This window comes from Taudactylus pleione, unplaced genomic scaffold (assembly GCF_031769625.1).
Source record: "Taudactylus pleione unplaced genomic scaffold, aTauple2 ptg000012l, whole genome shotgun sequence".
Taxonomy (NCBI): domain Eukaryota; kingdom Metazoa; phylum Chordata; class Amphibia; order Anura; family Myobatrachidae; genus Taudactylus; species Taudactylus pleione.
Window position 1 is genome coordinate 22,506,429 of NW_028284415.1, and position 60,948 is coordinate 22,567,376.

At 53.7% G+C, this 60,948-nt stretch overlaps 8 protein-coding genes and 2 pseudogenes across 8 annotated transcripts; all 10 read right to left on the bottom strand.

Moving 5' to 3' along the window:
- Positions 1-3,492: 3,492 nt before the first annotated feature.
- Positions 3,493-5,673, bottom strand: LOC148542565 (uncharacterized). The gene is made up of 2 exons (XM_088468488.1): positions 5,592-5,673; positions 3,493-4,883 (listed from the first exon to the last, which is right to left on the bottom strand). Exons 1-2 carry the CDS (start codon positions 5,671-5,673, stop codon positions 3,493-3,495), a joined length of 1,473 nt encoding a protein of 490 aa, XP_088324614.1.
- Positions 5,674-7,131: 1,458 nt separating this feature from the next.
- Positions 7,132-8,168, bottom strand: LOC148542566 (uncharacterized; annotated as a pseudogene).
- A 1,176-nt stretch (positions 8,169-9,344) lies between these two features.
- LOC148542567 (uncharacterized) lies at positions 9,345-12,308 on the bottom strand. The gene is made up of 2 exons (XM_088468489.1): positions 11,444-12,308; positions 9,345-10,735 (listed from the first exon to the last, which is right to left on the bottom strand). The coding sequence occupies exons 1-2, from the start codon at positions 12,306-12,308 to the stop codon at positions 9,345-9,347; spliced, it is 2,256 nt and encodes a 751-aa protein (XP_088324615.1).
- A 455-nt stretch (positions 12,309-12,763) lies between these two features.
- LOC148542568 (uncharacterized) lies at positions 12,764-17,272 on the bottom strand. The gene is made up of 2 exons (XM_088468504.1): positions 16,515-17,272; positions 12,764-14,159 (listed from the first exon to the last, which is right to left on the bottom strand). Exons 1-2 carry the CDS (start codon positions 17,270-17,272, stop codon positions 12,764-12,766), a joined length of 2,154 nt encoding a protein of 717 aa, XP_088324630.1.
- Positions 17,273-18,630: 1,358 nt separating this feature from the next.
- On the bottom strand, positions 18,631-23,132 carry LOC148542569 (uncharacterized). Its single transcript, XM_088468505.1, has 2 exons — positions 22,375-23,132; positions 18,631-20,026 (listed from the first exon to the last, which is right to left on the bottom strand). The coding sequence occupies exons 1-2, from the start codon at positions 23,130-23,132 to the stop codon at positions 18,631-18,633; spliced, it is 2,154 nt and encodes a 717-aa protein (XP_088324631.1).
- Positions 23,133-24,490: 1,358 nt separating this feature from the next.
- LOC148542570 (uncharacterized) lies at positions 24,491-25,816 on the bottom strand. Its single transcript, XM_088468491.1, has one exon. The coding sequence runs from the start codon at positions 25,742-25,744 to the stop codon at positions 24,491-24,493; it is 1,254 nt and encodes a 417-aa protein (XP_088324617.1). The 5' UTR covers positions 25,745-25,816.
- A 4,544-nt stretch (positions 25,817-30,360) lies between these two features.
- On the bottom strand, positions 30,361-31,686 carry LOC148542571 (uncharacterized). The gene has a single exon (XM_088468492.1). It carries the CDS (start codon positions 31,612-31,614, stop codon positions 30,361-30,363), a length of 1,254 nt encoding a protein of 417 aa, XP_088324618.1. The 5' UTR covers positions 31,615-31,686.
- A 4,534-nt stretch (positions 31,687-36,220) lies between these two features.
- LOC148542572 (uncharacterized) lies at positions 36,221-40,723 on the bottom strand. Its single transcript, XM_088468506.1, has 2 exons — positions 39,966-40,723; positions 36,221-37,616 (listed from the first exon to the last, which is right to left on the bottom strand). The coding sequence occupies exons 1-2, from the start codon at positions 40,721-40,723 to the stop codon at positions 36,221-36,223; spliced, it is 2,154 nt and encodes a 717-aa protein (XP_088324632.1).
- A 7,222-nt stretch (positions 40,724-47,945) lies between these two features.
- LOC148542573 (uncharacterized) lies at positions 47,946-49,271 on the bottom strand. The gene has a single exon (XM_088468493.1). It carries the CDS (start codon positions 49,197-49,199, stop codon positions 47,946-47,948), a length of 1,254 nt encoding a protein of 417 aa, XP_088324619.1. The 5' UTR covers positions 49,200-49,271.
- Positions 49,272-54,030: 4,759 nt separating this feature from the next.
- On the bottom strand, positions 54,031-60,715 carry LOC148542574 (uncharacterized; annotated as a pseudogene).
- Between the last annotated feature and the right edge of the window lie 233 nt (positions 60,716-60,948).

Consider the following 60,948-nt stretch of genomic DNA (forward strand, 5'->3'; position numbering starts at 1 on the left):
AAGTGCCCTTTCAGGCTCTTTTTGGTCTCCTCCAGATCATCTCTCACGTCCCAGCCGCACCGTTGGAGGTCCTGCAGGGACTGCAGTTGTCTCTGCAGTCCCTTGAAGTTCCTCTTTCGGTCGCACGCCTGTTGTCTTCCTTTGACCTGAAAGAAACTGCGAATGTTAGCCTTAACATATTACCACCAATCACTCATGCATTCAAAATAACATTTATCATTCTTCCATGTGATGTAGGCATCCTTCAGCTCGGCCAGCACCTCCTCCCTTTCCAGCAGAGCACAGTTCAACTTCCAGGAGCCTGGGCCAGGAGGAAAACCATTGCCCAGGTCTCCTTGGAAGAGAATGGCTCTGTGGTCAGAGAAGAAGCAGGGAACCATAGCATGCCTATTCTGCTTCACTGCTCTAGAGGTAAACACAAAGTCAATGCGGGAATGCACCGAGCCATCGGGGCGGCTCCACGTGTAATTCACGGAGCCAGCCCCCATGGAGCCCACAGCATCCCGCAGAGAAGCTTCGGTTACCATTTCTATGAGCAGTTTAGATGTCAAATCAAGCTTAGCAGTGTTGCAGGTGCTGCGTCCATCCTCCTCCATGGGGCAATTGAAATCTCCGGCCATCACTACTGCCCTAGTGGTTGCGAGCTGCAGCCGCAGGGTCTGGAAAAGCTCCAAACGCTCATTCTTACCAGGGGGTGCATACACACAGATTAGCCCAATAGGCTCACCTGCCCAGGAGCCGTCTACGATAAGCAGTCTGCCGCAGACGAGCTCCTGAACAGAATCTAGTGTGAAGAGGCTCCCCCTAATAAGAATGGCGACCCCTGCAGACTTACACTCACCCCCACCAGACCAATAGGACGGACCGTGAGACCACTGCCGGCCCAGATGTCTATAAGACCTGGAAAAAGGAATAGAGCATTCCTGCAACATGTAAACATCACATTTCTGAGTATCCAAAAATGCAAACACAGACTGTCTTCTAAACTTATCCTTAATACTCCTCACATTAATGGTAAAAAGGGAAAAAGACACCATTAGTTGGGAGAAAAAAGGTTAGAACACGGAAAATACATTTAGCTACCACTCTTGTCGGGCGGCGCTTCCTCTTGAACGGTTGCTGGGTCGCCCTGTTGGGGCGGCTGCATACAGCTCTGGATCAGCTGTTCGATTAAGTTGTCAGCATTCAGGTCAGGTACTACCTCCTCCACGAGGCTTTCCACCATCGCCTCCATCTCGTCCTCTAGTGGAAGAGGGTTCTCGACCTGTTCTACCGCCAACTTCTTGGAAGGGTCGGGGTCAGCAGCTGGGCTGTCAAACTCCTTTCGCTTCCTGCTCGACTGTTGAGTGCCTGCAGAGGATACAAGAGGGGGAAACTCTTCCTCGGAGAGGAGAGAGACAGGGGGGGTGGAAGAGACAGTGGGATGGAGAAGGGAGCGAGAGGGGGGAGGGGTTGTGCCAGCAGTGGGGGTGGGAGTTGCTGTCACAGTGGGAGGAGGGCGTGGGGTAGGATGGGTGGGAGGGGGTGGGGTAGGAAGGGTAGGACCGGTGGGGTGGGGGTGGAAGGTTTCTTACCCTCCTGGCGCCTCTGCTGGCCTTGTCCAGTCACTGCTGCCATGTAGGATTTTGCCCTATTGGGGCAGTCTCTGTAGACATGGTTCACCTCCCCACAGAGGTTGCATGTCTTCTGGGTGGGGCAATCCTTGGTGTCGTGTCCCGCCACCTTGCACTTCTTGCAGGCTGCCACCTTGCAGTCTCTCCCAATGTGATCCTTCCCACCGCAGGTCTTGCAGATCCGCGGCTGGTCCGGATAAGTGAGAAATCCAGCAGATGCGCCCAGGGAGAAGAACTGTGGCAGGTGCACAACTCCATCGGGGCTCCAGTTGTCTTTTAGAAGCTTGACGATGACAGCCCACTTGCCTGTCCAGAAGCCATTCCTGTCCAGGATCTTGGAGGGCTCCTTGATCACCGTGCAGAAACGGCCCAGGAAGGTGGCGATGTCCTTGCCAGGCGTGTGTGGGTTCCGCATTGAAACCGTCACCCTCCTCTCCTCTCTTTGAATAGGGCAATTGCCCACAAAGCGAGAGAAAGGGGATTCAGGCCTCGCCGCTTTCACTGCTTCCCAATACCTCTTGCAAATGGCGATGGAGGCAAAGGTCACGTAAAATATCCCCTTGAGATAGTTCTGTATGCTGAGGGTTTCAGCAGTCGAGAACCCCTGCTCAAGGACCATCTTCTTGCCGAAGGTCTCCGTCGTCATGTCCGGCATCTTTCCTTCCACCTCCTTCAGCTTCATCACGACGGTCTGCCTCATCCAGGGCTCCAAGGCTGGGGTACCCTTGGGCTGGGTCTGGCTGGGCTTCCCGGGGGCTGTTGCTGGAGGGGCGGTGGAGGTGGATGGGACCTGGTCGGGCAGAGCTTCGGCCGGCTTCGGTCCCTTCTTTCCCGTCTTCTTCCTGGTGGAGGTGGCTGGAGCGGAGGCTGGGGCTGGCACCGGGGTTGGGGCAGCTGAGGCCATCTCTCCTGCTTCTTGCCCGGGGTCGAAGTTGGGCTGGAGAAGGGTCTGCGGAGGTCGGAAGTCGCTTTCGCAGAGGGCAGAGCAAACAAGTCTAACCCAATGCCAGTCGAAGTCCTTCCTTGTCGCGGTCGCAGGGTCTGGTCGCCGCTGGTCGGAGGTCGGGAGACGGCTTCGCAGAGGGCAGAGCAAACAAGTCTAGCCCAATGCTGGTCGAAGTCCTTCCTCGTCGCAGGGTCTGGTCGTCGCTGGTCGGAGGTCGGTTTCACAGAGGGCAGAGCAAACAAGTCTGACCCTCTGCTACTTGTAGTCCTTCCTCGTCGCAGTCGGCAGTCTGGGGGACGCTGGTCGGAGCTTGGCAGTCGCTTCTTCAGAGGGCAGAGCAGCAAGTCTAACCCTCGGCAAGTCGAATCCTTCTTCCTCTCAGCAGTCCTCTTTCAGCTTCCTCGGCCGGTGCAGGTCCAGAAAAAATGCGGCAGCAGGTCCTCTGGAGCCCGAGTGCAGTCACAGTCCAGTCAGTCGAAACTGATAAGAACAGATTTTTTGATTGAAAAAAGCATTCTTTATTAACATAAAGATGGCAAAAAACATACATAAATCACACATACAAGTGTACTGTGTCGCAGCACAGCCTAAACCAAATACACTATCAAACATAATCAAACATACAATATAATGCATTGCAAAACATATAGCACAAGACATCCTATACTATACATGATACTTTGCATTATTCATTCAGTACTTAAACAAAAACAACAATCAACAAGGTCTATGGGTGTGGAGGGTAGAAGGGAAGGGAGGGGGGAATCACAGAACTGAAGTTTTTATTGAAAGACAGACACATATATGGGAAGGGTGAATAAATAGAAAGACATCAACAAAACATCAGTCTCTGTGAAAAATGGGGGAAGGGGCCACTGTCCCAGTCCTTGTTGGACAATCAAGCATGGGGGGAGGGGGCAGAAGAAGGGGGGTTTAGTCCTCTTCTTCCTCAGGGCTGTCCATGATGGAATAGTCTCTTAGCAGGCTGTGAATCAGCCTGCGACAGTCCTGGATAGACATCCTCTCCCTCCGCAGAATGAGGCGATTCCTGGCAAGCCACAAAGCGTCCTTAACATAGTTCATAAGGCGCCAGGCCTCCTGGATTGCCCCATAGGTGTGGGTGCCAGGAAACAGTCCGTAAAGTACCGAGTGGTACAAAAGGTTGCTCCTTGGCACACAGTCTTTGAGTTCATTTTCCAGGGCTTCTAACAACAACTGTGCATAAGTACAGTCCCAAAACAAGTGCATAGATGTTTCCTCGTGAGAGATGCACCAGGGGCAATGTCTGTACCTGCACAGGTTACGGGAGTGCATGAATGTCCTTAGGGGCAGACCCCCTTGGATTGCCATCCATGACATGTCCTTGTGTCTATTTGTGAGCCTTTTGGAGGCCACATTGTCCCATACCTGCTTGGCAGTTGCTGAAGGGAGCCCTGGAATAGGCTCCATAACGTCTTTTGCTCTGATGAGCTTGTGGATAGTCTTTGGTTTCCACAAGTCAGGTTTAACTCCCTCCAGTTGGTGCTCCCTCACAAACTTGGACACATCCAGGTAGAACCAGGGAGTGTTCCAGTTGTAAGGGATGGAGCTGTCCCACTTAGCCCAGCCTAGGGCCCTCCAAAGGGGTAGGAGGAAAAAGCGAGACATGGAGTTTCCTGCAGAGTCATTATCAGTCTCACACAAAGCCCTGCGGATACAGTTGCAAACAAAGAAGGCTCGCAGCATGGTGGGGATATCTGGCATTCCCTTCCCACCTTTGAGGGGCTCCTTGTACATAACTGTCCGCTTTACTCTGTCCATCTTGGAGCCCCAGATGAAGTGAAACACTGCCCTTGTGATGGCCCTGCAGACCGTGACCAGAGGTGGCCAGGCCTGCGCTGTGTACTGCAGAACGGGAAGGATCTCGTTGCGCAGTACAAGTGCTTTTCCTTCGATGGTAAGGTCTCTGAGGCTCCACAGTCCAATTTTTTGCCTTACAGTGGCAAGTCTTTCGTCCCAGCACTTCAGGGCCGCACCTTCACCACCAAGCCAGACTCCCAGAATTTTGATGAAGTCCGCCTTGACAGCAAAGGGGAATGGAGCGGAGGATGACAGGTGCCACTGCCCGAACAGCATAGCCTCTGACTTCCCGCAGTTGACTTTTGCCCCTGAAGCTCGGCCGAAGCTCTCGCAGGTCTGGACGAGTGCTGTCACCGAACTCTGGTCAGCGCAGAAGACAGTGACGTCGTCCATGTACAGGGAACACTTGGCCTCTCTACGGTCTGGACCCGGTGCGATGACCCCTCTGATCTCTGGTTTCCGTCTGATGCATACAGCCAGGAGCTCTATAACACAAACAAAAAGAAGAGGTGAAAGAGGGCAGCCTTGTCTGACCCCGGATAGAATAGGAAAGGGGTCAGTCTTCCAGCCGTTCACCAACACCGAGCTGTGAATATCAAGGTACATCAGGTTAACATACGTGCAAAACATTTCACCAAGCCCAAACCTCTGCAGGACCCTACCCATCAACTCATGTGAGACACGGTCAAAGGCCTTCTCCTGGTCAAGGCTGACCAGAGCCGCATGCACGTTCCGGTCCTTGATGTAATGGACCGTGTCTCTGAGGAGGGCAAGGCTATCTGCAATCCTGCGGCCAGGAATGCCGCAGGTCTGGTCCGGGTGAATGATCTGTCCGATGACAGCCTTCAGCCTGTTGGCAAGTACCTTGGCCAGGATCTTGTAGTCCACGTTCAGGAGAGAGATGGGCCTCCAATTTTTCAGCTCACATCTCTCCCCCTTACGCTTATACAAGATCGTGATCAGTCCCTCCCTCAGTGAAGGAGGCATTTTGCCCTCCACCACCATCTCCTTGTACAGCTCGAGCAGGTCCGGGCCAATGAGGTCCCACAGCGCTACATAGAGCTCTGCTGGGAGACCATCACTGCCCGGGGTCCTGCCCTGCCTAAAGGATTTAGCGGCGGAGTGCAACTCCTCCAACACCAAGGGAGCATCCATGGCTGCTTTACCTGCAGGATCAATAGTGTTAGTGATACCTGACAGGAACTCATCAGCCACAGCACTGTCCGTCGTCTTTGGGGAGTAGAGGTCGCCATAGTAGTCCGTGATGACCTTCATGACGCCCTCCTTCCCCTGCCTGGGAATACCGGTCTCATCTCGCAGCTCAGTCAGGGGCGTGTGGCCAGAGTGGAGTTTCCTGAAAAAGAAAGAGTTACATTTCTCACCCTTCTCCAGGTTCTCCACCTTGGAACGGAAGACGATGCGTCTGGATTCCTCCTCGAAGTGCCCTTTCAGGCTCTTTTTGGTCTCCAGATCATCTCTCACGTCCCAGCCGCACCGTTGGAGGTCCTGCAGGGACTGCAGTTGTCTCTGCAGTCCCTTGAAGTTCCTCTTTCGGTCGCACGCCTGTTGTCTTCCTTTGACCTGAAAGAAACTGCGAATGTTAGCCTTAACATATTCCCACCAATCACTCATGCATTCAAAATAACATTTATCATTCTTCCATGTGATGTAGGCATCCTTCAGCTCGGCCAGCACCTCCTCCCTTTCCAGCAGAGCACAGTTCAACTTCCAGGAGCCTGGGCCAGGAGGAAAACCATTGCCCAGGTCTCCTTGGAAGAGAATGGCTCTGTGGTCAGAGAAGAAGCAGGGAACCATAGCATGCCTATTCTGCTTCACTGCTCTAGAGGTAAACACAAAGTCAATGCGGGAATGCACCGAGCCATCGGGGCGGCTCCACGTGTAATTCATGGAGCCAGTCCCCATGGAGCCCACAGCATCCCGCAGAGAAGCTTCGGTTACCATTTCTATGAGCAGTTTAGATGTCAAATCAAGCTTAGCAGTGTTGCAGGTGCTGCGTCCATCCTCCTCCATGGGGCAGTTGAAATCTCTGGCCATCACTACTGCCCTAGTGGTTGCGAGCTGCAGCCGCAGGGTCTGGAAAAGCTCCAAACGCTCATTCTTACCAGGGGGTGCATACACACAGATTAGCCTAATAGGCTCACCTGCCCAGGAGCCGTCTACGATAAGCAATCTGCCGCAGACGAGCTCCTGAACAGAATCTAGTGTGAAGAGGCTCCCCCTAATAAGAATGGCGACCCCTGCAGACTTACACTCACCCCCACCAGACCAATAGGACGGACCGTGAGACCACTGCCGGCCCAGATGTCTATAAGACCTGGAAAAAGGAATAGAGCATTCCTGCAACATGTAAACATCACATTTCTGAGTATCCAAAAATGCAAACACAGACTGTCTTCTAAACTTATCCTTAATACTCCTCACATTAATGGTAAAAAGGGAAAAAGACACCATTAGTTGGGAGAAAAAAGGTTAGAACACGGAAAATACATTTAGCTACCACTCTTGTCGGGCGGCGCTTCCTCTTGAACGGTTGCTGGGTCGCCCTGTTGGGGCGGCTGCATACAGCTCTGGATCAGCTGTTCGATTAAGTTGTCAGCATTCAGGTCAGGTACTACCTCCTCCACGAGGCTTTCCACCATCGCCTCCATCTCGTCCTCTAGTGGAAGAGGGTTCTCGACCTGTTCTACCGCCAACTTCTTGGAAGGGTCGGGGTCAGCAGCTGGGCTGTCAAACTCCTTTCGCTTCCTGCTCGACTGTTGAGTGCCTGCAGAGGATACAAGAGGGGGAAACTCTTCCTCGGAGAGGAGAGAGACAGGGGGGGTGGAAGAGACAGTGGGATGGAGAAGGGAGGGAGAGGGGGGAGGGGTTGTGCCAGCAGTGGGGGTGGGAGTTGCTGTCACAGTGGGAGGAGGGCGTGGGGTAGGATGGGTGGGAAGGGGTGGGGTAGGAAGGGTAGGACGGGTGCGGGGGGGTGGGGTGGGGATGGAAGGTTTCTTACCCTCCTGGCGCCTCTGCTGGCCTTGTCCAGTCACTGCTGCCACATAGGATTTTGCCCTGTTGGGGCAGTCTCTGTAGACATGGTTCACCTCCCCACAGAGGTTGCATGTCTTCTGGGTGGGGCAATCCTTGGTGTCGTGTCCCGCCACCTTGCACTTCTTGCAGGCTGCCACCTTGCAGTCTCTCCCAATGTGGTCCTTCCCACCGCAGGTCTTGCAGATCCGCGGCTGGTCCGGATAACTGAGAAATCCTGCAGATGCGCCCAGGGAGAAGAACTGTGGCAGGTGCACAACTCCATCGGGGCTCCAGTTGTCTTTTAGGAGCTTGACGATGACAGCCCACTTGCCTGTCCAGAAGCCATTCCTGTCCAGGATCTTGGAGGGCTCCTTGATCACCGTGCAGAAACGGCCCAGGAAAGTGGCGATGTCCTTGCCAGGCGTGTGTGGGTTCCGCATTGAAACCGTCACCCGCCTCTCCTCTCTTTGAATAGGGCAATTGCCCACAAAGCGAGAGAAAGGGGATTCAGGCCTCGCCGCTTTCACCGCTTCCCAGTACCTCTTGCAGATTGCAATGGAGGCAAAGGTCACGTAAAAGATGCCCTTGATGTAGTTCTGTATGCTGAGGGTTTCAGCAGTCGAGAACCCCTGTTCAAGGATCATCTTCTTGCCGAAGGTCTCCGTCGTCATGTCCGGCATCTTTCCTTCCACCTCCTTCAGCTTCATCACGACGGTCTGCCTCATCCAGGGCTCCAAGGCTGGGGTACCCTTGGGCTGGGTCTGGCTGGGCTTCTCGGGGGCTGTTGCTGGAGGGGCGGTGGAGGTGGATGGGACCTGGTCGGGCAGAGCTTCGGCCGGCTTTGGTCCCTTCTTTGCCGCCTTCTTCCTGGCAGAGGTGGCTGGAGCGGAGGCTGGGGCTGGCACCGGGGTTGGAGCAGCTGAGGCCATCTCTCCTGCTTCTTGCCTGGGGTCGAAGTTGGGCTGGAGAAGGGTCTGCGGCGGTCGGAGGTCGGAAGTCGCTTTCGCAGAGGGCAGAGCAAACAAGTCTAACCCAATGCCAGTCGAAGTCCTTCCTCGTCGCGGTCGCAGGGTCTGGTCGCCGCTGGTCGGAGGTCGGGAGACGGCTTCGCAGAGGGCAGAGCAAACAAGTCTAGCCCAGTGCTGGTCGAAGTCCTTCCTCGTCGCAGGGTCTGGTCGTCGCTGGTCGGAGGTCGGTTTCACAGAGGGCAGAGCAAACAAGTCTGACCCTCTGCTACTTGTAGTCCTTCCTCGTCGCAGTCGGCAGTCTGGGGGACACTGGTCGGAGCTTGGCAGTCGCTTCTTCAGAGGGCAGAGCAGCAAGTCTAACCCTCGGCAAGTCGAATCCTTCTTCCTCTCAGCAGTCCTCTTTCAGCTTCCTCGGCCGGTGCAGGTCCAGAAAAAATGCGGCAGCAGGTCCTCTGGAGCCCGAGTGTAGTCACAGTCCAGTCAGTCAGCACTGATAAGAACAGATTTTTTGATTGAAAAAAGCATTCTTTATTAACATAAAGATGGCAAAAAACATACATAAATCACACATACAAGTGTACTGTGTCGCAGCACAGCCTAAACCCAATACACTATCAAACATAATCAAACATACAATATAATGCATTGCAAAACATATAGCACAAGGCATCCTATACTATACATAATACTTTGCATTATTCATTCACTACTTAAACAAAAACAACAATCAACAAGGTCTATGGGTGTGGAGGGTAGAGGGGAAGGGAGGGGGGAATCACAGAACTGAAGTTTTTATTGAAAGACAGACACATATATGGGAAGGGTAAATAAATAGAAAGACATATCAACAAAACATCAGTCTCTGTGAAAAATGGGGGAAGGGGCCACTGTCCCAGTCCTTGTTGGACAATCAAGCATGGGGGGAGGGGGCAGAAGAAGGGGGGTTTAGTCCTCTTCTTCCTCAGGGCTGTCCATGATGGAATAGTCTCTTAGCAGGCTGTGAATCAGCCTGCGACAGTCCTGGATAGACATCCTCTCCCTCCGCAGAATGAGGCGATTCCTGGCAAGCCACAAAGCGTCCTTAACACAGTTCATAAGGCGCCAGGCCTCCTGGATTGCCCCATAGGTGTGGGTGCCAGGAAACAGTCCGTAAAGTACCGAGTGGTACGAAAGGTTGCTCCTTGGCACACAGTCTTTGAGTTCATTTTCCAGGGCATCTAACAACAACTGTGCATAAGTACAGTCCCAAAACAAGTGCATAGCTGTTTCCTCGTGGGAGATGCACCAGGGGCAATGTCTGTACCTGCACAGGTTACGGGAGTGCATGAATGTCCTTAGGGGCAGACCCCCTTGGATTGCCATCCATGACATGTCCTTGTGTCTATTTGTGAGCCTTTTGGAGGCCACATTGTCCCATACCTGCTTGGCAGTTGCTGAAGGGAGCCCTGGAATAGGCTCCATGACGTCTTTTGCTCTGATGAGCTTGAGGATAGTCTTTGGTTTCCACAAGTCAGGTTTAACTCCCTCCAGTTGGTGCTCCCTCACAAACTTGGACACGTCCAGGTAGAACCAGGGAGTGTTCCAGTTGTAAGGGATGGAGCTGTCCCACTTAGCCCAGCCTAGGGCCCTCCAAAGGGGTAGGAGGAAAAAGCGAGACATGGAGTTTCCTGCAGAGTCATTATCAGTCTCACACAAAGTCCTGCGGATACAGTTGCAAACAAAGAAGGCTCGCAGCATGGTGGGGATATCTGGTATTCCCTTTCCACCTTTGAGGGGCTCCTTGTACATAACTGTCCGCTTTACTCTGTCCATCTTGGAGCCCCAGATGAAGTGAAACACTGCCCTTGTGATGGCCCTGCAGACCGTGACCAGAGGTGGCCAGGCCTGCGCTGTGTACTGCAGAACGGGAAGGATCTCGTTGCGCAGTACAAGTGCTTTTCCTTCGATGGTAAGGTCTCTGAGGCTCCACAGTCCAATTTTTTGCCTTACAGTGGCAAGTCTTTCGTCCCAGCACTTCAGGGCCGCACCTTCACCACCAAGCCAGACTCCCAGAATTTTGATGAAGTCCGGCTTGACAGCAAAGGGGAATGGAGCGGAGGATGACAGGTGCCACTGCCCGAACAGCATAGCCTCTGACTTCCCGCAGTTGACTTTTGCCCCTGAAGCTCGGCCGAAGCTCTCGCAGGTCTGGACGAGTGCTGTCACCGAACTCTGGTCAGCGCAGAAGACAGTGACGTCGTCCATGTACAGCGAGCACTTGGCCTCTCTACGGTCTGGACCCGGTGCGATGACCCCTCTGATCTCTGGTTTCCGTCTGATGCATACAGCCAGGAGCTCTATAACACAAACAAAAAGAAGAGGTGAAAGAGGGCAGCCTTGTCTGACCCCAGATAGAATAGGAAAGGGGTCAGTCTTCCAGCCGTTCACCAACACCGAGCTGTGAATATCAAGGTACATCAGGTTAACATACGTGCAAAACATTTCACCAAGCCCAAACCTCTGCAGGACCCTACCCATCAACTCATGTGAGACACGGTCAAAGGCCTTCTCCTGGTCAAGGCTGACCAGAGCCGCATGCACGTTCCGGTCCTTGATGTAATGGACCGTGTCTCTGAGGAGGGCAAGGCTATCTGCAATCCTGCGGCCAGGAATGCCGCAGGTCTGGTCCGGGTGAATGATCTGTCCGATGACAGCCTTCAGCCTGTTGGCAAGTACCTTGGCCAGGATCTTGTAGTCCACGTTCAGGAGAGAGATGGGCCTCCAATTTTTCAGCTCACATCTCTCCCCCTTACGCTTATACAAGATCGTGATCAGTCCCTCCCTCAGTGAAGGAGGCATTTTGCCCTCCACCACCATCTCCTTGTACAGCTCGAGCAGGTCCGGGCCAATGAGGTCCCACAGCGCTACATAGAGCTCTGCTGGGAGACCATCACTGCCCGGGGTCCTGCCCTGCCTAAAGGATTTAGCGGCAGAGTGCAACTCCTCCAACACCAAGGGAGCATCCATGGCTGCTTTACCTGCAGGATCAATAGTGTTAGTGATACCTGACAGGAACTCATCAGCCCCAGTACTGTCCGTCGTCTTTGGGGAGTAGAGGTCGCCATAGTAGTCCGTGATGACCTTCATGACGCCCTCCTTCCCCTGCCTGGGAATACCGGTCTCATCTCGCAGCTCAGTCAGGGGCGTGTGGCCAGAGTGGAGTTTCCTGAAAAAGAAAGAGTTACATTTCTCACCCTTCTCCAGGTTCTCCACCTTGGAACGGAAGACGATGCGTCTGGATTCCTCCTCGAAGTGCCCTTTCAGGCTCTTTTTGGTCTCCTCCAGATCATCTCTCACGTCCCAGCCGCACCGTTGGAGGTCCTGCAGGGACTGCAGTTGTCTCTGCAGTCCCTTGAAGTTCCTCTTTCGGTCGCACGCCTGTTGTCTTCCTTTGACCTGAAAGAAACTGCGAATGTTAGCCTTAACATATTCCCACCAATCACTCATGCATTCAAAATAGCATTTATCATTCTTCCATGTGATGTAGGCATCCTTCAGCTCGGCCAGCACCTCCTCCCTTTCCAGCAGAGCACAGTTCAACTTCCAGGAGCCTGGGCCAGGAGGAAAACCATTGCCCAGGTCTCCTTGGAAGAGAATGGCTCTGTGGTCAGAGAAGAAGCAGGGAACCATAGCATGCCTGTTCTGCTTCACTGCTCTAGAGGTAAACACAAAGTCAATGCGGGAATGCACCGAGCCATCGGGGCGGCTCCACGTGTAATTCACGGAGCCAGCCCCCATGGAGCCCACAGCATCCCGCAGAGAAGCTTCGGTTACCATTTCTATGAGCAGTTTAGATGTCAAATCAAGCTTAGCAGTGTTGCAGGTGCTGCGTCCATCCTCTTCCATGGGGCAGTTGAAATCTCCGGCCATCACTACTGCCCTAGTGGTTGCGAGCTGCAGCCGCAGGGTCTGGAAAAGCTCCAAACGCTCGTTCTTACCAGGGGGTGCATACACACAGATTAGCCTAATAGGCTCACCTGCCCAGGAGCCGTCTACGATAAGCAATCTGCCGCAGACGAGCTCCTGAACAGAATCTAGTGTGAAGAGGCTCCCCCTAATAAGAATGGCGACCCCTGCAGACTTACACTCACCCCCACCAGACCAATAGGACGGACCGTGAGACCACTGCCGGCCCAGATGTCTATAAGACCTGGAAAAAGGAATAGAGCATTCCTGCAACATGTAAACATCACATTTCTGAGTATCTAAAAATGCAAACACAGACTGTCTTCTAAACTTATCCTTAATACTCCTCACATTAATGGTAAAAAGGGAAAAAGACACCATTAGTTGGGAGAAAAAAGGTTAGAACACGGAAAATACATTTAGCTACCACTCTTGTCGGGCGGTGCTTCCTCTTGAACGGTTGCTGGGTCGCCCTGTTGGGGCGGCTGCATACAGCTCTGGATCAGCTGTTCGATTAAGTTGTCAGCATTAAGGTCAGGTACTACCTCCTCCACGAGGCTTTCCACCATCGCCTCCATCTCGTCCTCTAGTGGAAGAGGGTTCTCGACCTGTTCTACCGCCAACTTCTTGGAAGGGTCGGGGTCAGCAGCTGGGCTGTCAAACTCCTTTCGCTTCCTGCTCGACTGTTGAGTGCCTGCAGAGGGTACAAGAGGGGGAAACTCTTCCTCGGAGAGGAGAGAGACAGGGGGGGTGGAAGAGACAGTGGGATGGAGAAGGGAGCGGGAGGGAGAGGGGGGAGGGGTTGTGCCAGCAGTGGGGGTGGGAGTTGCTGTCACAGTGGGAGGAGGGCGTGGGGTAGGATGGGTGGGAAGGGGTGGGGTAGGAAGGGTAGGACGGGTGCGGGGGGGTGGGGTGGGGGTGGAAGGTTTCTTACCCTCCTGGCGCCTCTGCTGGCCTTGTCCAGTCACTGCTGCCACATAGGATTTTGCCCTATTGGGGCAGTCTCTGTAGACATGGTTCACCTCCCCACAGAGGTTGCATGTCTTCTGGGTGGGGCAATCCTTGGTGTCGTGTCCCGCCACCTTGCACTTCTTGCAGGCTGCCACCTTGCAGTCTCTCCCAATGTGGTCCTTCCCACCGCAGGTCTTGCAGATCCGCGGCTGGTCCGGATAACTGAGAAATCCTGCAGATGCGCCCAGGGAGAAGAACTGTGGCAGGTGCACAACTCCATCGGGGCTCCAGTTATCTTTTAGGAGCTTGACGATGACAGCCCACTTGCCTGTCCAGAAGCCATTCCTGTCCAGGATCTTGGAGGGCTCCTTGATCACCGTGCAGAAACGGCCCAGGAAAGTGGCGATGTCCTTGCCAGGCGTGTGTGGGTTCCGCATTGAAACCGTCACCCGCCTCTCCTCTCTTTGAATAGGGCAATTGCCCACAAAGCGAGAGAAAGGGGATTCAGGCCTCGCCGCTTTCACCGCTTCCCAGTACCTCTTGCAGATTGCAATGGAGGCAAAGGTCACATAAAAGATCCCCTTGAGATAGTTCTGTATGCTGAGGGTTTCAGCAGTCGAGAACCCCTGCTCAAGGACCATCTTCTTGCCGAAGGTCTCCGTCGTCATGTCCGGCATCTTTCCTTCCACCTCCTTCAGCTTCATCACGACGGTCTGCCTCATCCAGGGCTCCAAGGCTGGGGTACCCTTGGGCTGGGTCTGGCTGGGCTTCTCGGGGGCTGTTGCTGGAGGGGCGGTGGAGGTGGATGGGACCTGGTCGGGCAGAGCTTCGGCCGGCTTCGGTCCCTTCTTTGCCGCCTTCTTCCTGGCAGAGGTGGCTGGAGCGGAGGCTGAGGCTGGCACCGGGGTGGGGGCAGCTGAGGCCATCTCTCCTGCTTCTTGCCCGGGGTCGAAGTTGGGCTGGAGAAGGGTCTGCGGCGGTCGGAGGTCGGAAGTCGCTTTCGCAGAGGGCAGAGCAAACAAGTCTAACCCAATGCCAGTCGAAGTCCTTCCTCGTCGCGGTCGCAGGGTCTGGTCGCCGCTGGTCGGAGGTCGGGAGACGGCTTCGCAGAGGGCAGAGCAAACAAGTCTAGCCCAATGCTGGTCGAAGTCCTTCCTCGTCGCAGGGTCTGGTCGTCGCTGGTCGGAGGTCGGTTTCACAGAGGGCAGAGCAAACAAGTCTGACCCTCTGCTACTTGTAGTCCTTCCTCGTCGCAGTCGGCAGTCTGGGGGACGCTGGTCGGAGCTTGGCAGTCGCTTCTTCAGAGGGCAGAGCAGCAAGTCTAACCCTCGGCAAGTCGAATCCTTCTTCCTCTCAGCAGTCCTCTTTCAGCTTCCTCGGCCGGTGCAGGTCCAGAAAAAATGCGGCAGCAGGTCCTCTGGAGCCCGAGTGTAGTCACAGTCCAGTCAGTCAGCACTGATAAGAACAGATTTTTTTTTTTTTTTTGAAAAAAGCATTCTTTATTAACATAAAGATGGCAAAAAACATACATAAATCACACATACAAGTGTACTGTGTCGCAGCACAGCCTAAACCCAATACACTATCAAACATAATCAAACATACAATATAATGCATTGCAAAACATATAGCACAAGGCATCCTATACTATACATAATACTTTGCATTATTCATTCACTACTTAAACAAAAACAACAATCAACAAGGTCTATGGGTGTGGAGGGTAGAGGGGAAGGGAGGGGGGAATCACAGAACTGAAGTTTTTATTGAAAGACAGACACATATATGGGAAGGGTAAATAAATAGAAAGACATATCAACAAAACATCAGTCTCTGTGAAAAATGGGGGAAGGGGCCACTGTCCCAGTCCTTGTTGGACAATCAAGCATGGGGGGAGGGGGCAGAAGAAGGGGGGTTTAGTCCTCTTCTTCCTCAGGGCTGTCCATGATGGAATAGTCTCTTAGCAGGCTGTGAATCAGCCTGCGACAGTCCTGGATAGACATCCTCTCCCTCCGCAGAATGAGGCGATTCCTGGCAAGCCACAAAGCGTCCTTAACACAGTTCATAAGGCGCCAGGCCTCCTGGATTGCCCCATAGGTGTGGGTGCCAGGAAACAGTCCGTAAAGTACCGAGTGGTACGAAAGGTTGCTCCTTGGCACACAGTCTTTGAGTTCATTTTCCAGGGCATCTAACAACAACTGTGCATAAGTACAGTCCCAAAACAAGTGCATAGCTGTTTCCTCGTGAGAGATGCACCAGGGGCAATGTCTGTACCTGCACAGGTTACGGGAGTGCATGAATGTCCTTAGGGGCAGACCCCCTTGGATTGCCATCCATGACATGTCCTTGTGTCTATTTGTGAGCCTTTTGGAGGCCACATTGTCCCATACCTGCTTGGCAGTTGCTGAAGGGAGCCCTGGAATAGGCTCCATGACGTCTTTTGCTCTGATGAGCTTGTGGATAGTCTTTGGTTTCCACAAGTCAGGTTTAACTCCCTCCAGTTGGTGCTCCCTCACAAACTTGGACACATCCAGGTAGAACCAGGGAGTGTTCCAGTTGTAAGGGATGGAGCTGTCCCACTTAGCCCAGCCTAGGGCCCTCCAAAGGGGTAGGAGGAAAAAGCGAGACATGGAGTTTCCTGCAGAGTCATTATCAGTCTCACACAAAGTCCTGCGGATACAGTTGCAAACAAAGAAGGCTCGCAGCATGGTGGGGATATCTGGTATTCCCTTTCCACCTTTGAGGGGCTCCTTGTACATAACTGTCCGCTTTACTCTGTCCATCTTGGAGCCCCAGATGAAGTGAAACACTGCCCTTGTGATGGCCCTGCAGACCGTGACCAGAGGTGGCCAGGCCTGCGCTGTGTACTGCAGAACGGGAAGGATCTCGTTGCGCAGTACAAGTGCTTTTCCTTCGATGGTAAGGTCTCTGAGGCTCCACAGTCCAATTTTTTGCCTTACAGTGGCAAGTCTTTCGTCCCAGCACTTCAGGGCCGCACCTTCACCACCAAGCCAGACTCCCAGAATTTTGATGAAGTCCGGCTTGACAGCAAAGGGGAATGGAGCGGAGGATGACAGGTGCCACTGCCCGAACAGCATAGCCTCTGACTTCCCGCAGTTGACTTTTGCCCCTGAAGCTCGGCCGAAGCTCTCGCAGGTCTGGACGAGTGCTGTCACCGAACTCTGGTCAGCGCAGAAGACAGTGACGTCGTCCATGTACAGCGAGCACTTGGCCTCTCTACGGTCTGGACCCGGTGCGATGACCCCTCTGATCTCTGGTTTCCGTCTGATGCATACAGCCAGGAGCTCTATAACACAAACAAAAAGAAGAGGTGAAAGAGGGCAGCCTTGTCTGACCCCAGATAGAATAGGAAAGGGGTCAGTCTTCCAGCCGTTCACCAACACCGAGCTGTGAATATCAAGGTACATCAGGTTAACATACGTGCAAAACATTTCACCAAGCCCAAACCTCTGCAGGACCCTACCCATCAACTCATGTGAGACACGGTCAAAGGCCTTCTCCTGGTCAAGGCTGACCAGAGCCGCATGCACGTTCCGGTCCTTGATGTAATGGACCGTGTCTCTGAGGAGGGCAAGGCTATCTGCAATCCTGCGGCCAGGAATGCCGCAGGTCTGGTCCGGGTGAATGATCTGTCCGATGACAGCCTTCAGCCTGTTGGCAAGTACCTTGGCCAGGATCTTGTAGTCCACGTTCAGGAGAGAGATGGGCCTCCAATTTTTCAGCTCACATCTCTCCCCCTTACGCTTATACAAGATCGTGATCAGTCCCTCCCTCAGTGAAGGAGGCATTTTGCCCTCCACCACCATCTCCTTGTACAGCTCGAGCAGGTCCGGGCCAATGAGGTCCCACAGCGCTACATAGAGCTCTGCTGGGAGACCATCACTGCCCGGGGTCCTGCCCTGCTTAAAGGATTTAGCGGCAGAGTGCAACTCCTCCAACACCAAGGGAGCATCCATGGCTGCTTTACCTGCAGGATCAATAGTGTTAGTGATACCTGACAGGAACTCATCAGCCACAGTACTGTCCGTCGTCTTTGGGGAGTAGAGGTCGCCATAGTAGTCCGTGATGACCTTCATGACGCCCTCCTTCCCCTGCCTGGGAATACCGGTCTCATCTCGCAGCTCAGTCAGGGGCGTGTGGCCAGAGTGGAGTTTCCTGAAAAAGAAAGAGTTACATTTCTCACCCTTCTCCAGGTTCTCCACCTTGGAACGGAAGACGATGCGTCTGGATTCCTCCTCGAAGTGCCCTTTCAGGCTCTTTTTGGTCTCCTCCAGATCATCTCTCACGTCCCAGCCGCACCGTTGGAGGTCCTGCAGGGACTGCAGTTGTCTCTGCAGTCCCTTGAAGTTCCTCTTTCGGTCGCACGCCTGTTGTCTTCCTTTGACCTGAAAGAAACTGCGAATGTTAGCCTTAACATATTCCCACCAATCACTCATGCATTCAAAATAGCATTTATCATTCTTCCATGTGATGTAGGCATCCTTCAGCTCGGCCAGCACCTCCTCCCTTTCCAGCAGAGCACAGTTCAACTTCCAGGAGCCTGGGCCAGGAGGAAAACCATTGCCCAGGTCTCCTTGGAAGAGAATGGCTCTGTGGTCAGAGAAGAAGCAGGGAACCATAGCATGCCTGTTCTGCTTCACTGCTCTAGAGGTAAACACAAAGTCAATGCGGGAATGCACCGAGCCATCGGGGCGGCTCCACGTGTAATTCACGGAGCCAGCCCCCATGGATCCCACAGCATCCCGCAGAGAAGCTTCGGTTACCATTTCTATGAGCAGTTTAGATGTCAAATCAAGCTTAGCAGTGTTGCAGGTGCTGCGTCCATCCTCTTCCATGGGGCAGTTGAAATCTCCGGCCATCACTACTGCCCTAGTGGTTGCGAGCTGCAGCCGCAGGGTCTGGAAAAGCTCCAAACGCTCGTTCTTACCAGGGGGTGCATACACACAGATTAGCCTAATAGGCTCACCTGCCCAGGAGCCGTCTACGATAAGCAATCTGCCGCAGACGAGCTCCTGAACAGAATCTAGTGTGAAGAGGCTCCCCCTAATAAGAATGGCGACCCCTGCAGACTTACACTCACCCCCACCAGACCAATAGGACGGACCGTGAGACCACTGCCGGCCCAGATGTCTATAAGACCTGGAAAAAGGAATAGAGCATTCCTGCAACATGTAAACATCACATTTCTGAGTATCTAAAAATGCAAACACAGACTGTCTTCTAAACTTATCCTTAATACTCCTCACATTAATGGTAAAAAGGGAAAAAGACACCATTAGTTGGGAGAAAAAAGGTTAGAACACGGAAAATACATTTAGCTACCACTCTTGTCGGGCGGTGCTTCCTCTTGAACGGTTGCTGGGTCGCCCTGTTGGGGCGGCTGCATACAGCTCTGGATCAGCTGTTCGATTAAGTTGTCAGCATTCAGGTCAGGTACTACCTCCTCCACGAGGCTTTCCACCATCGCCTCCATCTCGTCCTCTAGTGGAAGAGGGTTCTCGACCTGTTCTACCGCCAACTTCTTGGAAGGGTCGGGGTCAGCAGCTGGGCTGTCAAACTCCTTTCGCTTCCTGCTCGACTGTTGAGTGCCTGCAGAGGATACAAGAGGGGGAAACTCTTCCTCGGAGAGGAGAGAGACAGGGGGGGTGGAAGAGACAGTGGGATGGAGAAGGGAGCGGGAGGGAGAGGGGGGAGGGGTTGTGCCAGCAGTGGGGGTGGGAGTTGCTGTCACAGTGGGAGGAGGGCGTGGGGTAGGATGGGTGGGAAGGGGTGGGGTAGGAAGGGTAGGACGGGTGCGGGGGGGTGGGGTGGGGATGGAAGGTTTCTTACCCTCCTGGCGCCTCTGCTGGCCTTGTCCAGTCACTGCTGCCACATAGGATTTTGCCCTATTGGGGCAGTCTCTGTAGACATGGTTCACCTCCCCACATAGGTTGCATGTCTTCTGGGTGGGGCAATCCTTGGTGTCGTGTCCCGCCACCTTGCACTTCTTGCAGGCTGCCACCTTGCAGTCTCTCCCAATGTGGTCCTTCCCACCGCAGGTCTTGCAGATCCGCGGCTGGTCCGGATAACTGAGAAATCCTGCAGATGCGCCCAGGGAGAAGAACTGTGGCAGGTGCACAACTCCATCGGGGCTCCAGTTGTCTTTTAGGAGCTTGACGATGACAGCCCACTTGCCTGTCCAGAAGCCATTCCTGTCCAGGATCTTGGAGGGCTCCTTGATCACCGTGCAGAAACGGCCCAGGAAAGTGGCGATGTCCTTGCCAGGCGTGTGTGGGTTCCGCATTGAAACCGTCACCCGCCTCTCCTCTCTTTGAATAGGGCAATTGCCCACAAAGCTAGAGAAAGGGGATTCAGGCCTCGCCGCTTTCACCGCTTCCCAGTACCTCTTGCAGATTGCAATGGAGGCAAAGGTCACGTAAAAGATGCCCTTGATGTAGTTCTGTATGCTGAGGGTTTCAGCAGTCGAGAACCCCTGTTCAAGGATCATCTTCTTGCCGAAGGTCTCCGTCGTCATGTCCGGCATCTTTCCTTCCACCTCCTTCAGCTTCATCACGACGGTCTGCCTCATCCAGGGCTCCAAGGCTGGGGTACCCTTGGGCTGGGTCTGGCTGGGCTTCTCGGGGGCTGTTGCTGGAGGGGCGGTGGAGGTGGATGGGACCTGGTCGGGCAGAGCTTCGGCCGGCTTCGGTCCCTTCTTTGCCGCCTTCTTCCTGGCAGAGGTGGCTGGAGCGGAGGCTGAGGCTGGCACCGGGGTGGGGGCAGCTGAGGCCATCTCTCCTGCTTCTTGCCCGGGGTCGAAGTTGGGCTGGAGAAGGGTCTGCGGCGGTCGGAGGTCGGAAGTCGCTTTCGCAGAGGGCAGAGCAAACAAGTCTGACCCAATGCCAGTCGAAGTCCTTCCTCGTCGCGGTCGCAGGGTCTGGTCGCCGCTGGTCGGAGGTCGGGAGACGGCTTCGCAGAGGGCAGAGCAAACAAGTCTAGCCCAATGCTGGTCGAAGTCCTTCCTCGTCGCAGGGTCTGGTCGTCGCTGGTCGGAGGTCGGTTTCACAGAGGGCAGAGCAAACAAGTCTGACCCTCTGCTACTTGTAGTCCTTCCTCGTCGCAGTCGGCAGTCTGGGGGACGCTGGTCGGAGCTTGGCAGTCGCTTCTTCAGAGGGCAGAGCAGCAAGTCTAACCCTCGGCAAGTCGAATCCTTCTTCCTCTCAGCAGTCCTCTTTCAGCTTCCTCGGCCGGTGCAGGTCCAGAAAAAATGCGGCAGCAGGTCCTCTGGAGCCCGAGTGTAGTCACAGTCCAGTCAGTCAGCACTGATAAGAACAGATTTTTGATTGAAAAAAGCATTCTTTATTAACATAAAGATGGCAAAAAACATACATAAATCATACATACAAGTGTACTGTGTCGCAGCACAGCCTAAACCCAATACACTATCAAACATAATCAAACATACAATATAATGCATTGCAAAACATATAGCACAAGGCATCCTATACTATACATAATACTTTGCATTATTCATTCACTACTTAAACAAAAACAACAATCAACAAGGTCTATGGGTGTGGAGGGTAGAGGGGAAGGGAGGGGGGAATCACAGAACTGAAGTTTTTATTGAAAGACAGACACATATATGGGAAGGGTGAATAAATAGAAGGACATATCAACAAAACATCAGTCTCTGTGAAAAATGGGGGAAGGGGCCACTGTCCCAGTCCTTGTTGGACAATCAAGCATGGGGGGAGGGGGCAGAAGAAGGGGGGTTTAGTCCTCTTCTTCCTCAGGGCTGTCCATGATGGAATAGTCTCTTAGCAGGCTGTGAATCAGCCTGCGACAGTCCTGGATAGACATCCTCTCCCTCCGCAGAATGAGGCGATTCCTGGCAAGCCACAAAGCGTCCTTAACACAGTTCATAAGGCGCCAGGCCTCCTGGATTGCCCCATAGGTGTGGGTGCCAGGAAACAGTCCGTAAAGTACCGAGTGGTACGAAAGGTTGCTCCTTGGCACACAGTCTTTGAGTTCATTTTCCAGGGCATCTAACAACAACTGTGCATAAGTACAGTCCCAAAACAAGTGCATAGCTGTTTCCTCGTGAGAGATGCACCAGGGGCAATGTCTGTACCTGCACAGGTTACGGGAGTGCATGAATGTCCTTAGGGGCAGACCCCCTTGGATTGCCATCCATGACATGTCCTTGTGTCTATTTGTGAGCCTTTTGGAGGCCACATTGTCCCATACCTGCTTGGCAGTTGCTGAAGGGAGCCCTGGAATAGGCTCCATGACGTCTTTTGCTCTGATGAGCTTGTGGATAGTCTTTGGTTTCCACAAGTCAGGTTTAACTCCCTCCAGTTGGTGCTCCCTCACAAACTTGGACACGTCCAGGTAGAACCAGGGAGTGTTCCAGTTGTAAGGGATGGAGCTGTCCCACTTAGCCCAGCCTAGGGCCCTCCAAAGGGGTAGGAGGAAAAAGCGAGACATGGAGTTTCCTGCAGAGTCATTATCAGTCTCACACAAAGTCCTGCGGATACAGTTGCAAACAAAGAAGGCTCGCAGCATGGTGGGGATATCTGGTATTCCCTTTCCACCTTTGAGGGGCTCCTTGTACATAACTGTCCGCTTTACTCTGTCCATCTTGGAGCCCCAGATGAAGTGAAACACTGCCCTTGTGATGGCCCTGCAGACCGTGACCAGAGGTGGCCAGGCCTGCGCTGTGTACTGCAGAACGGGAAGGATCTCGTTGCGCAGTACAAGTGCTTTTCCTTCGATGGTAAGGTCTCTGAGGCTCCACAGTCCAATTTTTTGCCTTACAGTGGCAAGTCTTTCGTCCCAGCACTTCAGGGCCGCACCCTCACCACCAAGCCAGACTCCCAGAATTTTGATGAAGTCCGGCTTGACAGCAAAGGGGAATGGAGCGGAGGATGACAGGTGCCACTGCCCGAACAGCATAGCCTCTGACTTCCCGCAGTTGACTTTTGCCCCTGAAGCTCGGCCGAAGCTCTCGCAGGTCTGGACGAGTGCTGTCACCGAACTCTGGTCAGCGCAGAAGACAGTGACGTCGTCCATGTACAGCGAACACTTGGCCTCTCTACGGTCTGGACCCGGTGCGATGACCCCTCTGATCTCTGGTTTCCGTCTGATGCATACAGCCAGGAGCTCTATAACACAAACAAAAAGAAGAGGTGAAAGAGGGCAGCCTTGTCTGACCCCAGATAGAATAGGAAAGGGGTCAGTCTTCCAGCCGTTCACCAACACCGAGCTGTGAATATCAAGGTACATCAGGTTAACATACGTGCAAAACATTTCACCAAGCCCAAACCTCTGCAGGACCCTACCCATCAACTCATGTGAGACACGGTCAAAGGCCTTCTCCTGGTCAAGGCTGACCAGAGCCGCATGCACGTTCCGGTCCTTGATGTAATGGACCGTGTCTCTGAGGAGGGCAAGGCTATCTGCAATCCTGCGGCCAGGAATGCCGCAGGTCTGGTCCGGGTGAATGATCTGTCCGATGACAGCCTTCAGCCTGTTGGCAAGTACCTTGGCCAGGATCTTGTAGTCCACGTTCAGGAGAGAGATGGGCCTCCAATTTTTCAGCTCACATCTCTCCCCCTTACGCTTATACAAGATCGTGATCAGTCCCTCCCTCAGTGAAGGAGGCATTTTGCCCTCCACCACCATCTCCTTGTACAGCTCGAGCAGGTCCGGGCCAATGAGGTCCCACAGCGCTACATAGAGCTCTGCTGGGAGACCATCACTGCCCGGGGTCCTGCCCTGCCTAAAGGATTTAGCGGCAGAGTGCAACTCCTCCAACACCAAGGGAGCATCCATGGCTGCTTTACCTGCAGGATCAATAGTGTTAGTGATACCTGACAGGAACTCATCAGCCACAGTACTGTCCATCGTCTTTGGGGAGTAGAGGTCGCCATAGTAGTCCGTGATGACCTTCATGACGCCCTCCTTCCCCTGCCTGGGAATACCGGTCTCATCTCGCAGCTCAGTCAGGGGCGTGTGGCCAGAGTGGAGTTTCCTGAAAAAGAAAGAGTTACATTTCTCACCCTTCTCCAGGTTCTCCACCTTGGAACGGAAGACGATGCGTCTGGATTCCTCCTCGAAGTGCCCTTTCAGGCTCTTTTTGGTCTCCTCCAGATCATCTCTCACGTCCCAGCCGCACCGTTGGAGGTCCTGCAGGGACTGCAGTTGTCTCTGCAGTCCCTTGAAGTTCCTCTTTCGGTCGCACGCCTGTTGTCTTCCTTTGACCTGAAAGAAACTGCGAATGTTAGCCTTAACATATTCCCACCAATCACTCATGCATTCAAAATAGCATTTATCATTCTTCCATGTGATGTAGGCATCCTTCAGCTCGGCCAGCACCTCCTCCCTTTCCAGCAGAGCACAGTTCAACTTCCAGGAGCCTGGGCCAGGAGGAAAACCATTGCCCAGGTCTCCTTGGAAGAGAATGGCTCTGTGGTCAGAGAAGAAGCAGGGAACCATAGCATGCCTGTTCTGCTTCACTGCTCTAGAGGTAAACACAAAGTCAATGCGGGAATGCACCGAGCCATCGGGGCGGCTCCACGTGTAATTCACGGAGCCAGCCCCCATGGAGCCCACAGCATCCCGCAGAGAAGCTTCGGTTACCATTTCTATGAGCAGTTTAGATGTCAAATCAAGCTTAGCAGTGTTGCAGGTGCTGCGTCCATCCTCTTCCATGGGGCAGTTGAAATCTCCGGCCATCACTACTGCCCTAGTGGTTGCGAGCTGCAGCCGCAGGGTCTGGAAAAGCTCCAAACGCTCGTTCTTACCAGGGGGTGCATACACACAGATTAGCCTAATAGGCTCACCTGCCCAGGAGCCGTCTACGATAAGCAATCTGCCGCAGACGAGCTCCTGAACAGAATCTAGTGTGAAGAGGCTCCCCCTAATAAGAATGGCGACCCCTGCAGACTTACACTCACCCCCACCAGACCAATAGGACGGACCGTGAGACCACTGCCGGCCCAGATGTCTATAAGACCTGGAAAAAGGAATAGAGCATTCCTGCAACATGTAAACATCACATTTCTGAGTATCTAAAAATGCAAACACAGACTGTCTTCTAAACTTATCCTTAATACTCCTCACATTAATGGTAAAAAGGGAAAAAGACACCATTAGTTGGGAGAAAAAAGGTTAGAACACGGAAAATACATTTAGCTACCACTCTTGTCGGGCGGTGCTTCCTCTTGAACGGTTGCTGGGTCGCCCTGTTGGGGCGGCTGCATACAGCTCTGGATCAGCTGTTCGATTAAGTTGTCAGCATTCAGGTCAGGTACTACCTCCTCCACGAGGCTTTCCACCATCGCCTCCATCTCGTCCTCTAGTGGAAAAGGGTTCTCGACCTGTTCTACCGCCAACTTCTTGGAAGGGTCGGGGTCAGCAGCTGGGCTGTCAAACTCCTTTCGCTTCCTGCTCGACTGTTGAGTGCCTGCAGAGGGTACAAGAGGGGGAAACTCTTCCTCGGAGAGGAGAGAGACAGGGGGGGTGGAAGAGACAGTGGGATGGAGAAGGGAGCGGGAGGGAGAGGGGGGAGGGGTTGTGCCAGCAGTGGGGGTGGGAGTTGCTGTCACAGTGGGAGGAGGGCGTGGGGTAGGATGGGTGGGAAGGGGTGGGGTAGGAAGGGTAGGACGGGTGCGGGGGGGTGGGGTGGGGGTGGAAGGTTTCTTACCCTCCTGGCGCCTCTGCTGGCCTTGTCCAGTCACTGCTGCCACATAGGATTTTGCCCTATTGGGGCAGTCTCTGTAGACATGGTTCACCTCCTCACAGAGGTTGCATGTCTTCTGGGTGGGGCAATCCTTGGTGTCGTGTCCCGCCACCTTGCACTTCTTGCAGGCTGCCACCTTGCAGTCTCTCCCAATGTGGTCCTTCCCACCGCAGGTCTTGCAGATCCGCGGCTGGTCCGGATAACTGAGAAATCCTGCAGATGCGCCCAGGGAGAAGAACTGTGGCAGGTGCACAACTCCATCGGGGCTCCAGTTATCTTTTAGGAGCTTGACGATGACAGCCCACTTGCCTGTCCAGAAGCCATTCCTGTCCAGGATCTTGGAGGGCTCCTTGATCACCGTGCAGAAACGGCCCAGGAAAGTGGCGATGTCCTTGCCAGGCGTGTGTGGGTTCCGCATTGAAACCGTCACCCGCCTCTCCTCTCTTTGAATAGGGCAATTGCCCACAAAGCGAGAGAAAGGGGATTCAGGCCTCGCCGCTTTCACCGCTTCCCAGTACCTCTTGCAGATTGCAATGGAGGCAAAGGTCACGTAAAAGATGCCCTTGATGTAGTTCTGTATGCTGAGGGTTTCAGCAGTCGAGAACCCCTGTTCAAGGATCATCTTCTTGCCGAAGGTCTCCGTCGTCATGTCCGGCATCTTTCCTTCCACCTCCTTCAGCTTCATCACGACGGTCTGCCTCATCCAGGGCTCCAAGGCTGGGGTACCCTTGGGCTGGGTCTGGCTGGGCTTCTCGGGGGCTGTTGCTGGAGGGGCGGTGGAGGTGGATGGGACCTGGTCGGGCAGAGCTTCGGCCGGCTTCGGTCCCTTCTTTGCCGCCTTCTTCCTGGCAGAGGTGGCTGGAGCGGAGGCTGAGGCTGGCACCGGGGTGGGGGCAGCTGAGGCCATCTCTCCTGCTTCTTGCCCGGGGTCGAAGTTGGGCTGGAGAAGGGTCTGCGGCGGTCGGAGGTCGGAAGTCGCTTTCGCAGAGGGCAGAGCAAACAAGTCTAACCCAATGCCAGTCGAAGTCCTTCCTCGTCGCGGTCGCAGGGTCTGGTCGCCGCTGGTCGGAGGTCGGGAGACGGCTTCGCAGAGGGCAGAGCAAACAAGTCTAGCCCAATGCTGGTCGAAGTCCTTCCTCGTCGCAGGGTCTGGTCGTCGCTGGTCGGAGGTCGGTTTCACAGAGGGCAGAGCAAACAAGTCTGACCCTCTGCTACTTGTAGTCCTTCCTCGTCGCAGTCGGCAGTCTGGGGGACGCTGGTCGGAGCTTGGCAGTCGCTTCTTCAGAGGGCAGAGCAGCAAGTCTAACCCTCGGCAAGTCGAATCCTTCTTCCTCTCAGCAGTCCTCTTTCAGCTTCCTCGGCCGGTGCAGGTCCAGAAAAAATGCGGCAGCAGGTCTTCTGGAGCCCGAGTGTAGTCACAGTCCAGTCAGTCAGCACTGATAAGAACAGATTTTTTTTTTTTTTGATTGAAAAAAGCATTCTTTATTTAACATAAAGATGGCAAAAAACATACATAAATCACACATACAAGTGTACTGTGTCGCAGCACAGCCTAAACCCAATACACTATCAAACATAATCAAACATACAATATAATGCATTGCAAAACATATAGCACAAGGCATCCTATACTATACATAATACTTTGCATTATTCATTCACTACTTAAACAAAAACAACAATCAACAAGGTCTATGGGTGTGGAGGGTAGAGGGGAAGGGAGGGGGGAATCACAGAACTGAAGTTTTTATTGAAAGACAGACACATATATGGGAAGGGTAAATAAATTGAAAGACATATCAACAAAACATCAGTCTCTGTGAAAAATGGGGGAAGGGGCCACTGTCCCAGTCCTTGTTGGACAATCAAGCATGGGGGGAGGGGGCAGAAGAAGGGGGGTTTAGTCCTCTTCTTCCTCAGGGCTGTCCATGATGGAATAGTCTCTTAGCAGGCTGTGAATCAGCCTGCGACAGTCCTGGATAGACATCCTCTCCCTCCGCAGAATGAGGCGATTCCTGGCAAGCCACAAAGCGTCCTTAACACAGTTCATAAGGCGCCAGGCCTCCTGGATTGCCCCATAGGTGTGGGTGCCAGGAAACAGTCCGTAAAGTACCGAGTGGTACGAAAGGTTGCTCCTTGGCACACAGTCTTTGAGTTCATTTTCCAGGGCATCTAACAACAACTGTGCATAAGTACAGTCCCAAAACAAGTGCATAGCTGTTTCCTCGTGGGAGATGCACCAGGGGCAATGTCTGTACCTGCACAGGTTACGGGAGTGCATGAATGTCCTTAGGGGCAGACCCCCTTGGATTGCCATCCATGACATGTCCTTGTGTCTATTTGTGAGCCTTTTGGAGGCCACATTGTCCCATACCTGCTTGGCAGTTGCTGAAGGGAGCCCTGGAATAGGCTCCATGACGTCTTTTGCTCTGATGAGCTTGTGGATAGTCTTTGGTTTCCACAAGTCAGGTTTAACTCCCTCCAGTTGGTGCTCCCTCACAAACTTGGACACGTCCAGGTAGAACCAGGGAGTGTTCCAGTTGTAAGGGATGGAGCTGTCCCACTTAGCCCAGCCTAGGGCCCTCCAAAGGGGTAGGAGGAAAAAGCGAGACATGGAGTTTCCTGCAGAGTCATTATCAGTCTCACACAAAGTCCTGCGGATACAGTTGCAAACAAAGAAGGCTCGCAGCATGGTGGGGATATCTGGTATTCCCTTTCCACCTTTGAGGGGCTCCTTGTACATAACTGTCCGCTTTACTCTGTCCATCTTGGAGCCCCAGATGAAGTGAAACACTGCCCTTGTGATGGCCCTGCAGACCGTGACCAGAGGTGGCCAGGCCTGCGCTGTGTACTGCAGAACGGGAAGGATCTCGTTGCGCAGTACAAGTGCTTTTCCTTCGATGGTAAGGTCTCTGAGGCTCCACAGTCCAATTTTTTGCCTTACAGTGGCAAGTCTTTCGTCCCAGCACTTCAGGGCCGCACCTTCACCACCAAGCCAGACTCCCAGAATTTTGATGAAGTCCGGCTTGACAGCAAAGGGGAATGGAGCGGAGGATGACAGGTGCCACTGCCCGAACAGCATAGCCTCTGACTTCCCGCAGTTGACTTTTGCCCCTGAAGCTCGGCCGAAGCTCTCGCAGGTCTGGACGAGTGCTGTCACCGAACTCTGGTCAGCGCAGAAGACAGTGACGTCGTCCATGTACAGCGAGCACTTGGCCTCTCTACGGTCTGGACCCGGTGCGATGACCCCTCTGATCTCTGGTTTCCGTCTGATGCATACAGCCAGGAGCTCTATAACACAAACAAAAAGAAGAGGTGAAAGAGGGCAGCCTTGTCTGACCCCAGATAGAATAGGAAAGGGGTCAGTCTTCCAGCCGTTCACCAACACCGAGCTGTGAATATCAAGGTACATCAGGTTACCATACGTGCAAAACATTTCACCAAGCCCAAACCTCTGCAGGACCCTACCCATCAACTCATGTGAGACACGGTCAAAGGCCTTCTCCTGGTCAAGGCTGACCAGAGCCGCATGCACGTTCCGGTCCTTGATGTAATGGACCGTGTCTCTGAGGAGGGCAAGGCTATCTGCAATCCTGCGGCCAGGAATGCCGCAGGTCTGGTCCGGGTGAATGATCTGTCCGATGACAGCCTTCAGCCTGTTGGCAAGTACCTTGGCCAGGATCTTGTAGTCCACGTTCAGGAGAGAGATGGGCCTCCAATTTTTCAGCTCACATCTCTCCCCCTTACGCTTATACAAGATCGTGATCAGTCCCTCCCTCAGTGAAGGAGGCATTTTGCCCTCCACCACCATCTCCTTGTACAGCTCGAGCAGGTCCGGGCCAATGAGGTCCCACAGCGCTACATAGAGCTCTGCTGGGAGACCATCACTGCCCGGGGTCCTGCCCTGCCTAAAGGATTTAGCGGCAGAGTGCAACTCCTCCAACACCAAGGGAGCATCCATGGCTGCTTTACCTGCAGGATCAATAGTGTTAGTGATACCTGACAGGAACTCATCAGCCACAGTACTGTCCGTCGTCTTTGGGGAGTAGAGGTCGCCATAGTAGTCCGTGATGACCTTCATGACGCCCTCCTTCCCCTGCCTGGGAATACCGGTCTCATCTCGCAGCTCAGTCAGGGGCGTGTGGCCAGAGTGGAGTTTCCTGAAAAAGAAAGAGTTACATTTCTCACCCTTCTCCAGGTTCTCCACCTTGGAACGGAAGACGATGCGTCTGGATTCCTCCTCGAAGTGCCCTTTCAGGCTCTTTTTGGTCTCCTCCAGATCATCTCTCACGTCCCAGCCGCACCGTTGGAGGTCCTGCAGGGACTGCAGTTGTCTCTGCAGTCCCTTGAAGTTCCTCTTTCGGTCGCACGCCTGTTGTCTTCCTTTGACCTGAAAGAAACTGCGAATGTTAGCCTTAACATATTCCCACCAATCACTCATGCATTCAAAATAGCATTTATCATTCTTCCATGTGATGTAGGCATCCTTCAGCTCGGCCAGCACCTCCTCCCTTTCCAGCAGAGCACAGTTCAACTTCCAGGAGCCTGGGCCAGGAGGAAAACCATTGCCCAGGTCTCCTTGGAAGAGAATGGCTCTGTGGTCAGAGAAGAAGCAGGGAACCATAGCATGCCTGTTCTGCTTCACTGCTCTAGAGGTAAACACAAAGTCAATGCGGGAATGCACCGAGCCATCGGGGCGGCTCCACGTGTAATTCACGGAGCCAGCCCCCATGGAGCCCACAGCATCCCGCAGAGAAGCTTCGGTTACCATTTCTATGAGCAGTTTAGATGTCAAATCAAGCTTAGCAGTGTTGCAGGTGCTGCGTCCATCCTCTTCCATGGGGCAGTTGAAATCTCCGGCCATCACTACTGCCCTAGTGGTTGCGAGCTGCAGCCGCAGGGTCTGGAAAAGCTCCAAACGCTCGTTCTTACCAGGGGGTGCATACACACAGATTAGCCTAATAGGCTCACCTGCCCAGGAGCCGTCTACGATAAGCAATCTGCCGCAGACGAGCTCCTGAACAGAATCTAGTGTGAAGAGGCTCCCCCTAATAAGAATGGCGACCCCTGCAGACTTACACTCACCCCCACCAGACCAATAGGACGGACCGTGAGACCACTGCTGGCCCAGATGTCTATAAGACCTGGAAAAAGGAATAGAGCATTCCTGCAACATGTAAACATCACATTTCTGAGTATCTAAAAATGCAAACACAGACTGTCTTCTAAACTTATCCTTAATACTCCTCACATTAATGGTAAAAAGGGAAAAAGACACCATTAGTTGGGAGAAAAAAGGTTAGAACACGGAAAATACATTTAGCTACCACTCTTGTCGGGCGGTGCTTCCTCTTGAACGGTTGCTGGGTCGCCCTGTTGGGGCGGCTGCAGACAGCTCTGGATCAGCTGTTCGATTAAGTTGTCAGCATTCAGGTCAGGTACTACCTCCTCCACGAGGCTTTCCACCATCGCCTCCATCTCGTCCTCTAGTGGAAGAGGGTTCTCGACCTGTTCTACCGCCAACTTCTTGGAAGGGTCGGGGTCAGCAGCTGGGCTGTCAAACTCCTTTCGCTTCCTGCTCGACTGTTGAGTGCCTGCAGAGGATACAAGAGGGGGAAACTCTTCCTCGGAGAGGAGAGAGACAGGGGGGGTGGAAGAGACAGTGGGATGGAGAAGGGAGCGGGAGGGAGAGGGGGGAGGGGTTGTGCCAGCAGTGGGGGTGGGAGTTGCTGTCACAGTGGGAGGAGGGCGTGGGGTAGGATGGGTGGGAAGGGGTGGGGTAGGAAGGGTAGGACGGGTGCGGGGGGGTGGGGTGGGGATGGAAGGTTTCTTACCCTCCTGGCGCCTCTGCTGGCCTTGTCCAGTCACTGCTGCCACATAGGATTTTGCCCTGTTGGGGCAGTCTCTGTAGACATGGTTCACCTCCCCACAGAGGTTGCATGTCTTCTGGGTGGGGCAATCCTTGGTGTCGTGTCCCGCCACCTTGCACTTCTTGCAGGCTGCCACCTTGCAGTCTCTCCCAATGTGGTCCTTCCCACCGCAGGTCTTGCAGATCCGCGGCTGGTCCGGATAACTGAGAAATCCTGCAGATGCGCCCAGGGAGAAGAACTGTGGCAGGTGCACAACTCCATCGGGGCTCCAGTTGTCTTTTAGGAGCTTGACGATGACAGCCCACTTGCCTGTCCAGAAGCCATTCCTGTCCAGGATCTTGGAGGGCTCCTTGATCACCGTGCAGAAACGGCCCAGGAAAGTGGCGATGTCCTTGCCAGGCGTGTGTGGGTTCCGCATTGAAACCGTCACCCGCCTCTCCTCTCTTTGAATAGGGCAATTGCCCACAAAGCGAGAGAAAGGGGATTCAGGCCTCGCCGCTTTCACCGCTTCCCAGTACCTCTTGCAGATTGCAATGGAGGCAAAGGTCACGTAAAAGATGCCCTTGATGTAGTTCTGTATGCTGAGGGTTTCAGCAGTCGAGAACCCCTGTTCAAGGATCATCTTCTTGCCGAAGGTCTCCGTCGTCATGTCCGGCATCTTTCCTTCCACCTCCTTCAGCTTCATCACGACGGTCTGCCTCATCCAGGGCTCCAAGGCTGGGGTACCCTTGGGCTGGGTCTGGCTGGGCTTCTCGGGGGCTGTTGCTGGAGGGGCGGTGGAGGTGGATGGGACCTGGTCGGGCAGAGCTTCGGCCGGCTTTGGTCCCTTCTTTGCCGCCTTCTTCCTGGCAGAGGTGGCTGGAGCGGAGGCTGGGGCTGGCACCGGGGTTGGAGCAGCTGAGGCCATCTCTCCTGCTTCTTGCCTGGGGTCGAAGTTGGGCTGGAGAAGGGTCTGCGGCGGTCGGAGGTCGGAAGTCGCTTTCGCAGAGGGCAGAGCAAACAAGTCTAACCCAATGCCAGTCGAAGTCCTTCCTCGTCGCGGTCGCAGGGTCTGGTCGCCGCTGGTCGGAGGTCGGGAGACGGCTTCGCAGAGGGCAGAGCAAACAAGTCTAGCCCAGTGCTGGTCGAAGTCCTTCCTCGTCGCAGGGTCTGGTCGTCGCTGGTCGGAGGTCGGTTTCACAGAGGGCAGAGCAAACAAGTCTGACCCTCTGCTACTTGTAGTCCTTCCTCGTCGCAGTCGGCAGTCTGGGGGACACTGGTCGGAGCTTGGCAGTCGCTTCTTCAGAGGGCAGAGCAGCAAGTCTAACCCTCGGCAAGTCGAATCCTTCTTCCTCTCAGCAGTCCTCTTTCAGCTTCCTCGGCCGGTGCAGGTCCAGAAAAAATGCGGCAGCAGGTCCTCTGGAGCCCGAGTGTAGTCACAGTCCAGTCAGTCAGCACTGATAAGAACAGATTTTTGATTGAAAAAAGCATTCTTTATTAACATAAAGATGGCAAAAAACATACATAAATCACACATACAAGTGTACTGTGTCGCAGCACAGCCTAAACCCAATACACTATCAAACATAATCAAACATACAATATAATGCATTGCAAAACATATAGCACAAGGCATCCTATACTATACATAATACTTTGCATTATTCATTCACTACTTAAACAAAAACAACAATCAACAAGGTCTATGGGTGTGGAGGGTAGAGGGGAAGGGAGGGGGGAATCACAGAACTGAAGTTTTTATTGAAAGACAGACACATATATGGGAAGGGTAAATAAATAGAAAGACATATCAACAAAACATCAGTCTCTGTGAAAAATGGGGGAAGGGGCCACTGTCCCAGTCCTTGTTGGACAATCAAGCATGGGGGGAGGGGGCAGAAGAAGGGGGGTTTAGTCCTCTTCTTCCTCAGGGCTGTCCATGATGGAATAGTCTCTTAGCAGGCTGTGGATCAGCCTGCGACAGTCCTGGATAGACATCCTCTCCCTCCGCAGAATGAGGCGATTCCTGGCAAGCCACAAAGCGTCCTTAACACAGTTCATAAGGCGCCAGGCCTCCTGGATTGCCCCATAGGTGTGGGTGCCAGGAAACAGTCCGTAAAGTACCGAGTGGTACGAAAGGTTGCTCCTTGGCACACAGTCTTTGAGTTCATTTTCCAGGGCATCTAACAACAACTGTGCATAAGTACAGTCCCAAAACAAGTGCATAGCTGTTTCCTCGTGAGAGATGCACCAGGGGCAATGTCTGTACCTGCACAGGTTACGGGAGTGCATGAATGTCCTTAGGGGCAGACCCCCTTGGATTGCCATCCATGACATGTCCTTGTGTCTATTTGTGAGCCTTTTGGAGGCCACATTGTCCCATACCTGTTTGGCAGTTGCTGAAGGGAGCCCTGGAATAGGCTCCATGACGTCTTTTGCTCTGATGAGCTTGTGGATAGTCTTTGGTTTCCACAAGTCAGGTTTAACTCCCTCCAGTTGGTGCTCCCTCACAAACTTGGACACGTCCAGGTAGAACCAGGGAGTGTTCCAGTTGTAAGGGATGGAGCTGTCCCACTTAGCCCAGCCTAGGGCCCTCCAAAGGGGTAGGAGGAAAAAGCGAGACATGGAGTTTCCTGCAGAGTCATTATCAGTCTCACACAAAGTCCTGCGGATACAGTTGCAAACAAAGAAGGCTCGCAGCATGGTGGGGATATCTGGTATTCCCTTTCCACCTTTGAGGGGCTCCTTGTACATAACTGTCCGCTTTACTCTGTCCATCTTGGAGCCCCAGATGAAGTGAAACACTGCCCTTGTGATGGCCCTGCAGACCGTGACCAGAGGTGGCCAGGCCTGCGCTGTGTACTGCAGAACGGGAAGGATCTCGTTGCGCAGTACAAGTGCTTTTCCTTCGATGGTAAGGTCTCTGAGGCTCCACAGTCCAATTTTTTGCCTTACAGTGGCAAGTCTTTCGTCCCAGCACTTCAGGGCCGCACCCTCACCACCAAGCCAGACTCCCAGAATTTTGATGAAGTCCGGCTTGACAGCAAAGGGGAATGGAGCGGAGGATGACAGGTGCCACTGCCCGAACAGCATAGCCTCTGACTTCCCGCAGTTGACTTTTGCCCCTGAAGCTCGGCCGAAGCTCTCGCAGGTCTGGACGAGTGCTGTCACCGAGATCTGGTCAGCGCAGAAGACAGTGACGTCGTCCATGTACAGCGAACACTTGGCCTCTCTACGGTCTGGACCCGGTGCGATGACCCCTCTGATCTCTGGTTTCCGTCTGATGCATACAGCCAGGAGCTCTATAACACAAACAAAAAGAAGAGGTGAAAGAGGGCAGCCTTGTCTGACCCCAGATAGAATAGGAAAGGGGTCAGTCTTCCAGCCGTTCACCAACACCGAGCTGTGAATATCAAGGTACATCAGGTTAACATACGTGCAAAACATTTCACCAAGCCCAAACCTCTGCAGGACCCTACCCATCAACTCATGTGAGACACGGTCAAAGGCCTTCTCCTGGTCAAGGCTGACCAGAGCCGCATGCACGTTCCGGTCCTTGATGTAATGGACCGTGTCTCTGAGGAGGGCAAGGCTATCTGCAATCCTGCGGCCAGGAATGCCGCAGGTCTGGTCCGGGTGAATGATCTGTCCGATGACAGCCTTCAGCCTGTTGGCAAGTACCTTGGCCAGGATCTTGTAGTCCACGTTCAGGAGAGAGATGGGCCTCCAATTTTTCAGCTCACATCTCTCCCCCTTACGCTTATACAAGATCGTGATCAGTCCTTCCCTCAGTGAAGGAGGCATTTTGCCCTCCACCACCATCTCCTTGTACAGCTCGAGCAGGTCCGGGCCAATGAGGTCCCACAGCGCTACATAGAGCTCTGCTGGGAGACCATCACTGCCCGGGGTCCTGCCCTGCCTAAAGGATTTAGCGGCAGAGTGCAACTCCTCCAACACCAAGGGAGCATCCATGGCTGCTTTACCTGCAGGATCAATAGTGTTAGTGATACCTGACAGGAACTCATCAGCCACAGTACTGTCCGTCGTCTTTGGGGAGTAGAGGTCGCCATAGTAGTCCGTGATGACCTTCATGACGCCCTCCTTCCCCTGCCTGGGAATACCGGTCTCATCTCGCAGCTCAGTCAGGGGCGTGTGGCCAGAGTGGAGTTTCCTGAAAAAGAAAGAGTTACATTTCTCACCCTTCTCCAGGTTCTCCACCTTGGAACGGAAGACGATGCGTCTGGATTCCTCCTCGAAGTGCCCTTTCAGGCTCTTTTTGGTCTCCTCCAGATCATCTCTCACGTCCCAGCCGCACCGTTGGAGGTCCTGCAGGGACTGCAGTTGTCTCTGCAGTCCCTTGAAGTTCCTCTTTCGGTCGCACGCCTGTTGTCTTCCTTTGACCTGAAAGAAACTGCGAATGTTAGCCTTAACATATTCCCACCAATCACTCATGCATTCAAAATAGCATTTATCATTCTTCCATGTGATGTAGGCATCCTTCAGCTCGGCCAGCACCTCCTCCCTTTCCAGCAGAGCACAGTTCAACTTCCAGGAGCCTGGGCCAGGAGGAAAACCATTGCCCAGGTCTCCTTGGAAGAGAATGGCTCTGTGGTCAGAGAAGAAGCAGGGAACCATAGCATGCCTGTTCTGCTTCACTGCTCTAGAGGTAAACACAAAGTCAATGCGGGAATGCACCGAGCCATCGGGGCGGCTCCACGTGTAATTCACGGAGCCAGCCCCCATGGAGCCCACAGCATCCCGCAGAGAAGCTTCGGTTACCATTTCTATGAGCAGTTTAGATGTCAAATCAAGCTTAGCAGTGTTGCAGGTGCTGCGTCCATCCTCTTCCATGGGGCAGTTGAAATCTCCGGCCATCACTACTGCCCTAGTGGTTGCGAGCTGCAGCCGCAGGGTCTGGAAAAGCTCCAAACGCTCATTCTTACCAGGGGGTGCATACACACAGATTAGCCTAATAGGCTCACCTGCCCAGGAGCCGTCTACGATAAGCAATCTGCCGCAGACGAGCTCCTGAACAGAATCTAGTGTGAAGAGGCTCCCCCTAATAAGAATGGCGACCCCTGCAGACTTACACTCACCCCCACCAGACCAATAGGACGGACCGTGAGACCACTGCCGGCCCAGATGTCTATAAGACCTGGAAAAAGGAATAGAGCATTCCTGCAACATGTAAACATCACATTTCTGAGTATCTAAAAATGCAAACACAGACTGTCTTCTAAACTTATCCTTAATACTCCTCACATTAATGGTAAAAAGGGAAAAAGACACCATTAGTTGGGAGAAAAAAGGTTAGAACACGGAAAATACATTTAGCTACCACTCTTGTCGGGCGGTGCTTCCTCTTGAACGGTTGCTGGGTCGCCCTGTTGGGGCGGCTGCATACAGCTCTGGATCAGCTGTTCGATTAAGTTGTCAGCATTCAGGTCAGGTACTACCTCCTCCACGAGGCTTTCCACCATCGCCTCCATCTCGTCCTCTAGTGGAAGAGGGTTCTCGACCTGTTCTACCGCCAACTTCTTGGAAGGGTCGGGGTCAGCAGCTGGGCTGTCAAACTCCTTTCGCTTCCTGCTCGACTGTTGAGTGCCTGCAGAGGGTACAAGAGGGGGAAACTCTTCCTCGGAGAGGAGAGAGACAGGGGGGGTGGAAGGGACAGTGGGATGGAGAAGGGAGCGGGAGGGAGAGGGGGGAGGGGTTGTGCCAGCAGTGGGGGTGGGAGTTGCTGTCACAGTGGGAGGAGGGAGTGGGGTAGGATGGGTGGGAAGGGGTGGGGTAGGAAGGGTAGGACGGGTGCGGGGGGGTGGGGTGGGGGTGGAAGGTTTCTTACCCTCCTGGCGCCTCTGCTGGCCTTGTCCAGTCACTGCTGCCACATAGGATTTTGCCCTATTGGGGCAGTCTCTGTAGACATGGTTCACCTCCCCACAGAGGTTGCATGTCTTCTGGGTGGGGCAATCCTTGGTGTCGTGTCCCGCCACCTTGCACTTCTTGCAGGCTGCCACCTTGCAGTCTCTCCCAATGTGGTCCTTCCCACCGCAGGTCTTGCAGATCCGCGGCTGGTCCGGATAACTGAGAAATCCTGCAGATGCGCCCAGGGAGAAGAACTGTGGCAGGTGCACAACTCCATCGGGGCTCCAGTTATCTTTTAGGAGCTTGACGATGACAGCCCACTTGCCTGTCCAGAAGCCATTCCTGTCCAGGATCTTGGAGGGCTCCTTGATCACCGTGCAGAAACGGCCCAGGAAAGTGGCGATGTCCTTGCCAGGCGTGTGTGGGTTCCGCATTGAAACCGTCACCCGCCTCTCCTCTCTTTGAATAGGGCAATTGCCCACAAAGCAAGAGAAAGGGGATTCAGGCCTCACCGCTTTCACCGCTTCCCAGTACCTCTTGCAGATTGCAATGGAGGCAAAGGTCACGTAAAAGATGCCCTTGATGTAGTTCTGTATGCTGAGGGTTTCAGCAGTCGAGAACCCCTGTTCAAGGATCATCTTCTTGCCGAAGGTCTCCGTCGTCATGTCCGGCATCTTTCCTTCCACCTCCTTCAGCTTCATCACGACGGTCTGCCTCATCCAGGGCTCCAAGGCTGGGGTACCCTTGGGCTGGGTCTGGCTGGGCTTCTCGGGGGCTGTTGCTGGAGGGGCGGTGGAGGTGGATGGGACCTGGTCGGGCAGAGCTTCGGCCGGCTTCGGTCCCTTCTTTGCCGCCTTCTTCCTGGCAGAGGTGGCTGGAGCGGAGGCTGAGGCTGGCACCGGGGTGGGGGCAGCTGAGGCCATCTCTCCTGCTTCTTGCCCGGGGTCGAAGTTGGGCTGGAGAAGGGTCTGCGGCGGTCGGAGGTCGGAAGTCGCTTTCGCAGAGGGCAGAGCAAACAAGTCTAACCCAATGCCAGTCGAAGTCCTTCCTCGTCGCGGTCGCAGGGTCTGGTCGCCGCTGGTCGGAGGTCGGGAGACGGCTTCGCAGAGGGCAGAGCAAACAAGTCTAGCCCAATGCTGGTCGAAGTCCTTCCTCGTCGCAGGGTCTGGTCGTCGCTGGTCGGAGGTCGGTTTCACAGAGGGCAGAGCAAACAAGTCTGACCCTCTGCTACTTGTAGTCCTTCCTCGTCGCAGTCGGCAGTCTGGGGGACGCTGGTCGGAGCTTGGCAGTCGCTTCTTCAGAGGGCAGAGCAGCAAGTCTAACCCTCGGCAAGTCGAATCCTTCTTCCTCTCAGCAGTCCTCTTTCAGCTTCCTCGGCCGGTGCAGGTCCAGAAAAAAATGCGGCAGCAAGTCCTCTGGAGCCCGAGTGTAGTCACAGTCCAGTCAGTCAGCACTGATAAGAACAGATTTTTGATTGAAAAAAGCATTCTTTATTAACATAAAGATGGCAAAAAACATACATAAATCACACATACAAGTGTACTGTGTCGCAGCACAGCCTAAACCCAATACACTATCAAACATAATCAAACATACAATATAATGCATTGCAAAACATATAGCACAAGGCATCCTATACTATACATAATACTTTGCATTATTCATTCACTACTTAAACAAAAACAACAATCAACAAGGTCTATGGGTGTGGAGGGTAGAGGGGAAGGGAGGGGGGAATCACAGAACTGAAGTTTTTATTGAAAGACAGACACATATATGGGAAGGGTAAATAAATAGAAAGACATATCAACAAAACATCAGTCTCTGTGAAAAATGGGGGAAGGGGCCACTGTCCCAGTCCTTGTTGGACAATCAAGCATGGGGGGAGGGGGCAGAAGAAGGGGGGTTTAGTCCTCTTCTTCCTCAGGGCTGTCCATGATGGAATAGTCTCTTAGCAGGCTGTGAATCAGCCTGCGACAGTCCTGGATAGACATCCTCTCCCTCCGCAGAATGAGGCGATTCCTGGCAAGCCACAAAGCGTCCTTAACACAGTTCATAAGGCGCCAGGCCTCCTGGATTGCCCCATAGGTGTGGGTGCCAGGAAACAGTCCGTAAAGTACCGAGTGGTACGAAAGGTTGCTCCTTGGCACACAGTCTTTGAGTTCATTTTCCAGGGCATCTAACAACAACTGTGCATAAGTACAGTCCCAAAACAAGTGCATAGCTGTTTCCTCGTGAGAGATGCACCAGGGGCAATGTCTGTACCTGCACAGGTTACGGGAGTGCATGAATGTCCTTAGGGGCAGACCCCCTTGGATTGCCATCCATGACATGTCCTTGTGTCTATTTGTGAGCCTTTTGGAGGCCACATTGTCCCATACCTGCTTGGCAGTTGCTGAAGGGAGCCCTGGAATAGGCTCCATGACGTCTTTTGCTCTGATGAGCTTGTGGATAGTCTTTGGTTTCCACAAGTCAGGTTTAACTCCCTCCAGTTGGTGCTCCCTCACAAACTTGGACACATCCAGGTAGAACCAGGGAGTGTTCCAGTTGTAAGGGATGGAGCTGTCCCACTTAGCCCAGCCTAGGGCCCTCCAAAGGGGTAGGAGGAAAAAGCGAGACATGGAGTTTCCTGCAGAGTCATTATCAGTCTCACACAAAGTCCTGCGGATACAGTTGCAAACAAAGAAGGCTCGCAGCATGGTGGGGATATCTGGTATTCCCTTTCCACCTTTGAGGGGCTCCTTGTACATAACTGTCCGCTTTACTCTGTCCATCTTGGAGCCCCAGATGAAGTGAAACACTGCCCTTGTGATGGCCCTGCAGACCGTGACCAGAGGTGGCCAGGCCTGCGCTGTGTACTGCAGAACGGGAAGGATCTCGTTGCGCAGTACAAGTGCTTTTCCTTCGATGGTAAGGTCTCTGAGGCTCCACAGTCCAATTTTTTGCCTTACAGTGGCAAGTCTTTCGTCCCAGCACTTCAGGGCCGCACCTTCACCACCAAGCCAGACTCCCAGAATTTTGATGAAGTCCGGCTTGACAGCAAAGGGGAATGGAGCGGAGGATGACAGGTGCCACTGCCCGAACAGCATAGCCTCTGACTTCCCGCAGTTGACTTTTGCCCCTGAAGCTCGGCCGAAGCTCTCGCAGGTCTGGACGAGTGCTGTCACCGAACTCTGGTCAGCGCAGAAGACAGTGACGTCGTCCATGTACAGCGAGCACTTGGCCTCTCTACGGTCTGGACCCGGTGCGATGACCCCTCTGATCTCTGGTTTCCGTCTGATGCATACAGCCAGGAGCTCTATAACACAAACAAAAAGAAGAGGTGAAAGAGGGCAGCCTTGTCTGACCCCAGATAGAATAGGAAAGGGGTCAGTCTTCCAGCCGTTCACCAACACCGAGCTGTGAATATCAAGGTACATCAGGTTAACATACGTGCAAAACATTTCACCAAGCCCAAACCTCTGCAGGACCCTACCCATCAACTCATGTGAGACACGGTCAAAGGCCTTCTCCTGGTCAAGGCTGACCAGAGCCGCATGCACGTTCCGGTCCTTGATGTAATGGACCGTGTCTCTGAGGAGGGCAAGGCTATCTGCAATCCTGCGGCCAGGAATGCCGCAGGTCTGGTCCGGGTGAATGATCTGTCCGATGACAGCCTTCAGCCTGTTGGCAAGTACCTTGGCCAGGATCTTGTAGTCCACGTTCAGGAGAGAGATGGGCCTCCAATTTTTCAGCTCACATCTCTCCCCCTTACGCTTATACAAGATCGTGATCAGTCCCTCCCTCAGTGAAGGAGGCATTTTGCCCTCCACCACCATCTCCTTGTACAGCTCGAGCAGGTCCGGGCCAATGAGGTCCCACAGCGCTACATAGAGCTCTGCTGGGAGACCATCACTGCCCGGGGTCCTGCCCTGCCTAAAGGATTTAGCGGCAGAGTGCAACTCCTCCAACACCAAGGGAGCATCCATGGCTGCTTTACCTGCAGGATCAATAGTGTTAGTGATACCTGACAGGAACTCATCAGCCACAGTACTGTCCGTCGTCTTTGGGGAGTAGAGGTCGCCATAGTAGTCCGTGATGACCTTCATGACGCCCTCCTTCCCCTGCCTGGGAATACCGGTCTCATCTCGCAGCTCAGTCAGGGGCGTGTGGCCAGAGTGGAGTTTCCTGAAAAAGAAAGAGTTACATTTCTCACCCTTCTCCAGGTTCTCCACCTTGGAACGGAAGACGATGCGTCTGGATTCCTCCTCGAAGTGCCCTTTCAGGCTCTTTTTGGTCTCCTCCAGATCATCTCTCACGTCCCAGCCGCACCGTTGGAGGTCCTGCAGGGACTGCAGTTGTCTCTGCAGTCCCTTGAAGTTCCTCTTTCGGTCGCACGCCTGTTGTCTTCCTTTGACCTGAAAGAAACTGCGAATGTTAGCCTTAACATATTCCCACCAATCACTCATGCATTCAAAATAGCATTTATCATTCTTCCATGTGATGTAGGCATCCTTCAGCTCGGCCAGCACCTCCTCCCTTTCCAGCAGAGCACAGTTCAACTTCCAGGAGCCTGGGCCAGGAGGAAAACCATTGCCCAGGTCTCCTTGGAAGAGAATGGCTCTGTGGTCAGAGAAGAAGCAGGGAATCATAGCATGCCTGTTCTGCTTCACTGCTCTAGAGGTAAACACAAAGTCAATGCGGGAATGCACCGAGCCATCGGGGCGGCTCCACGTGTAATTCACGGAGCCAGCCCCCATGGAGCCCACAGCATCCCGCAGAGAAGCTTCGGTTACCATTTCTATGAGCAGTTTAGATGTCAAATCAAGCTTAGCAGTGTTGCAGGTGCTGCGTCCATCCTCTTCCATGGGGCAGTTGAAATCTCCGGCCATCACTACTGCCCTAGTGGTTGCGAGCTGCAGCCGCAGGGTCTGGAAAAGCTCCAAACGCTCATTCTTACCAGGGGGTGCATACACACAGATTAGCCTAATAGGCTCACCTGCCCAGGAGCCGTCTACGATAAGCAATCTGCCGCAGACGAGCTCCTGAACAGAATCTAGTGTGAAGAGGCTCCCCCTAATAAGAATGGCGACCCCTGCAGACTTACACTCACCCCCACCAGACCAATAGGACGGACCGTGAGACCACTGCCGGCCCAGATGTCTATAAGACCTGGAAAAAGGAATAGAGCATTCCTGCAACATGTAAACATCACATTTCTGAGTATCTAAAAATGCAAACACAGACTGTCTTCTAAACTTATCCTTAATACTCCTCACATTAATGGTAAAAAGGGAAAAAGACACCATTAGTTGGGAGAAAAAAGGTTAGAACACGGAAAATACATTTAGCTACCACTCTTGTCGGGCGGTGCTTCCTCTTGAACGGTTGCTGGGTCGCCCTGTTGGGGCGGCTGCATACAGCTCTGGATCAGCTGTTCGATTAAGTTGTCAGCATTCAGGTCAGGTACTACCTCCTCCACGAGGCTTTCCACCATCGCCTCCATCTCGTCCTCTAGTGGAAGAGGGTTCTCGACCTGTTCTACCGCCAACTTCTTGGAAGGGTCGGGGTCAGCAGCTGGGCTGTCAAACTCCTTTCGCTTCCTGCTCGACTGTTGAGTGCCTGCAGAGGATACAAGAGGGGGAAACTCTTCCTCGGAGAGGAGAGAGACAGGGGGGGTGGAAGAGACAGTGGGATGGAGAAGGGAGCGGGAGGGAGAGGGGGGAGGGGTTGTGCCAGCAGTGGGGGTGGGAGTTGCTGTCACAGTGGGAGGAGGGCATGGGGTAGGATGGGTGGGAAGGGGTGGGGTAGGAAGGGTAGGACGGGTGCGGGGGGGTGGGGTGGGGATGGAAGGTTTCTTACCCTCCTGGCGCCTCTGCTGGCCTTGTCCAGTCACTGCTGCCACATAGGATTTTGCCCTATTGGGGCAGTCTCTGTAGACATGGTTCACCTCCCCACAGAGGTTGCATGTCTTCTGGGTGGGGCAATCCTTGGTGTCGTGTCCCGCCACCTTGCACTTCTTGCAGGCTGCCACCTTGCAGTCTCTCCCAATGTGGTCCTTCCCACCGCAGGTCTTGCAGATCCGCGGCTGGTCCGGATAACTGAGAAATCCTGCAGATGCGCCCAGGGAGAAGAACTGTGGCAGGTGCACAACTCCATCGGGGCTCCAGTTGTCTTTTAGGAGCTTGACGATGACAGCCCACTTGCCTGTCCAGAAGCCATTCCTGTCCAGGATCTTGGAGGGCTCCTTGATCACCGTGCAGAAACGGCCCAGGAAAGTGGCGATGTCCTTGCCAGGCGTGTGTGGGTTCCGCATTGAAACCGTCACCCGCCTCTCCTCTCTTTGAATAGGGCAATTGCCCACAAAGCGAGAGAAAGGGGATTCAGGCCTCGCCGCTTTCACCGCTTCCCAGTACCTCTTGCAGATTGCAATGGAGGCAAAGGTCACATAAAAGATCCCCTTGAGATAGTTCTGTATGCTGAGGGTTTCAGCAGTCGAGAACCCCTGCTCAAGGACCATCTTCTTGCCGAAGGTCTCCGTCGTCATGTCCGGCATCTTTCCTTCCACCTCCTTCAGCTTCATCACAACGGTCTGCCTCATCCAGGGCTCCAAGGCTGGGGTACCCTTGGGCTGGGTCTGGCTGGGCTTCTCGGTGGCTGTTGCTGGAGGGGCGGTGGAGGTGGATGGGACCTGGTCGGGCAGAGCTTCGGCCGGCTTCGGTCCCTTCTTTGCCGCCTTCTTCCTGGCAGAGGTGGCTGGAGCGGAGGCTGAGGCTGGCACCGGGGTGGGGGCAGCTGAGGCCATCTCTCCTGCTTCTTGCCCGGGGTCGAAGTTGGGCTGGAGAAGGGTCTGCGGCGGTCGGAGGTCGGAAGTCGCTTTCGCAGAGGGCAGAGCAAACAAGTCTAACCCAATGCCAGTCGAAGTCCTTCCTCGTCGCGGTCGCAGGGTCTGGTCGCCGCTGGTCGGAGGTCGGGAGACGGCTTCGCAGAGGGCAGAGCAAACAAGTCTAGCCCAATGCTGGTCGAAGTCCTTCCTCGTCGCAGGGTCTGGTCGTCGCTGGTCGGAGGTCGGTTTCACAGAGGGCAGAGCAAACAAGTCTGACCCTCTGCTACTTGTAGTCCTTCCTCGTCGCAGTCGGCAGTCTGGGGGACGCTGGTCGGAGCTTGGCAGTCGCTTCTTCAGAGGGCAGAGCAGCAAGTCTAACCCTCGGCAAGTCGAATCCTTCTTCCTCTCAGCAGTCCTCTTTCAGCTTCCTCGGCCGGTGCAGGTCCAGAAAAAATGCGGCAGCAGGTCCTCTGGAGCCCGAGTGTAGTCACAGTCCAGTCAGTCAGCACTGATAAGAACAGATTTTTTTTGATTGAAAAAAGCATTCTTTATTAACATAAAGATGGCAAAAAACATACATAAATCACATATACAAGTGTACTGTGTCGCAGCACAGCCTAAACCCAATACACTATCAAACATAATCAAACATACAATATAATGCATTGCAAAACATATAGCACAAGGCATCCTATACTATACATAATACTTTGCATTATTCATTCGCTACTTAAACAAAAACAACAATCAACAAGGTCTATGGGTGTGGAGGGTAGAGGGGAAGGGAGGGGGGAATCACAGAACTGAAGTTTTTATTGAAAGACAGACACATATATGGGAAGGGTAAATAAATAGAAAGACATATCAACAAAACATCAGTCTCTGTGAAAAATGGGGGAAGGGGCCACTGTCCCAGTCCTTGTTGGACAATCAAGCATGGGGGGAGGGGGCAGAAGAAGGGGGGGTTTAGTCCTCTTCTTCCTCAGGGCTGTCCATGATGGAATAGTCTCTTAGCAGGCTGTGAATCAGCCTGCGACAGTCCTGGATAGACATCCTCTCCCTCCGCAGAATGAGGCGATTCCTGGCAAGCCACAAAGCGTCCTTAACACAGTTCATAAGGCGCCAGGCCTCCTGGATTGCCCCATAGGTGTGGGTGCCAGGAAACAGTCCGTAAAGTACCGAGTGGTACGAAAGGTTGCTCCTTGGCACACAGTCTTTGAGTTCATTTTCCAGGGCATCTAACAACAACTGTGCATAAGTACAGTCCCAAAACAAGTGCATAGCTGTTTCCTCGTGAGAGATGCACCAGGGGCAATGTCTGTACCTGCACAGGTTACGGGAGTGCATGAATGTCCTTAGGGGCAGACCCCCTTGGATTGCCATCCATGACATGTCCTTGTGTCTATTTGTGAGCCTTTTGGAGGCCACATTGTCCCATACCTGCTTGGCAGTTGCTGAAGGGAGCCCTGGAATAGGCTCCATGACGTCTTTTGCTCTGATGAGCTTGTGGATAGTCTTTGGTTTCCACAAGTCAGGTTTAACTCCCTCCAGTTGGTGCTCCCTCACAAACTTGGACACGTCCAGGTAGAACCAGGGAGTGTTCCAGTTGTAAGGGATGGAGCTGTCCCACTTAGCCCAGCCTAGGGCCCTCCAAAGGGGTAGGAGGAAAAAGCGAGACATGGAGTTTCCTGCAGAGTCATTATCAGTCTCACACAAAGTCCTGCGGATACAGTTGCAAACAAAGAAGGCTCGCAGCATGGTGGGGATATCTGGTATTCCCTTTCCACCTTTGAGGGGCTCCTTGTACATAACTGTCCGCTTTACTCTGTCCATCTTGGAGCCCCAGATGAAGTGAAACACTGCCCTTGTGATGGCCCTGCAGACCGTGACCAGAGGTGGCCAGGCCTGCGCTGTGTACTGCAGAACGGGAAGGATCTCGTTGCGCAGTACAAGTGCTTTTCCTTCGATGGTAAGGTCTCTGAGGCTCCACAGTCCAATTTTTTGCCTTACAGTGGCAAGTCTTTCGTCCCAGCACTTCAGGGCCGCACCTTCACCACCAAGCCAGACTCCCAGAATTTTGATGAAGTCCGGCTTGACAGCAAAGGGGAATGGAGCGGAGGATGACAGGTGCCACTGCCCGAACAGCATAGCCTCTGACTTCCCGCAGTTGACTTTTGCCCCTGAAGCTCGGCCGAAGCTCTCGCAGGTCTGGACGAGTGCTGTCACCGAACTCTGGTCAGCGCAGAAGACAGTGACGTCGTCCATGTACAGCGAGCACTTGGCCTCTCTACGGTCTGGACCCGGTGCGATGACCCCTCTGATCTCTGGTTTCCGTCTGATGCATACAGCCAGGAGCTCTATAACACAAACAAAAAGAAGAGGTGAAAGAGGGCAGCCTTGTCTGACCCCAGATAGAATAGGAAAGGGGTCAGTCTTCCAGCCGTTCACCAACACCGAGCTGTGAATATCAAGGTACATCAGGTTAACATACGTGCAAAACATTTCACCAAGCCCAAACCTCTGCAGGACCCTACCCATCAACTCATGTGAGACACGGTCAAAGGCCTTCTCCTGGTCAAGGCTGACCAGAGCCGCATGCCCGTTCCGGTCCTTGATGTAATGGACCGTGTCTCTGAGGAGGGCAAGGCTATCTGCAATCCTGCGGCCAGGAATGCCGCAGGTCTGGTCCGGGTGAATGATCTGTCCGATGACAGCCTTCAGCCTGTTGGCAAGTACCTTGGCCAGGATCTTGTAGTCCACGTTCAGGAGAGAGATGGGCCTCCAATTTTTCAGCTCACATCTCTCCCCCTTACGCTTATACAAGATCGTGATCAGTCCCTCCCTCAGTGAAGGAGGCATTTTGCCCTCCACCACCATCTCCTTGTACAGCTCGAGCAGGTCCGGGCCAATGAGGTCCCACAGCGCTACATAGAGCTCTGCTGGGAGACCATCACTGCCCGGGGTCCTGCCCTGCCTAAAGGATTTAGCGGCAGAGTGCAACTCCTCCAACACCAAGGGAGCATCCATGGCTGCTTTACCTGCAGGATCAATAGTGTTAGTGATACCTGACAGGAACTCATCAGCCACAGTACTGTCCGTCGTCTTTGGGGAGTAGAGGTCGCCATAGTAGTCCGTGATGACCTTCATGACGCCCTCCTTCCCCTGCCTGGGAATACCGGTCTCATCTCGCAGCTCAGTCAGGGGCGTGTGGCCAGAGTGGAGTTTCCTGAAAAAGAAAGAGTTACATTTCTCACCCTTCTCCAGGTTCTCCACCTTGGAACGGAAGACGATGCGTCTGGATTCCTCCTCGAAGTGCCCTTTCAGGCTCTTTTTGGTCTCCTCCAGATCATCTCTCACGTCCCAGCCGCACCGTTGGAGGTCCTGCAGGGACTGCAGTTGTCTCTGCAGTCCCTTGAAGTTCCTCTTTCGGTCGCACGCCTGTTGTCTTCCTTTGACCTGAAAGAAACTGCGAATGTTAGCCTTAACATATTCCCACCAATCACTCATGCATTCAAAATAGCATTTATCATTCTTCCATGTGATGTAGGCATCCTTCAGCTCGGCCAGCACCTCCTCCCTTTCCAGCAGAGCACAGTTCAACTTCCAGGAGCCTGGGCCAGGAGGAAAACCATTGCCCAGGTCTCCTTGGAAGAGAATGGCTCTGTGGTCAGAGAAGAAGCAGGGAACCATAGCATGCCTGTTCTGCTTCACTGCTCTAGAGGTAAACACAAAGTCAATGCGGGAATGCACCGAGCCATCGGGGCGGCTCCACGTGTAATTCACGGAGCCAGCCCCCATGGAGCCCACAGCATCCCGCAGAGAAGCTTCGGTTACCATTTCTATGAGCAGTTTAGATGTCAAATCAAGCTTAGCAGTGTTGCAGGTGCTGCGTCCATCCTCTTCCATGGGGCAGTTGAAATCTCCGGCCATCACTACTGCCCTAGTGGTTGCGAGCTGCAGCCGCAGGGTCTGGAAAAGCTCCAAACGCTCATTCTTACCAGGGGGTGCATACACACAGATTAGCCTAATAGGCTCACCTGCCCAGGAGCCGTCTACGATAAGCAATCTGCCGCAGACGAGCTCCTGAACAGAATCTAGTGTGAAGAGGCTCCCCCTAATAAGAATGGCGACCCCTGCAGACTTACACTCACCCCCACCAGACCAATAGGACGGACCGTGAGACCACTGCCGGCCCAGATGTCTATAAGACCTGGAAAAAGGAATAGAGCATTCCTGCAACATGTAAACATCACATTTCTGAGTATCTAAAAATGCAAACACTGACTGTCTTCTAAACTTATCCTTAATACTCCTCACATTAATGGTAAAAAGGGAAAAAGACACCATTAGTTGGGAGAAAAAAGGTTAGAACACGGAAAATACATTTAGCTACCACTCTTGTCGGGCGGTGCTTCCTCTTGAACGGTTGCTGGGTCGCCCTGTTGGGGCGGCTGCATACAGCTCTGGATCAGCTGTTCGATTAAGTTGTCAGCATTCAGGTCAGGTACTACCTCCTCCACGAGGCTTTCCACCATCGCCTCCATCTCGTCCTCTAGTGGAAGAGGGTTCTCGACCTGTTCTACCGCCAACTTCTTGGAAGGGTCGGGGTCAGCAGCTGGGCTGTCAAACTCCTTTCGCTTCCTGCTCGACTGTTGAGTGCCTGCAGAGGATACAAGAGGGGGAAACTCTTCCTCGGAGAGGAGAGAGACAGGGGGGGTGGAAGAGACAGTGGGATGGAGAAGGGAGCGGGAGGGAGAGGGGGGAGGGGTTGTGCCAGCAGTGGGGGTGGGAGTTGCTGTCACAGTGGGAGGAGGGCGTGGGGTAGGATGGGTGGGAAGGGGTGGGGTAGGAAGGGTAGGACGGGTGCGGGGGGGTGGGGTGGGGATGGAAGGTTTCTTACCCTCCTGGCGCCTCTGCTGGCCTTGTCCAGTCACTGCTGCCACATAGGATTTTGCCCTATTGGGGCAGTCTCTGTAGACATGGTTCACCTCCCCACAGAGGTTGCATGTCTTCTGGGTGGGGCAATCCTTGGTGTCGTGTCCCGCCACCTTGCACTTCTTGCAGGCTGCCACCTTGCAGTCTCTCCCAATGTGGTCCTTCCCACCGCAGGTCTTGCAGATCCGCGGCTGGTCCGGATAACTGAGAAATCCTGCAGATGCGCCCAGGGAGAAGAACTGTGGCAGGTGCACAACTCCATCGGGGCTCCAGTTGTCTTTTAGGAGCTTGACGATGACAGCCCACTTGCCTGTCCAGAAGCCATTCCTGTCCAGGATCTTGGAGGGCTCCTTGATCACCGTGCAGAAACGGCCCAGGAAAGTGGCGATGTCCTTGCCAGGCGTGTGTGGGTTCCGCATTGAAACCGTCACCCGCCTCTCCTCTCTTTGAATAGGGCAATTGCCCACAAAGCGAGAGAAAGGGGATTCAGGCCTCGCCGCTTTCACCGCTTCCCAGTACCTCTTGCAGATTGCAATGGAGGCAAAGGTCACGTAAAAGATGCCCTTGATGTAGTTCTGTATGCTGAGGGTTTCAGCAGTCGAGAACCCCTGTTCCAGGATCATCTTCTTGCCGAAGGTCTCCGTCGTCATGTCCGGCATCTTTCCTTCCACCTCCTTCAGCTTCATCACGACGGTCTGCCTCATCCAGGGCTCCAAGGCTGGGGTACCCTTGGGCTGGGTCTGGCTGGGCTTCTCGGGGGCTGTTGCTGGAGGGGCGGTGGAGGTGGATGGGACCTGGTCGGGCAGAGCTTCGGCCGGCTTCGGTCCCTTCTTTGCCGCCTTCTTCCTGGCAGAGGTGGCTGGAGCGGAGGCTGAGGCTGGCACCGGGGTGGGGGCAGCTGAGGCCATCTCTCCTGCTTCTTGCCCGGGGTCGAAGTTGGGCTGGAGAAGGGTCTGCGGCGGTCGGAGGTCGGAAGTCGCTTTCGCAGAGGGCAGAGCAAACAAGTCTAACCCAATGCCAGTCGAAGTCCTTCCTCGTCGCGGTCGCAGGGTCTGGTCGCCGCTGGTCGGAGGTCCAGAGACGGCTTCGCAGAGGGCAGAGCAAACAAGTCTAGCCCAATGCTGGTCGAAGTCCTTCCTCGTCGCAGGGTCTGGTCGTCGCTGGTCGGAGGTCGGTTTCACAGAGGGCAGAGCAAACAAGTCTGACCCTCTGCTACTTGTAGTCCTTCCTCGTCGCAGTCGGCAGTCTGGGGGACGCTGGTCGGAGCTTGGCAGTCGCTTCTTCAGAGGGCAGAGCAGCAAGTCTAACCCTCGGCAAGTCGAATCCTTCTTCCTCTCAGCAGTCCTCTTTCAGCTTCCTCGGCCGGTGCAGGTCCAGAAAAAAATGCGGCAGCAGGTCCTCTGGAGCCCGAGTGTAGTCACAGTCCAGTCAGTCAGCACTGATAAGAACAGATTTTTTGATTGAAAAAAGCATTCTTTATTAACATAAAGATGGCAAAAAACATACATAAATCACACATACAAGTGTACTGTGTCGCAGCACAGCCTAAACCCAATACACTATCAAACATAATCAAACATACAATATAATGCATTGCAAAACATATAGCACAAGGCATCCTATACTATACATGATACTTTGCATTATTCATTCACTACTTAAACAAAAACAACAATCAACAAGGTCTATGGGTGTGGAGGGTAGAGGGGAAGGGAGGGGGGAATCACAGAACTGAAGTTTTTATTGAAAGACAGACACATATATGGGAAGGGTAAATAAATAGAAAGACATATCAACAAAACATCAGTCTCTGTGAAAAATGGGGGAAGGGGCCACTGTCCCAGTCCTTGTTGGACAATCAAGCATGGGGGGAGGGGGCAGAAGAAGGGGGGTTTAGTCCTCTTCTTCCTCAGGGCTGTCCATGATGGAATAGTCTCTTAGCAGGCTGTGAATCAGCCTGCGACAGTCCTGGATAGACATCCTCTCCCTCCGCAGAATGAGGCGATTCCTGGCAAGCCACAAAGCGTCCTTAACACAGTTCATAAGGCGCCAGGCCTCCTGGATTGCCCCATAGGTGTGGGTGCCAGGAAACAGTCCGTAAAGTACCGAGTGGTACGAAAGGTTGCTCCTTGGCACACAGTCTTTGAGTTCATTTTCCAGGGCATCTAACAACAACTGTGCATAAGTACAGTCCCAAAACAAGTGCATAGCTGTTTCCTCGTGAGATATGCACCAGGGGCAATGTCTGTACCTGCACAGGTTACGGGAGTGCATGAATGTCCTTAGGGGCAGACCCCCTTGGATTGCCATCCATGACATGTCCTTGTGTCTATTTGTGAGCCTTTTGGAGGCCACATTGTCCCATACCTGCTTGGCAGTTGCTGAAGGGAGCCCTGGAATAGGCTCCATGACGTCTTTTGCTCTGATGAGCTTGTGGATAGTCTTTGGTTTCCACAAGTCAGGTTTAACTCCCTCCAGTTGGTGCTCCCTCACAAACTTGGACACGTCCAGGTAGAACCAGGGAGTGTTCCAGTTGTAAGGGATGGAGCTGTCCCACTTAGCCCAGCCTAGGGCCCTCCAAAGGGGTAGGAGGAAAAAGCGAGACATGGAGTTTCCTGCAGAGTCATTATCAGTCTCACACAAAGTCCTGCGGATACAGTTGCAAACAAAGAAGGCTCGCAGCATGGTGGGGATATCTGGTATTCCCTTTCCACCTTTGAGGGGCTCCTTGTACATAACTGTCCGCTTTACTCTGTCCATCTTGGAGCCCCAGATGAAGTGAAACACTGCCCTTGTGATGGCCCTGCAGACCGTGACCAGAGGTGGCCAGGCCTGCGCTGTGTACTGCAGAACGGGAAGGATCTCGTTGCGCAGTACAAGTGCTTTTCCTTCGATGGTAAGGTCTCTGAGGCTCCATAGTCCAATTTTTTGCCTTACAGTGGCAAGTCTTTCGTCCCAGCACTTCAGGGCCGCACCTTCACCACCAAGCCAGACTCCCAGAATTTTGATGAAGTCCGGCTTGACAGCAAAGGGGAATGGAGCGGAGGATGACAGGTGCCACTGCCCGAACAGCATAGCCTCTGACTTCCCGCAGTTGACTTTTGCCCCTGAAGCTCGGCCGAAGCTCTCGCAGGTCTGGACGAGTGCTGTCACCGAACTCTGGTCAGCGCAGAAGACAGTGACGTCGTCCATGTACAGCGAGCACTTGGCCTCTCTACGGTCTGGACCCGGTGCGATGACCCCTCTGATCTCTGGTTTCCGTCTGATGCATACAGCCAGGAGCTCTATAACACAAACAAAAAGAAGAGGTGAAAGAGGGCAGCCTTGTCTGACCCCAGATAGAATAGGAAAGGGGTCAGTCTTCCAGCCGTTCACCAACACCGAGCTGTGAATATCAAGGTACATCAGGTTAACATACGTGCAAAACATTTCACCAAGCCCAAACCTCTGCAGGACCCTACCCATCAACTCATGTGAGACACGGTCAAAGGCCTTCTCCTGGTCAAGGCTGACCAGAGCCGCATGCACGTTCCGGTCCTTGATGTAATGGACCGTGTCTCTGAGGAGGGCAAGGCTATCTGCAATCCTGCGGCCAGGAATGCCGCAGGTCTGGTCCGGGTGAATGATCTGTCCGATGACAGCCTTCAGCCTGTTGGCAAGTACCTTGGCCAGGATCTTGTAGTCCACGTTCAGGAGAGAGATGGGCCTCCAATTTTTCAGCTCACATCTCTCCCCCTTACGCTTATACAAGATCGTGATCAGTCCCTCCCTCAGTGAAGGAGGCATTTTGCCCTCCACCACCATCTCCTTGTACAGCTCGAGCAGGTCCGGGCCAATGAGGTCCCACAGCGCTACATAGAGCTCTGCTGGGAGACCATCACTGCCCGGGGTCCTGCCCTGCCTAAAGGATTTAGCGGCAGAGTGCAACTCCTCCAACACCAAGGGAGCATCCATGGCTGCTTTACCTGCAGGATCAATAGTGTTAGTGATACCTGACAGGAACTCATCAGCCACAGTACTGTCCGTCGTCTTTGGGGAGTAGAGGTCGCCATAGTAGTCCGTGATGACCTTCATGACGCCCTCCTTCCCCTGCCTGGGAATACCGGTCTCATCTCGCAGCTCAGTCAGGGGCGTGTGGCCAGAGTGGAGTTTCCTGAAAAAGAAAGAGTTACATTTCTCACCCTTCTCCAGGTTCTCCACCTTGGAACGGAAGACGATGCGTCTGGATTCCTCCTCGAAGTGCCCTTTCAGGCTCTTTTTGGTCTCCTCCAGATCATCTCTCACGTCCCAGCCGCACCGTTGGAGGTCCTGCAGGGACTGCAGTTGTCTCTGCAGTCCCTTGAAGTTCCTCTTTCGGTCGCACGCCTGTTGTCTTCCTTTGACCTGAAAGAAACTGCGAATGTTAGCCTTAACATATTCCCACCAATCACTCATGCATTCAAAATAGCATTTATCATTCTTCCATGTGATGTAGGCATCCTTCAGCTCGGCCAGCACCTCCTCCCTTTCCAGCAGAGCACAGTTCAACTTCCAGGAGCCTGGGCCAGGAGGAAAACCATTGCCCAGGTCTCCTTGGAAGAGAATGGCTCTGTGGTCAGAGAAGAAGCAGGGAACCATAGCATGCCTGTTCTGCTTCACTGCTCTAGAGGTAAACACAAAGTCAATGCGGGAATGCACCGAGCCATCGGGGCGGCTCCACGTGTAATTCACGGAGCCAGCCCCCATGGAGCCCACAGCATCCCGCAGAGAAGCTTCGGTTACCATTTCTATGAGCAGTTTAGATGTCAAATCAAGCTTAGCAGTGTTGCAGGTGCTGCGTCCATCCTCTTCCATGGGGCAGTTGAAATCTCCGGCCATCACTACTGCCCTAGTGGTTGCGAGCTGCAGCCGCAGGGTCTGGAAAAGCTCCAAACGCTCGTTCTTACCAGGGGGTGCATACACACAGATTAGCCTAATAGGCTCACCTGCCCAGGAGCCGTCTACGATAAGCAATCTGCCGCAGACGAGCTCCTGAACAGAATCTAGTGTGAAGAGGCTCCCCCTAATAAGAATGGCGACCCCTGCAGACTTACACTCACCCCCACCAGACCAATAGGACGGACCGTGAGACCACTGCCGGCCCAGATGTCTATAAGACCTGGAAAAAGGAATAGAGCATTCCTGCAACATGTAAACATCACATTTCTGAGTATCTAAAAATGCAAACACAGACTGTCTTCTAAACTTATCCTTAATACTCCTCACATTAATGGTAAAAAGGGAAAAAGACACCATTAGTTGGGAGAAAAAAGGTTAGAACACGGAAAATACATTTAGCTACCACTCTTGTCGGGCGGTGCTTCCTCTTGAACGGTTGCTGGGTCGCCCTGTTGGGGCGGCTGCATACAGCTCTGGATCAGCTGTTCGATTAAGTTGTCAGCATTCAGGTCAGGTACTACCTCCTCCACGAGGCTTTCCACCATCGCCTCCATCTCGTCCTCTAGTGGAAGAGGGTTCTCGACCTGTTCTACCGCCAACTTCTTGGAAGGGTCGGGGTCAGCAGCTGGGCTGTCAAACTCCTTTCGCTTCCTGCTCGACTGTTGAGTGCCTGCAGAGGATACAAGAGGGGGAAACTCTTCCTCGGAGAGGAGAGAGACAGGGGGGGTGGAAGAGACAGTGGGATGGAGAAGGGAGCGGGAGGGAGAGGGGGGAGGGGTTGTGCCAGCAGTGGGGGTGGGAGTTGCTGTCACAGTGGGAGGAGGGCGTGGGGTAGGATGGGTGGGAAGGGGTGGGGTAGGAAGGGTAGGACGGGTGCGGGGGGGTGGGGATGGAAGGTTTCTTACCCTCCTGGCGCCTCTGCTGGCCTTGTCCAGTCACTGCTGCCACATAGGATTTTGCCCTATTGGGGCAGTCTCTGTAGACATGGTTCACCTCCCCACAGAGGTTGCATGTCTTCTGGGTGGGGCAATCCTTGGTGTCGTGTCCCGCCACCTTGCACTTCTTGCAGGCTGCCACCTTGCAGTCTCTCCCAATGTGGTCCTTCCCACCGCAGGTCTTGCAGATCCGCGGCTGGTCCGGATAACTGAGAAATCCTGCAGATGCGCCCAGGGAGAAGAACTGTGGCAGGTGCACAACTCCATCGGGGCTCCAGTTGTCTTTTAGGAGCTTGACGATGACAGCCCACTTGCCTGTCCAGAAGCCATTCCTGTCCAGGATCTTGGAGGGCTCCTTGATCACCGTGCAGAAACGGCCCAGGAAGGTGGCGATGTCCTTGCCAGGCGTGTGTGGGTTCCGCATTGAAACCGTCACCCGCCTCTCCTCTCTTTGGATAGGGCAATTGCCCACAAAGCGAGAGAAAGGGGATTCAGGCCTCGCCGCTTTCACCGCTTCCCAGTACCTCTTGCAGATTGCAATGGAGGCAAAGGTCACATAAAAGATCCCCTTGAGATAGTTCTGTATGCTGAGGGTTTCAGCAGTCGAGAACCCCTGCTCAAGGACCATCTTCTTGCCGAAGGTCTCCGTCGTCATGTCCGGCATCTTTCCTTCCACCTCCTTCAGCTTCATCACGACGGTCTGCCTCATCCAGGGCTCCAAGGCTGGGGTACCCTTGGGCTGGGTCTGGCTGGGCTTCTCGGGGGCTGTTGCTGGAGGGGCGGTGGAGGTGGATGGGACCTGGTCGGGCAGAGCTTCGGCCGGCTTCGGTCCCTTCTTTGCCGCCTTCTTCCTGGCAGAGGTGGCTGGAGCGGAGGCTGAGGCTGGCACCGGGGTGGGGGCAGCTGAGGCCATCTCTCCTGCTTCTTGCCCGGGGTCGAAGTTGGGCTGGAGAAGGGTCTGCGGCGGTCGGAGGTCGGAAGTCGCTTTCGCAGAGGGCAGAGCAAACAAGTCTAACCCAATGCCAGTCGAAGTCCTTCCTCGTCGCGGTCGCAGGGTCTGGTCGCCGCTGGTCGGAGGTCGGGAGACGGCTTCGCAGAGGGCAGAGCAAACAAGTCTAGCCCAATGCTGGTCGAAGTCCTTCCTCGTCGCAGGGTCTGGTCGTCGCTGGTCGGAGGTCGGTTTCACAGAGGGCAGAGCAAACAAGTCTGACCCTCTGCTACTTGTAGTCCTTCCTCGTCGCAGTCGGCAGTCTGGGGGACGCTGGTCGGAGCTTGGCAGTCGCTTCTTCAGAGGGCAGAGCAGCAAGTCTAACCCTCGGCAAGTCGAATCCTTCTTCCTCTCAGCAGTCCTCTTTCAGCTTCCTCGGCCGGTGCAGGTCCAGAAAAAATGCGGCAGCAGGTCCTCTGGAGCCCGAGTGTAGTCACAGTCCAGTCAGTCAGCACTGATAAGAACAGATTTTTCTGTTGTGACCGGGTATTGAACCTGGGTCGGCTCGGTGCTAGACAGATGCTCTGTCTCCATGCTAGCCTGAAGAACAGATTTTTGATTGAAAAAAGCATTCTTTATTAACATAAAGATGGCAAAAAACATACATAAATCACACATACAAGTGTACTGTGTCGCAGCACAGCCTAAACCCAATACACTATCAAACATAATCAAACATACAATATAATGCATTGCAAAACATATAGCACAAGGCATCCTATACTATACATAATACTTTGCATTATTCATTCACTACTTAAACAAAAACAACAATCAACAAGGTCTATGGGTGTGGAGGGTAGAGGGGAAGGGAGGGGGGAATCACAGAACTGAAGTTTTTATTGAAAGACAGACACATATATGGGAAGGGTAAATAAATAGAAAGACATATCAACAAAACATCAGTCTCTGTGAAAAATGGGGGAAGGGGCCACTGTCCCAGTCCTTGTTGGACAATCAAGCATGGGGGGAGGGGGCAGAAGAAGGGGGGTTTAGTCCTCTTCTTCCTCAGGGCTGTCCATGATGGAATAGTCTCTTAGCAGGCTGTGAATCAGCCTGCGACAGTCCTGGATAGACATCCTCTCCCTCCGCAGAATGAGGCGATTCCTGGCAAGCCACAAAGCGTCCTTAACACAGTTCATAAGGCGCCAGGCCTCCTGGATTGCCCCATAGGTGTGGGTGCCAGGAAACAGTCCGTAAAGTACCGAGTGGTACGAAAGGTTGCTCCTTGGCACACAGTCTTTGAGTTCATTTTCCAGGGCATCTAACAACAACTGTGCATAAGTACAGTCCCAAAACAAGTGCATAGCTGTTTCCTCGTGAGAGATGCACCAGGGGCAATGTCTGTACCTGCACAGGTTACGGGAGTGCATGAATGTCCTTAGGGGCAGACCCCCTTGGATTGCCATCCATGACATGTCCTTGTGTCTATTTGTGAGCCTTTTGGAGGCCACATTGTCCCATACCTGCTTGGCAGTTGCTGAAGGGAGCCCTGGAATAGGCTCCATGACGTCTTTTGCTCTGATGAGCTTGTGGATAGTCTTTGGTTTCCACAAGTCAGGTTTAACTCCCTCCAGTTGGTGCTCCCTCACAAACTTGGACACGTCCAGGTAGAACCAGGGAGTGTTCCAGTTGTAAGGGATGGAGCTGTCCCACTTAGCCCAGCCTAGGGCCCTCCAAAGGGGTAGGAGGAAAAAGCGAGACATGGAGTTTCCTGCAGAGTCATTATCAGTCTCACACAAAGTCCTGCGGATACAGTTGCAAACAAAGAAGGCTCGCAGCATGGTGGGGATATCTGGTATTCCCTTTCCACCTTTGAGGGGCTCCTTGTACATAACTGTCCGCTTTACTCTGTCCATCTTGGAGCCCCAGATGAAGTGAAACACTGCCCTTGTGATGGCCCTGCAGACCGTGACCAGAGGTGGCCAGGCCTGCGCTGTGTACTGCAGAACGGGAAGGATCTCGTTGCGCAGTACAAGTGCTTTTCCTTCGATGGTAAGGTCTCTGAGGCTCCACAGTCCAATTTTTTGCCTTACAGTGGCAAGTCTTTCGTCCCAGCACTTCAGGGCCGCACCTTCACCACCAAGCCAGACTCCCAGAATTTTGATGAAGTCCGGCTTGACAGCAAAGGGGAATGGAGCGGAGGATGACAGGTGCCACTGCCCGAACAGCATAGCCTCTGACTTCCCGCAGTTGACTTTTGCCCCTGAAGCTCGGCCGAAGCTCTCGCAGGTCTGGACGAGTGCTGTCACCGAACTCTGGTCAGCGCAGAAGACAGTGACGTCGTCCATGTACAGCGAGCACTTGGCCTCTCTACGGTCTGGACCCGGTGCGATGACCCCTCTGATCTCTGGTTTCCGTCTGATGCATACAGCCAGGAGCTCTATAACACAAACAAAAAGAAGAGGTGAAAGAGGGCAGCCTTGTCTGACCCCAGATAGAATAGGAAAGGGGTCAGTCTTCCAGCCGTTCACCAACACCGAGCTGTGAATATCAAGGTACATCAGGTTAACATACGTGCAAAACATTTCACCAAGCCCAAACCTCTGCAGGACCCTACCCATCAACTCATGTGAGACACGGTCAAAGGCCTTCTCCTGGTCAAGGCTGACCAGAGCCGCATGCACGTTCCGGTCCTTGATGTAATGGACCGTGTCTCTGAGGAGGGCAAGGCTATCTGCAATCCTGCGGCCAGGAATGCCGCAGGTCTGGTCCGGGTGAATGATCTGTCCGATGACAGCCTTCAGCCTGTTGGCAAGTACCTTGGCCAGGATCTTGTAGTCCACGTTCAGGAGAGAGATGGGCCTCCAATTTTTCAGCTCACATCTCTCCCCCTTACGCTTATACAAGATCGTGATCAGTCCCTCCCTCAGTGAAGGAGGCATTTTGCCCTCCACCACCATCTCCTTGTACAGCTCGAGCAGGTCCGGGCCAATGAGGTCCCACAGCGCTACATAGAGCTCTGCTGGGAGACCATCACTGCCCGGGGTCCTGCCCTGCCTAAAGGATTTAGCGGCAGAGTGCAACTCCTCCAACACCAAGGGAGCATCCATGGCTGCTTTACCTGCAGGATCAATAGTGTTAGTGATACCTGACAGGAACTCATCAGCCACAGTACTGTCCGTCGTCTTTGGGGAGTAGAGGTCGCCATAGTAGTCCGTGATGACCTTCATGACGCCCTCCTTCCCCTGCCTGGGAATACCGGTCTCATCTCGCAGCTCAGTCAGGGGCGTGTGGCCAGAGTGGAGTTTCCTGAAAAAGAAAGAGTTACATTTCTCACCCTTCTCCAGGTTCTCCACCTTGGAACGGAAGACGATGCGTCTGGATTCCTCCTCGAAGTGCCCTTTCAGGCTCTTTTTGGTCTCCTCCAGATCATCTCTCATGTCCCAGCCGCACCGTTGGAGGTCCTGCAGGGACTGCAGTTGTCTCTGCAGTCCCTTGAAGTTCCTCTTTCGGTCGCACGCCTGTTGTCTTCCTTTGACCTGAAAGAAACTGCGAATGTTAGCCTTAACATATTCCCACCAATCACTCATGCATTCAAAATAGCATTTATCATTCTTCCATGTGATGTAGGCATCCTTCAGCTCGGCCAGCACCTCCTCCCTTTCCAGCAGAGCACAGTTCAACTTCCAGGAGCCTGGGCCAGGAGGAAAACCATTGCCCAGGTCTCCTTGGAAGAGAATGGCTCTGTGGTCAGAGAAGAAGCAGGGAACCATAGCATGCCTGTTCTGCTTCACTGCTCTAGAGGTAAACACAAAGTCAATGCGGGAATGCACCGAGCCATCGGGGCGGCTCCACGTGTAATTCACGGAGCCAGCCCCCATGGAGCCCACAGCATCCCGCAGAGAAGCTTCGGTTACCATTTCTATGAGCAGTTTAGATGTCAAATCAAGCTTAGCAGTGTTGCAGGTGCTGCGTCCATCCTCTTCCATGGGGCAGTTGAAATCTCCGGCCATCACTACTGCCCTAGTGGTTGCGAGCTGCAGCCGCAGGGTCTGGAAAAGCTCCAAACGCTCGTTCTTACCAGGGGGTGCATACACACAGATTAGCCTAATAGGCTCACCTGCCCAGGAGCCGTCTACGATAAGCAATCTGCCGCAGACGAGCTCCTGAACAGAATCTAGTGTGAAGAGGCTCCCCCTAATAAGAATGGCGACCCCTGCAGACTTACACTCACCCCCACCAGACCAATAGGACGGACCGTGAGACCACTGCCGGCCCAGATGTCTATAAGACCTGGAAAAAGGAATAGAGCACTCCTGCAACATGTAAACATCACATTTCTGAGTATCTAAAAATGCAAACACAGACTGTCTTCTAAACTTATCCTTAATACTCCTCACATTAATGGTAAAAAGGGAAAAAGACACCATTAGTTGGGAGAAAAAAGGTTAGAACACGGAAAATACATTTAGCTACCACTCTTGTCGGGCGGTGCTTCCTCTTGAACGGTTGCTGGGTCGCCCTGTTGGGGCGGCTGCATACAGCTCTGGATCAGCTGTTCGATTAAGTTGTCAGCATTAAGGTCAGGTACTACCTCCTCCACGAGGCTTTCCACCATCGCCTCCATCTCGTCCTCTAGTGGAAGAGGGTTCTCGACCTGTTCTACCGCCAACTTCTTGGAAGGGTCGGGGTCAGCAGCTGGGCTGTCAAACTCCTTTCGCTTCCTGCTCGACTGTTGAGTGCCTGCAGAGGGTACAAGAGGGGGAAACTCTTCCTCGGAGAGGAGAGAGACAGGGGGGGTGGAAGAGACAGTGGGATGGAGAAGGGAGCGGGAGGGAGAGGGGGGAGGGGTTGTGCCAGCAGTGGGGGTGGGAGTTGCTGTCACAGTGGGAGGAGGGCGTGGGGTAGGATGGGTGGGAAGGGGTGGGGTAGGAAGGGTAGGACGGGTGCGGGGGGGTGGGGTGGGGGTGGAAGGTTTCTTACCCTCCTGGCGCCTCTGCTGGCCTTGTCCAGTCACTGCTGCCACATAGGATTTTGCCCTATTGGGGCAGTCTCTGTAGACATGGTTCACCTCCCCACAGAGGTTGCATGTCTTCTGGGTGGGGCAATCCTTGGTGTCGTGTCCCGCCACCTTGCACTTCTTGCAGGCTGCCACCTTGCAGTCTCTCCCAATGTGGTCCTTCCCACCGCAGGTCTTGCAGATCCGCGGCTGGTCCGGATAACTGAGAAATCCTGCAGATGCGCCCAGGGAGAAGAACTGTGGCAGGTGCACAACTCCATCGGGGCTCCAGTTATCTTTTAGGAGCTTGACGATGACAGCCCACTTGCCTGTCCAGAAGCCATTCCTGTCCAGGATCTTGGAGGGCTCCTTGATCACCGTGCAGAAACGGCCCAGGAAAGTGGCGATGTCCTTGCCAGGCGTGTGTGGGTTCCGCATTGAAACCGTCACCCGCCTCTCCTCTCTTTGAATAGGGCAATTGCCCACAAAGCGAGAGAAAGGGGATTCAGGCCTCGCCGCTTTCACCGCTTCCCAGTACCTCTTGCAGATTGCAATGGAGGCAAAGGTCACATAAAAGATCCCCTTGAGATAGTTCTGTATGCTGAGGGTTTCAGCAGTCGAGAACCCCTGCTCAAGGACCATCTTCTTGCCGAAGGTCTCCGTCGTCATGT

Coding starts and splice junctions, on each gene's coding strand:
- LOC148542569 (XM_088468505.1), bottom strand. CDS start 23,132: ATGGATGCTCCCTTGGTGTTGGAGGAGTTGCACTCTGCCGCTAAATCC. Junction 20,027..22,374: donor AGAGAGGCCAAGTGTTCGCT/GTACATGGACGA, acceptor CACCTCTGCCAG/GAAGAAGGCGGCAAAGAAGG.
- LOC148542565 (XM_088468488.1), bottom strand. CDS start 5,673: ATGAAGGTCATCACGGACTACTATGGCGACCTCTACTCCCCAAAGACG. Junction 4,884..5,591: donor GGCTGATGAGTTCCTGTCAG/GTATCACTAACA, acceptor TTTGTGTTATAG/AGCTCCTGGCTGTATGCATC.
- LOC148542567 (XM_088468489.1), bottom strand. CDS start 12,308: ATGGCCGGAGATTTCAACTGCCCCATGGAAGAGGATGGACGCAGCACC. Junction 10,736..11,443: donor GGCTGATGAGTTCCTGTCAG/GTATCACTAACA, acceptor TTTGTGTTATAG/AGCTCCTGGCTGTATGCATC.
- LOC148542568 (XM_088468504.1), bottom strand. CDS start 17,272: ATGGATGCTCCCTTGGTGTTGGAGGAGTTGCACTCTGCCGCTAAATCC. Junction 14,160..16,514: donor AGAGAGGCCAAGTGCTCGCT/GTACATGGACGA, acceptor CACCTCTGCCAG/GAAGAAGGCGGCAAAGAAGG.
- LOC148542572 (XM_088468506.1), bottom strand. CDS start 40,723: ATGGATGCTCCCTTGGTGTTGGAGGAGTTGCACTCTGCCGCTAAATCC. Junction 37,617..39,965: donor AGAGAGGCCAAGTGCTCGCT/GTACATGGACGA, acceptor CACCTCTGCCAG/GAAGAAGGCGGCAAAGAAGG.
- LOC148542573 (XM_088468493.1), bottom strand. CDS start 49,199: ATGAGGCAGACCGTCGTGATGAAGCTGAAGGAGGTGGAAGGAAAGATG.
- LOC148542570 (XM_088468491.1), bottom strand. CDS start 25,744: ATGAGGCAGACCGTCGTGATGAAGCTGAAGGAGGTGGAAGGAAAGATG.
- LOC148542571 (XM_088468492.1), bottom strand. CDS start 31,614: ATGAGGCAGACCGTCGTGATGAAGCTGAAGGAGGTGGAAGGAAAGATG.